Genomic DNA, 72,089 nt, shown 5'->3' on the forward strand with positions numbered 1-72,089 from the left:
TGGTGAAAGGGGGAGGGGGGGTGGAGCGATGGATGAAAACGCCCCAATGTAAAAAAAAAAAAAATTGGGGGGCGGTGGTGGTGGGGGGGGGGAGAGCGAAGGGAAAAGTCACCCCAATGTTCAAAATATTTTTGTTGCTGGTTTTAAAGGTGGTATGAAGAGATATGTTACCCCTATGGTGAAGGGGGGGGGGTGGGAAGAGGCGATATTGACATCATCAAATCAATCGCCCCAATGTTCAAACTGTGTTCTGTGTGTTTGATAAAAGGAAGGGGGTTGAGTGAAAGGTGATATCACCATTATGCACACATTGTTTTGTTGGTGGTTGTGAAGGGGAGGGGTTGTGTGGTGGGAGAGACAGAGTCCCCCCCCCCCCCCCCACTCCCAATGTTCAAACTGTTTTTGGTGGTTGGTTTATTTGGTTGTAGTGAATGACAACAGGTATTGGTTTATTAATATTAAACACTCTTATTGACATTAAATTTGGCTTTCAACAGCTTGGCAAGTGAGGATAGTCTCTCCTGGCCAGCCACATCTCACAAACATGGACTGCAACAAATATTGACTGTGCATTGTGATATGTACCTGCATTTTTGTTTTATTGACTGCCTTTGTATAGATCTAGATAGGAGAGAAGTATGTGTTGCGTCCACATAGAAATGATTTAGGAGTTTGATGTGATTTGGCACAATAGGTTCATTCATACTGGGCAGACTTGAAGATGATACTATTCCAACCCTCATTTAAAGCTTGCTTGGAAAAATAAGTTAGAATGCCTTCAAGTTCACAAGAATCCATTTTATGATTTGATCAAAGGGGTACTTTAAGCATGTGCGCGTAATGAGGAAATAAAACAAAAATCAGAACAAGGAATCAGGAAGTATTCCCATTATCTGATCTTAGACATCGGACCTCTATATTTATGCCCGTTGTGGAAACAGACTTTGGATTTTGTATTCTCTGAATATTTGGCATTTAAATTCTGTACGACCCTGGATAATTCCACTTACTCTGTGGATGATAGAGGGCACTCTTTCAAAATTGTCTACATGTTTCGAGATGTACATGTAGTTCTGTGCTGAGCTTTTCAAAAGTTGATTCACAGTAGGCCTATTTATTGTCATCAGATTTGCAACTAATATTTTTGTATTTCTCAAACATGTTAAAATCACATACATGATGTAGGACCATTAGCTTATACATGTATTGTTCTTCCAGTGTGAAGGAGCTGGGAGGCCACTCCCTTCTATTCTGCTTTTGATAAGCATTATATCGCCCATGGGCAGTTTAAAACCTTTGTTTCTCTGAATTAATTAGAATACTGTACATGTAGCTTCTAAAAAAAGCAAAAAGTTACAAATTATGGTGGCAACAATGTTGGGTCGTCATTTGTCTGAAAACAGTCCCCTGTAAATTTCTAAGAAGGTTGTCACTTTATGTCATCGTAGACATATTTCTTAGCTTTCCTCAAAATTGTTAATTTTTCAATTATTTTTAATGTTTAAATTAAATTTTTTCAAATTAATTATTTTGTCTTTTTATTTCCATTTTTCAAATTTTATTTTCAAATTTTGAAATCAATGATATGACACAATATTACTTCTTTGCTCCTGTTTTTCTCCCCTGAGTACCCTCCAATCCATTTGATAAAAGGTATTTTTAATGCTCTTTATATTTTGCCCCATTGTCCCATGATCAGTATTCCTGGAAGTACCATTGTTGTTCATTGAGAGCAAGTAGCGTAACGGGGGGGGGGGGGGGGGGGGCAAGCTGCCCCTCTGATGGATTTCACCGGGAAAAAGAGAAAAGGGAAAGAGAAAGAAAGGGAAAGGGTTAAAGGAAAGGAGAAAAGGAAAGGGAAAGGGAAAAGTGAAAAGAAAATGAAGAAATTTTTTTTTTTTAAATGGAAAAGGAAGGAAAGTAGAACATTTGAGAAAGAACAAATCATTCCGAAATAGGCCTATGTAATGCAATAGCATGATTAGTAAGAAAGAGAAATAAAGTAAAAGATGACAAAATGGCAAACAATAGCAGGAAATGAAGGTAGAATGGAATTAGGCAAAAGCTAAATTGGAAAACGAAGAAAAGGGACCCCCAAAAAAAGAACTTAATAACACGTCCGGGCTGCCGAGGATTGAAAATAAAGAGCGGGAAGAAAGATGGACTGCATACAACATTATGTTTTAAGCTTGCTAAATTTTATGCAAATAAGCTACCGGAGCTCTGCCCCAGACCCCACGCAGTAGGGGTTCTTCATCTATAGCCGCCAAATGGCTCTATAATGCCCCCCCCCTGTAGGGACCCTTCCTACATTAAGCTTTACGTTCAATCACTGGCATACAAGCCGGGGGGGGGGGGGGGGTTCTTGGTTCCACTTCCACATCCAAGAGGAAATAAAAGAAATTATAGGAGACTTTTTACAAAATGTGCCACATTGCTGTGTTGTGCCCCCTCAAAATAGTTTGTTCATTACGCAACTGGGTTGAATAAATGTGTTTTGTAAAAGTTCTATTTATACCCGCGATTTGATTAAAAATAGCGGCAATCTGCGAGGTTTAAATCGCACAGTACTGCCGTACATGTATATGATTATGGAAGGGTTGGGCCATGTCCCCCAAAAGTTATAAAAAACCACACAAAAAAGGAGGAAAGAAAAGCAAAGGAAAAGTGTAGGATATGATATTATTTACTGAATGTAATATCAAAAAATATCTCAAAGTTAGATTATCATGAAAAGGTGATTTTTTCTCGCTCGCTTTGCTCGCTCGGGACTTAATATTAAGCAGCTTTTGAAACGCCTATCCTAGACGGGATGTATTATGGTATCACGCTCAGTGTCTGTCCGTCCATTACATTTCCTTGATAACGCAATAACTTCAGTTTGACTTAACCTAGGCTTATATAATTTAGTGTGTATGATACCAGCATGGATCCCAGGAAGCCTATTGATTTTGAGATCAAAAGGTCAAAGGTCAAGGTCACAGTGACATGTTTTTCATCTTACCCTTCTGCATTCCTTGTAAACGTGATAACTTCAGTTTAACTTAACCTAGGCTTATATAATTTGGTGTGTATGATACTAGCATAGAGCCTAGGAAGCCTTTAGATTTTGAGGTCAAAAGGCCAACGGTCAAGGTCACAGCGATGTGTTTTCATCTTTCCCTTCTGAAGTCCTTGTAAATGCGATAACTTTAGTTTAACTTAACCTAGGCTCATAATTTGGTGTGTATGAGGCTGCGTTTATGCGACCTCAAGCCAGAATCATGATTTGAATCATGATTTGAATCATGATTCAAAACACAAACATGAATCACGATATCACAGAATCAGCGTTTAGACGACCTTCATTCCAAAGCTGTTTCTCCTCAGATTCGGGCCAATCCAGTGCGCATCACTAGTGCGCAGTTTGACAGAGGAAGTTTTTCGCACGTGTTTCGGCTCTCGAAAATATTTTGCTTCCAGAATTAGAATTCAACCTAAGTTTACTTCTATCATATAGGGTCCATATGCTTCTATTCATCTTGTTAGTTAATCCAAAATGGTGTTCGGAAGTGAATTTCAGCGTAGATCCAATTTAATATTGACACTCTATACTCAACAACAACTGAGATCATTGTCTGTCCAGTTAATTCATTTACTAGAACTTGAAGTTGAAGACATGACCAAAAAATGAAAAGTAGTGGACGATGCGAAGACCAACACAGAATTTGAACATGACAAGAAATGCATGCAGAGTAATCATGTACATACAATGAGCACATAGAGAGCCTTGAGCTTGGCAAGAGTCAAACCGAAAGCCGTAGCCCGACACAGTGAGGTCATATAATCATGATTCAAATCACGATATCGTTTATTCGAACATTTTCGTACGTGATTCTGCAGAAACGTCTTTCCAAACGCCCCTTTTTTCGTGTTTCATGTTTGTGATTCTAATCATGATTATATTCAATTTCGACTAAACGCAATCGTGATTCTGCAGAATCATGATTTGAATCATGATTCGAATCATGATTATAGGGTAAAAACGTGGCGGATAAACGCACCCTGATACTAGCACGGATCTTAAGAAGCCTATGGATTTTGAGGTCAAAGGTCAAGGTCACAGTGACGCATCTTATCTTTCCCTTCTGAAGTCCTTGTAAATGCGATTAGTTTAACTTAACCTAGGCTCATATATTTTGGTGTGTATGATACTAGCATGGATCCCAGGAGGCCAATTGATTTTGAGGTCAAAAGGTCAAAGGTCAAGGTCACAGTGACATGTTCTCAGCTTACCCTTCTAAAGTCCTTGTAAACGCGATAACTTTAGTTTAACGTAACCTAGGCTTATATAATTTGTTTTTTTTATACTAGCATGGATCCTATGGAAGTCTATGGAAGCCTATTGATTTTTTGGTCAAAAGATCAAAGGTCAAGTTCCCACGCTACTGCCCCATAGAGCCTAACGCACAATCATAAAACATGTAAAAAGAATCCTATTCACAGTGGCTACAGACCAAAAAAAAAAAGGAATGGAAAGAGAGAAGGGTATAATATATTATTCTCTGGATATCATGTCAAAATCACAAAATTGAATTTTTGTAATAAAAATATCAAAATTTTGGCTCGCTTGCTTCGCTTGCTCGCAAATGTAAAAAAAAAAATTCTTTCCAATACACAATATCTGGCTCTCTCAAAACTTTTGCCTCATTACACCATTATGCCTGTTCATACCATGATGTGACTAGTCTACAAATGTAGACCCACATCTGCAGTGTGTGTATCACAGCTGATTCAAGGAGTCTGCAAAGCAGATTACTGGTAAGTCTACTGCGGCTCACTTCGCTTGCCCTTTCAGGCATGTCTGCTTTGAAACCAGCAGCAGCGCTGAGATCCCACCTCACGAGCCATAGCAGAATATGACCGGGAAATATTTGGCTCTTGCCCCCCCTGGCCACCGTCCCCTGTTACGCCCCTGTTTAGAGCATTAGTTGCCCTACGTACATGCTATTTGTTTATTATTTAAAGGGGTACTCTGGGTTGCATGAAAATAATATGATTTGAACAGATGAAGTAAAATCAGACAAACAAAACACTGAAAATTTCATCAAAATCAGAAAAGAAAACCGAAGTTATAATATTTTAATTAAAGTTTTGTATTATTTTGATAAAACAGGTCAGTGCACTCTTAATGAAATGCAATGAGAAAGCTGATTGATATAATTTCCCCAGTTTATTCTTTTGTATTCTATTGTATGAAATTCTATAAACTTTGTTGTCCAAAGTTGAAAAAAAATTAATGCAGCTTCTGATTTTATGTGTAATCAGTGCTGCACATAATTTTGTTGCAAGGGAGGCATATCATACACACATGTATGAAAATATGTAATAATTATGATTTGATGTCACAACATACATTGAAGAAAAATGAAAGTGGGGACATGACATCATCAGCCCAATCATGATGCTGTGTATAAACTGTTTTCACAAAGTATTGCTAAACTTTAAAATTAAATAAATTTATTATCAGATTTTAAAGAAATTCTCAATTTTAGGTTAATCATAAATGTATATTTATTTTTAGCCTGGAATTTTCCCTTTAAATACAGTGGAACTACATGTAACTCATGGGCGGCTGAATTTTTGGTTTTCAACATAGGGGGGGGGGAGCTGACCATGCCCCCTAAAAACCACAATCAGATGGTAATTATGATGTATTTTAATTTTTATACATGGTTTAGCTGAAGTACCCTGGTTCCACTGCCCCTGTAAATGAAACCCACTTCTAACGCAGTGACATATGTACATGTAGAGGTGATGGAGACTGTGTTGTTAATATAGCTTGAATTGAACTTGGCACAGACTGACTTTGACCATTTCTTTCCTGTGTGTATAAATACAGCATCCAGAGTTGAACTATCAACCTACTTTGCCCATAGATATCAACAATATTATCATGTATTCAATTACGAGTTGTGTACAATCTCAAATGCCCAATGAGTTACCACCACAGTGCTGGGTTCGGGTCCTGATAGCCAATGGAGTGTGCAGATATGGTCAATAGTTTTCACTATCCACTCCTCATTGGATATTAAGAAACTCACAGGAATGTCATTTGTTCAGGTGTGTAATGGGCCATTTCTATTGAGGAGACTACCGGGGGGGGGGGGGGGGGGGGCACAGAGCTGCAATGTTTATCTGTCATGATCCTGTAGCCAAAATACTTCCTATCTCTCTCCTCATTAATATTTTGAGAAGTTCACATCAATGCCAATTGTTTGGGTATGCGAATATGCCAAAGATGTACATGTAGGGGACCCGTCGTAGAGTTGAATATTATTATACATCATTATTCAATACAGAGATTCTTGATTTTGATCCTGTAGCCAATGGAATTAAAGTGGTATTTAATGGTCAAGTCTTTTTCGATTTCCCTCCCTTATTCAAACATTTAGACATTCACATCAATGTCAATTGTTTTCACTTTGTGTTCTGGTTTGTGTTGCTATTTACATGTAGGAGGACACTGAGCTGAAGGGATACTTCCATTTACTTGGGGTGCGTTTATCCGCCACTTTTTTACCCTATAATCATGATCTGAATCATGATTCATATCATGATTCTGCAGAATCACGATTGCGTTTAGTCGAAATTGAATATAATCATGATTAGAATCACAAACATGAAACATGAAAAAAGGGGCGTTTGGAAAGACGTTTCTGCAGAATCACGTACGAAAATGTTGGAATAAACGATATCGTGATTACAATCATGATTCTATGACCTCACTTGTAGTGTCGGGCTACTTTCGGTTTGACTCTTGCCAAGCTCAGGGTGCTCTATATGCTCATTGTATGTACATGATTATGTACTATGCATGCATTTCTTATGTTCAAATTCTGTGTTGGTCATCGCATCGTCCACTACTTTTCATTTTTTGGTCATGTCTTCAACTTCAAGTTCTAGTAAATGAATTAACTGGACAGACAATGATCTCAGTTGTTGTTGAGTATAGGCCTACAGTATCAACATTAAGTTGGATCTACCCTGAAATTCACTTCCGAACACCATTTTGGATAAACTAACAAGATGAATAGAAGCATATGGACCCTATATGATAGAAGTAAACAAAATGAGGTACAGACTGAATTCTGGAAGCAAATGATTTTTCGAGAGCCGAAACACGTGCGAAAAACTTCCTCTGTCAAACTGCGCACTAGTGATGCGCACTGGATTGGCCCGAATCTGAGAAGAAACAGCATTGGAATGAAGGTCGTCTAAACGCTGATTCTGTGATATTGTGATTCATGTTTGTGTTTTGAATCATGATTCAAATCATGATTCAAATCATGATTCTGGCTTGAGGTCGAATAAACGCAGCCTTAGTTAGACCACACTTCCTTCCAAATACTACCTGTCTATTACTGGACTAATTACTAATATAACTATGGTTTGGTGATTTCAACCTGCCCTCTTGTTCCTTGACACCACTTGAGGTTAAGCAATCGTCTGGAGCTGGAACAGAATTTCTATTGTGCTTTGGCTTTTGTTCAGTGCTGTTGTGTGTTGATCCTGCAAAACCTCTATTGTTGTGAGACTCCCTCTACTGTCATACATGGGGTTATTGATGAATGTGTGAAAGGTTTTTGTCGTTTTATTGTGTGGCTAATCAATACATTGCTTGCTATTTACCCACTGATCTTAGTATATTCAGGTCAGTCAGAGTCCAAGTGTAGCCTTTTTTTTTTTCATTTCATTGATTATTAAAATTTTGATTTTGTAATAATTTTGTGGTGTTGTAATTTGAGCAGAACACTACCTGTCCACTGTATATGTGGGGTTGTTTCTTTATTATTATTTTTTTTTCTGTAGGTGGTCATACATTATTTGTTTTATTGATTGATTGTATATAGGCCTAACATGTGGTCACCATTCACAAAGAATGGGATTGGGCAATAACATACAATAGTAGGCCTACTTAGTGTGATTTGGGATCACATGTTGGGGTGGGTCAAGTCAGTGGGTCAGAGATTGAGGGGGCATATGGGGGGGGGGTATGATGCAGGGAGGATAAAAGGGAAATGAAGATAGTGAATTTTACCTTGATGCCAATTTTTTTTTTAAAGAAACCCACCCCCCAAAAGGAATAAAAGGATAATTTATAGTCCTGTTTATTGATTAATACAACTTTTACATATTAACCTGGACATGAAATATATCAGACAATCTGAGGTATATATACAGATATGAAAAAATCATAAAGAAAGTATAATGCATGATATAGGGAGGAAGGGAGTGGGGTTGTACACATGTAACATCATAAAAGATTTATAGCTTTAACAAATAATAACTCTGTATAATTCTTTGCTGGACTTCACTAAACTCTAATATTTTTCTCTTATTTGTATATTTCTGCATTAAAGAACAGATAAATTTGAAGTTCAGTTGAATTTCTCTATCTAGGAAAAAGAAATGCAATGGATGGGGGTATTTGGGGGAAGAAGGGAGGAAGGGCAGGCATCTATTGACAAATGTGGGAGAGGAATCAATATCGAGGGCCATTGTTTATTTGCTTCTTCTCTTTTTAAGATATATTTTGTGGGACATTTTATCACACTGATAACAGAAAAAACAGTATGGCTGTGAATTATATTTCATGCACTTATATACATATATATATCATTATATTTATTAAGCTATATTAAATCAACAATATATTGGGGTTAATATAATCTAGAGTAAACAGTGGCCCAGGTAGTCAATATGGACCTTTGATATACTGTAAAATGTCTATCATGGTACTGTAGGAGATAGGGTACATGTATGTATAGATAATTAATTGTATAATCTTTTAAGTACAAAATGGTGCATTGGAGACTCAGTATACATGGAGGACCTTCTGGTGCTATTAATAGAGAAGGGATCCCAAGTGCAAGATCAATCATTTCAGAAAATTAACATTGAATTTTTAAGCCTCGGCTCTACAGGGTTGCCTGCCCATTTTTTGTGTAAAAAATATCCTGTTATCATAGATCAGAATTTAAACTTAAAATACATGTATCTAAAAACATGACCCACCCTTTTTAAGGGTTGAAATATGTTTTGTATTTCAGGTAATTTTATCTTGTTTGCTTTTAGTACCATTTTGGAGGAGTTTTCACCCTGCAGTTCAATCTATTTTGGTTTGATTTAGTTTTATTACTGTAATTTACAAGTCCTGCTCAGAGTACATGTACTGTATTTCGAGCATTTGGAGCATTTCAGGGGTGAAATTGCCCCAAGCCCCCAAGTTGTACGTACATGTACATTAAAATGTATGAGCCAATGTTGAGTCTGCAATGCATACATGTAGGCTTAAAAACATGTACATACAAATTTCAAACTGAAATTATCAATTTGAAATATTTTTTTCATTTATTTATTTATTCAACATATTTATATAGGATAAAAAAGAAGAATTGATTCAGCAATCAGGGAATCCTGGTTTCGCATCGCAATTTGCTCCACATTTTTGATAGACTGCTATGCATAAAGTCTTTTGTATAGCATATTTTCACATACACCTGTAGGACTGTACATTACTTAGTTGAGAGCTTTTCTCTTATGACCAAAATTGCAATTCAAATTTGTAAAAACTTGAAGAATTATCAAATAATTGAAAAAATGATATTTTTTGATAATCATGTACAACAAAATTGAAGCAGCTTTTTCTTTTGGGGTTATTACAAATATTTTGCCTTTACCAAAAAAGGAGCAATATCATGTTAATAGCTGGCCAATTTTTGACCCCCCAGAAAAAAAATATATAGAGAGAGAGAGAGAGAAAGAGGGGGGGGGGGGGAGGGAGAGAAAAGTAAAGCAAAGAAAGGAAGTAAAAAAAAAGCATATTAAAAAAAGACATTTATTTTTTGTTCTATGATATTCCCCTCCTTGAATTATGTTTGTTGTCTTTTACTTACCAGCAGGAAATTATCTCATGTAGAAACTGTCTCTCTGTCATGTTCTATCTATTATGGACTCTTTCAAAACATTTTACAATGTATATTTTATACTCAATACAAGGTGTCATCATATTTGACCATCGAAAGCAGAATGTTACAGTATATTAAAACAACCTAATTAAGATCAGTGGCCCGTAACACAAAACTTGGCAATGATCGTAGAGCATTTTTCTATGAATGATTCCATTGACTACAATGTACAATCAATCATAAATATCATGCATATGATTGATTGCTAACCGTTGTGTTACAGGACCCTGAGCTTTCAAATTGTGAAATTGACTACCTATCAACCAGTTTAGAATATATTTTTTTAATTTTGTGGGACATTTCCTCCTGGTTTCAAGTGGAGGGGACCTTCCCTCTTATTACATGTAAGTATAGTTTTGTGGTAATTAATTAAACCCACAAGTTTCACAATTGCGGCAATTTTAGAGAGTTATTACAATGGCAATAAGATTCAATTACAAATAGGATGGAAACCAAACTTGTTTATTTTATTGGTCATGTGGCAATAGATAAATGTGAATGAAACCAAAATCACCAATGAAGCTCTTGAACCTAAAGTACTGTCGGTACACAGTCAATTTGGCACAGACAGTGTTATGATTTGTCATGTGATAATGTCAATTGAATGTGTTTGTCTTGCAAGTGACAACAGAGAGTATCATTTATCACTTGTGGGGAAAGGCAGGGAGGAGGGAGGAAGGGCGGTAGGTGACAGATAATCATCAGGATAGTCTGCTGTCGCTTCTCCTCCTCCTTCTCCTTCTCACTCCTCCTCCTCTTTTTCTTCTTTTTCACAATCTTCCTTACTTTTTATTTTTTTCCTCCTTTTTTAATGACATGGTGAATTATTTTCAGATTACTGTTTGATTCTTTGATCATTCTTTTGGCAATAGATCACATTTATGAATTGGGCAATAAAAACATTTTGATTCATATTGGTAACCTGTAAAATAGAAAGAAAAATAAAAGAATTATGAATGAAAGGCAATATAACCACCACCTTGTAAAGAATGCAAAGGGCAAACACATTTTATTTGATTGCTCATATGAGTAATTTAAAAAAGTCCTGTGCTCATCTTAATATCTAATATATGATCAAAATGAAAATAAAAAACAATTACTTTAGTACACTTTAAAAGTGCAAATACATGTATAATCATATGAAGCATGGAATTGTCAGTGAGATGTATATAGGGTGACATTGCCTGTGTCATAGTTCTCTTTCTGAGTCATATTGAATATAACCCTTCTTCCGAGGGGGGGCACTTCCATTGATGACCATGCGCGACCATACGAAAAGCACCCTAAACAAGTATTGGAAACAAAACTATACTCTTGGCAAGTATTCCCTGAATTGAACCCCTAAACAAGTACAGCGATTTTTAATTGTTACGTCATGGATGTCGGTCGTCGGTTTTACCTTTACCTTCATCATTGGGTTTAGTCCGGCCACACCTCGTGCAAATCAGACTCTAAACATGGGTACCATAGTGTTGACTGTCCGGGCAAAAAGTACATCCTTTATAAAACTTTTTTTTTTTATACCCTCACAAATTTGACCCTAAACACGTAGCTTTCCTAACAAAATTGATACCCTTTTTTCATTATTTTAGTGTTTTTGGCACCCTTATTATGCTACGTACGTAACGTGCCCTATCTTGAAAAAGACATCCTTTTTACATATTTTGTTGGTTGCGCATGGTATCCACTTATCCAATGTACACTGTAAGTGCCCCCCCCCCCCCGGGCCCTTCTTGCAAAAGTTGCTAGTGTAAATATATATTATTTGATTTTCAATAAATTATGATTACGAACAAAAATCCCTGACCAATTGTATTGTGTGGAAATATTCATTGTTAAAAGCTGAACTACATTTGGTTTGTTGGTTATAAAATAAGGGCCAAGTCATTATGTAGGCATCCATACATCCAATGAAAGTGCAATGAAGAACCACGAGTCTTGATAATGTATCCTACATGATGCAACAAAGGGCATGATGCTCTTTCCTTGGTAGGAGTGTTCTTGTTGTTTGAGCGCATTTAGTCAGTCGGGGTGTGCTGATACACTTCTTATGACCCATAATGAAACCAATCCAGGATATCTGTTCAAGGCAATATTTGAGGTATATAGAGTATGATGATTGTTTGTAGGTCAGCCAGGAGAAGAAGAAGAAGAAGAAGAGGAAGCACCACAAATTAAAAACTTTAAATATCATAACATCTTATGGCTTATAGTTATTGTTTTGTGGATCATTTGAAATTCTTCTTTCTTTGATATGAAAACATGTAAACATAATGGAAATAACAGTATTTTCCAAAATTGATCAATGATCTCTACTTTAATGCAAGATTGACTTTATTGAATGACTGCTAGATGAGATACTTACCTCTTTGCCAACTCTTTGCAAAATATGACTGTAGTTCAAATAATCTTGATGGGGAACAGTATACTTTTCCACCTTTGACTTTTATTTTAAGATTTATATAGTTCAGTTTCTTGAACTTGAATAATGAATAGTAATCAACTTTTCAAGTTATGAACAAAGTATCATCTAGTTTTTCAATTTATATTGAAATTAGCAGTATTGGAAGGGAAAATAAAAAAAAGTGCAGTTCCTTTCTTTTTCTACTAAAAGGGAGCTGTATAATACAGTAGACAGTGCGTATCAAAAAAAAGTTTACACTTAGAAAAAATCCTGTGGAATTATACATTTGTAATATTCTGAAGATTTTTCTACATTTTAACATTGGTACATATCCATTTAAGCAAATGACGATATAACTGTCAAAAACTATTTCCGCTTGAGTGAGCACCACTTACTTTTGAAAAGTTAGTGAAAAATGATTTGCGCAGAACCTTGAAATAGTTATGCGAATAAAAGTAGACCTTAATCATGAAGAACACGTGGAATTTAGCTAGTCAAATTGATTTGAAGATATCTTTTACCTTTTTTAACTTGTTTCCTTGCCCAAAACACTTCGAAGAATGCATTGCACCCCACCCCTCTCCCCCACACACCGAGGCCATCGTGACGATAATTGCTTTACACTGAGCTGTGATTTACATGAAATGGCTCAGGCTTGATTTTTATTTTGTTAGTCATTGTCTAGCTTGGGAAAAGTGTGGAGAAACAAGTATTACGTGAAAAATGAAATGTAAACCCACTTTAAATGATAAAAACTAAGTGAAAAAATGCTGGATATGTCTGATATAAACTTTTGTTCAGATTCAGTTATGTCCTCAGATCCAGCTGGCACAAAAAGGGTAAAGGTTGTGCTTACTAAGTGTTAAAATTTCAATTTGGGTGGCAAAATTGTTACAAAGTGCTTGAATGTATCCATTTTATTTCAATTGACTAAAATTGCAAGGGAAATGTATGAGAAATGTTTCGCAGGGCAAGTTTGATTTTGCCCTTCCCCCTTGACACAGCGTGAAAACGAGCATTTCTTCGCAAACAGATTTCTGCGAGCTTTACAAAAATGGGCAGTGCTCACTCAAGTGTAACATTCTGTCATAACTTTTACTTTCATTGGATAGATGAGACCCAAACCCAAGAATATATGTGAAAAAATTACCCATATGTTGTATTTTTTTAATTCCCAGGGCTTTTTCAAAGTGTAAACTTTTTTTTGATATGCACTGTAGTGTACATATTGTTGAATTTACCTAAAGATGTGTTTGACTAGCAGAATTTTAAATTGATTTTGGTTTATTTGTTACTTTTAACATTTATTTTGTCCTACAGTTTGTATTTCTATGTGTTTTTATTTTAATGCAGAGCCCCCGTATAAAACAGTAGGCCCTATCTCAATTACTGATAAGGCTAGCTTAAGCTACCCTGCTGAAATAAAAGAAAATGAAATCCTGCTGTGTCTGTCAGGAAAGCTCAGTTTTACTATTCAAATGGAAATGGAGTTATAAGGAAACCAATATTAATGGTGATGACAAAATGTAGAAGAAAGTTTATAATTAACATCACTTGTCGGTGGACTTTCTCTTTCATTTCTGAATGCTTTGTATTTGAGGGGAAACTCACAGGCAAACCAAGAGGGGTAGGCATTTCCTGCTCAGTTTAATCATTTTATTTCTTGTGAAAACGGCAAGCCCATCCCAATGCATCCCACCTTGTGCATTCTTTTTGAACTATTAAAGAAAAGAATATATACACTCCCCTCCAAAAGTTTGGGAACACCTGCATTCAGTGTGTGCTTTTATATACTTGGTAGACTTTATTGATATTGAGGCTCATAGCATAGTTGAATTTTTGTTTTAAAGTGAAGATTATACAGCAGTGTAAATTTTGTTATTGATTCAAACAAATTTATACTCTCTTAAATGTCTGGCTACCAGTCAAGATGGCATTCTTTCAAAATGCTAACTTCTTTTATTACATGCAGTTATTGCTTTTATTCAGAGCTTTTACACTAAAACATGTGCAACTTCATTCATTTTTCCTTTTCCTAGTCAGAAGTCAGACACAAAAATAAAATCAAACAATACTCAGTGTTTCACTGATATGGAAAATTCGATGGAAAACTCGATGGGATTGAGATCTGGGGACTAGGGTGGCCAATCCATGATTTCCAGGACTTGCTTCTCTTCCTTTTTCTTCAAGTAGTCTTTGCATAGTCTTGACATGTGTTTTGGGTCATTGTCCTGCTGGAAAACGAATCCTTCTCTGATCAGGCGTTTCCCTGAAGGGATGGCCTTCCGCTGTAGGATTGAATGATAGCCGTGCTGGTTGAGGATACCCTCTACTCTGTGCAAGCTGCCTACCTTTCCTGCACCAAAGCAACCCCAAACCATGACATTACCACCACCATGTTTCACAGTTGGCTTGATGCACTGGGGTATCATCTTTTCTCCCTTTCGCCATCTCACATAGGTACGTTGCTTGCTGCCAAACACCTCGAACTTTGATTCGTCAGACCAAAGAACCTTCTGCCACTGCTCCAAAGACCAGTCTTTATGCTTCCTAGCCCAAGCAAGCCTTTTCTTCCGGTTCTTTTCTTTGAGGAGTGGTTTCCTTGAAGCCACACAGCCCATCAGCCCTGCTCCACAGAGACGTCTTCTAACAGTTGAAGAACATACAGGCATCTCACGGGTGTTGTTGAGGCCAGCTGTAATTTGTGGGCAATTCAGACAACGGTTGCGCAGACTGCTCACCCGAATGTATTTATCTTCAGCAGGAGATGTTGTTTTTGGCCTACCACTTCGTCTCCTGTTCCCATTAGACCCAGTGGCTTCTTTGCGTTTCAGGCTGTAGTGAACCGCATGGATACTGATCTTGAGTTTCCTGGCTATTTCTTGCATGGAGTAGCCTTCTTTCCTCAAAACTACAATTGACTGACGTGTTTCCAAAGAAAGCTGTCTTGTCATAGCCATTTTAATTTTGTGACTGACTTCTGACTAAGAAAACCGAATAGGCAAAATGAGTGAAGGTGCACTGGAATAAGTGTAAAAAAACTCTGAATAACTTTTGAATTCATGAATTTCAAATTGCACTGATGTCTACTCCACTTCCATGTATTTTCTTTAAACAAGGATTAGGCATTTGTCAAGTTCAGATGTTTTTCAGGATAAAGATGCAGATTTCCATAAATTAACTGTCTTATGAACAATACTGAGCAACAAATTCTGAGGACATCTGCTGTAACATTCACAAAATATTGGGAAGAATTTCAGAAAAGAACCCCAAACAGAACAATGTTAAAAGAAGTAGGCATTTTTTAGAGAATGCCATCTTGACTGGTAGCCTGCCCTCTTTGGCAGCTGCACGTCCCTTAAGAGCTTTGAATTTGTTTGAATCAATGATAAAATGTACACTTGTGTATAGCCTTCACTTTAAAACAAAAATACAGCTGTACTATGAGGCTTAACTTCAGTAAAGTCTACCAAAGTTCGAAAAACACACACTGAAGGCAGGTGTTCCCAAACTTTTGGAGGGGAGTGTACAGTACATGTATATCTGCACAGTTTGCTATTTACAAACAATATTTTTAAATCTCATGCTTAGTCAAAATCGTCTCCATTCAGGTAATTTCTAGCACAAATGTTACTGCATTTAAAACAAAACTCAAAAGTTCACTTGTAATTATGTATGCCAATTAATCACACAATTCATTTCCACATTCTTTTCCTGACCCCCCCCCTCCTCTCCCCTGTAGGTTTACCGTCTTATTTTCTTATGTATTGTTTGTGTTTATTATTGTTACCTTTTCACTTTTATGTACGCTTATATACATATATATGTATTGGGTGTCCCACTCATCAAGCTTTTGCTTTTAGGGTCACCCTAATCATTTAAACTATACTGTTACATTCATGTATGATTTGTATATTTTTTGGTTTGTATATTGATTTTTTAAATGATTGAATAAAATGAATTGAATTGAATTGAATTGATATCAGATGTGACTATCATTGTTGCTGGCTTAGCAATTTGATTAGCTCATTGCTGTAATACTTCCCAGGGAGTGGAGATGGTGTAAGTAAGCCATAATCCCATACATGTAACCAGGGGCAGTATTCTCAACATTGTCTTTTCTCAGAGATATGACAGAATCGGTATTCTGGTGGATGTCATAAATTTTGTCTCTTCTCTTTAGTGCGCACCAAAAATATGTGGTTCTTAACATGCACATAATCCCATGGATGTAAATGTACAAGTAAAAGATATGACAGGGTCTGGCAGTCGTAAATTTTGTCATATCATTTGGTACCCAACATCCCAATATGCTGCCGACTAAATGTCATGCATACAATTATATTATTTAGATTAGATTGTTAGTTTCACTCATCATCCATGATTATTTTCAAAAATGTTTTTTCATGCTACAATGAATAGGACCTACATATTAATTCCTTGTTTTTTCTCTGTTTTCCCTTTTTTCTACCTCTCTTCTAAAAATTCTTTACAGCTCCCTGTCCTTCTTCGTAATCAAGTGCATCAATATACAGTCGCGCGATGCCAGTTACTGTATTGAGGATACGCCCCACGTGCCCCCGGGCCTTCCTATTAGCTAGAAGGGCTCCTAATGGTGATTTTGATTGGTTTGCCTCTGAAAAGATGTCAGGAACTTAGAGAGATATGACAGGGAAAAGTCAATGTTCAGAATACTGATTTGTGACAATCATAGCGGTGTCACATCTCAGGGAGAAATGACAAAAGTTATGAGAGTGTTCCAGAATTCCACCACATGGTACTATCTTTGGAATGCTGCACCATAAAAGATACTGGCAATTGTAAAATCAAGCATATTACTGTTACCGGTAGTATGTAGATTGCAAACCATGTTAAAAAATAGGCCTACAGTCAATCATAAATGTATGTTACACCCTTCTGATATGATAAATATCCATATACACAGAATATGTTATATTATAACACATAGGTATTCTTTGTTTTTTTCTTTTAGAGCTTTAATGATGGTGTGTTGAATCAAGACCAAAGCTAGTAATCTGCCACCATGTTAGAGGTTATAGGAGCAGGTATCAAAGCCCCTTCTGGGCTAGAGTTCAGGCAGTCTAAGATGGAACCAACTCTAATGGGTAACTAACTCAGTCTTTCTACTTTTTTTAACACAATAGAGTTACAGTCAACATTAATTCTGCAAGAATTTTTTTGTTTGATAACTTTTATCAGAAATATAATGTTGAAGTCAAATTTTTATGCAAATTCTTAAAGCTAAACAAGGATGAATAGGAACCTGGCTATTGACTTTTCAATCTGTTATCAGCTTAAGAAAATCTATATGATTTGTATATTACACTCCTTGAAATCATTTATTGAATGTACTGCGTCTGTATGCCATGTACATGCAATCATGTATTTTTCTTGATTGTTTTAACAGGAGTATGGGCAAAGAAATCTGTTCGGAAGGGGCGAACCTTTGGGCCTTTCATTGGTGAGAAGAGAGATTGCAGTGATGTCTTAGACGATACATACTCCTGGGAGGTGAGTCTATCAACACCATTTAAGAGTGCAAATTTATGGTGTAAATGAAAGCTGAAGACAAAAGAAATTTATTAGTGAAGGTTTAGTGAAAATCTGTAAAACAACAACAGAGTTTGGTTTTATTTTGTAATAAAAACACCCAAGTCAATCATATTTCAATTGCAATGGTAAATGGTCACATGGAATACACTCTGGGTCTTGATAAAGATTTCATTTATTCTTCAGGGAGTAGTTTGCTGTGGTTCAGGACAATGTAGGTCAAGGGACCATCTTGTTTTAATTGGTGGGGGCGGGGCGGTTGTTAATTCCCCTCAACATGCAAGTGGAGGGTTTTATGATTGTTTTTCTTTTAAGTCTTGGGCATCATTTGAGGCAGAATTTACAATGTTTGTACATGCAGTTCTAAAGTCCTTTAACATTTCATGGAAAACAAATTCTTCAAAATGTTTATTGTGACTTCCTTCTTCGTCAATTCATTCCAACTGTTTTCCATTTTACCTGTTGTCATTCTCCATTAGATCCGAGGGCCTAAAGGAGTACGGCTTTACAGCATTGATGCATCGGAACCTTCTAAAGCAAACTGGATGAGGTATGTGAAGAGTGCCAGAAGTTTTGAGGAACAGAACATGATTGCTACACAGTACAAGAGAAGTATCTACTACAGGACACTAAGGGTATGTAGCTTGATCCAAATGTGACGAGGGCTTTTGGCCAATGATATCATAGAGGGGTGGTGGATGGAAAATGGTTAAAAATAAAATGAAGTCAGGCATTAAAATAGGATTTTTGGAGGGGCAAGGTAACTAAGATGAGGGGCACTTTTTAAAACAGGCTAGGCAGGAGTGGGCACCAAGAAAAAACAGAGAAGCACCAAGGTTAAATAGGCATGTAATGAAGCACTTTAAGTCATATTTATGAGATAAAGAGATATGTCACTTTATGTGAAAACCAATAATAATTTGCTTTAAAAGTAGATCCTGAGCTTTAGTATGATACATACTTGATTTGATTAAGAATTTCAGTGTGAACTTAAAAGGAAAGGAAAAGACGTTTGAAATTTGGGTTGACTAGCTTCAGCATTGCAGTGAATGGGGAATTTTCCTGGGCTCTTGAGTATTTCGGGGGCAGAATTTCCCCTATACCCATGTCATTCCCCCCTGGTTCACTCAAGCATGGCATATCACTGTCAGAGCTGGTTTAAACTTAAAGTTTGGAAATAACAGTGTCAATATGATAATATTTGTATTTTGTTTATTTCATTTATATTAACTTTTTAAAATTTTGATTTTTGGAGGCCAATTACTGTTTTGGCTTTTTTTAGAAAACCTTTCATTGCAACTATTTGTTGGTTTTGACAAGGAGGGTAATGAATAGATGAATTATGTTTATAGGACTTTTACAATTCTTAGAGTGTTCACTTATTCCAATATTTTGTGTACAGCCTATAACTGCTGGAGAAGAACTGATGTGTTGGTATAAGAACCTGTCGCCCACGGCGCATCCATTAGAGACGACTGAGTCATTAGAGATGGAGGAGAGTGATGGCGCCCTCAACACATCGGGAGAAAGCATCACAAGTGCCAAGTCTGATGGCAATGAATGTAAATCAGGTAAGGATCCTACCTCATTTAGATGTTAATTTACCATTAGATAGCTTATCAGAAATAATGTCCACTGGCCCGAGTTCACATCGGTGGTTTTTAATCTTTAGTTAGAAACAATGGTCTAGGTAGAGTTCATGCATTAATTACTCATGATTCACCAGTATATTGAGAAAGCACAGTAATAACTCCATGATTTTATCAGAGTGAAAATAATGACTTGTCATATTAGTTATGCAGGTAGCTAAGGGTTGCAAACAAGCAGAACAAAATGGCTACACCCTTACATATCATAACATTACAGGCAAATAAATTCAAGCAAGAAATTTGAGAAGTCCTGCTTTGTAATATTATTTGTTTAGTTCTACTTAGATGAGTTATTCTTTAATATAATCTGAAACTTTTGATATATATGTACATGTATATAAGGAAATTTTGATAGGTCTTAAAGTGGTTCATTACCACTAGTGCTGTAGCCTATCCGCCAAACCGAACGGAAGCTCGCCAAACTTGGCACTTCCGGACCGAACACAAATGCTTTGTTCGGTGGTCCTGTATAAAAAAAATACCATGCACACTTTTTATGTGCTATTGATCAGGAATTGATTTCAGTTGGGATCCCATATACATGTATTTAAATATGAAATAAATGTAATTAACATTTTTATTGATTTTTAATAGTGATTATGCACAATAAGAATTCCACACAAAATATTTTTAATTACAATACGAAAGCATTGGCCTCGTCTTTGAATTAATTCTTATCAATTTTAAAATGTTTATTAACATGAATTAATTTTTTTTCTTAATAAAATGGGAGGACATTTGAAGCTAAACTCGTTTTAAAAGTGGGTGAATACGTCTATGGTAGTAATCGATCGTAGTTATAATCGGTACTTGTAATTTTTTTTTATTTGATAAAAGAAAATAGTCGATTTCTATTTCACCTTCTGAAATGTCCAAATAAATAAGAAATGAGAGTAGAAATAGAATTCTATATAACAGAAAATATCAAAAGTCAAAGCAAAGCAATGCCATGATGGAGGTCGGGCCGGGGGGGGGGGGGGGGGGCGGGGGCACTTTCATTGACGACTTGATACCATGTGTGACCAAAGAAACACATAAAAAGGATCTCTTTTTCAAGATAGGGCAAGTTACATACGTAACGTAATAAGGGTGTCAAAACGCTAAAATAATGAAAAAAGGATATATATTTTGCTAGGAAAGCTACATATTTCCATTCCATTTCCATAGATCTTTAAGGACCAAGAATGGACTGATAATTTATCTTCTTAGAGTAATTAATTGACCATATTAAACCACTTTTAAGAAAATATGGACTTTGGAAATCATTTCATATTCTTTGGAAAATTAATTTGACCAGTTTAATAGCAGTTGAGTAGAGGTGTCTATCTCATGGTTCAACATTCCTGATCAACACTCTCTGATCGGGGTAGCTGTGTTTGTTATGACATTGTAATCAATCACAATCATATCTACATTAAATAGTCCTGAAAAAATATTCTGTTCATTGAAATTCTGTTTCTATCGTCATTCTCTCATTTTCTTTTTTTTTTTCCTTTGGTAATTTTATTAAATTTGAAATGAAAATGGAGAGGAGTTTTACTACTATTTTTAACATAATGAATAAAAGAAATTTATGCAACAATTTTCATAACCATTCTTTAAAAAAAAATTTGTTTCAAGTATGTGACAGACATTGGTTACGACTAATATTACATGGTTTAGGGCTAGCAACCTTTAAAAAAAATGTTTTTGAAATTTATTTAGTCATACACTGCCGAACCCCGAACCGAACCAAAGTTGGGGGGAAAAAATTCCCGAACTCTATTGAACCGAACTCGAACATGCGGCCTGACTTGCAGCACTAATTACCACAGTTGTTGATGACTCTGGATTTCTCATTAATGCATTTCTTCATTTCACTGGTCCAAAAGTCTTCATTGAGAAATCACTGGACAGTTAATTAAAAAAAAAATTTGGTATGAATCGGCCCTAGCAAATTCAATAACTTTCCCATCCTGTAAAACCTGATGATGCAATTGACTTCCAGAAAAGGAGATGATGAGAGATTAAGATAAAACGTGGTTCCTTGCATGACTAATCAGAGTCAAATGTGAACTTTGACCATGATATGGGTAATTTACTATCTTAAACATAAGGACCATCTTAAGACAAAGGGAAGTAATTGATTATGAAGCTCATTTTCATGATTGATTGCATTGCTTATTATGTGAAATCTGTTTTGAAATCGACAGAATGATCAATTTATAAGTGCTGTGTTACAGTTCCCTTATAAGTGGTAATTAAGAGGATGTATGTTTTCATCTTTGTTGGGAAATGAATAGGGGCATGCACTCCCCCCCCCATGAATATTTATATTGACAGCAGACAGAAAACATATACATGTACATTGATTGATAAGATTTATGTTTTTATTTTGTAGTTACTCATTAATGTTATATTTTTTTATTTAGATGGTGACAGCTACGATATGCAGATGCCAATCTTGGAGAAAATGGAGACATCAGATATTGTCCCATCCCAGCTGGACACCAACATGTCTACAGAGTCAGAGAACAGAGCCAAGGTACCAAGTCACCTCGATGTTATGGGTCATGACGAGATGGATGACAAGGTTGCAGAACCACCTCTCATCTCTCCCATCTATCCATCCAACAGCCAACACTCGGCCAACTTCTCCTCCATAACAGCTGGGGTAGACATAGGTGGTGTTGGAGATAGCAACATTCAGATTCAGGAACCTGATATATCATCCAGTGATGCCACCTCCCACTATATGGCAAGTTCTGAAGATACTTTGGAAGGACATGTGGACTCCACCTCAATCACTGATTTAAAAGACGATGTGAAAGGCGTTGGTGCTAAAAAGAAGAGCAAAGCGGATTTGAAACGTCAGCTTAAAGGTCAGGGTGGTGCTCCAAAGAAGAAAACTAGGGTTGGCCAAAAGATAGTGGGAGCACCCAAGTCTCAGGGGTCTGTGCCAATGATGGAAAAGGATAACAAGATACCAGTAGATGAAGATGGGAATAGTGTCGCAGTGATTGGACCTGATTGTGTCATTACATTGCCTGATGGAAGTGAACTATTCGAATGCCAGTTTTGTCCAAAGAGATGTCGTTTTCCCAACGGCCTCAAATTACATCTTAAGCTGAAGCACCATGTTATGAAAATCACAGTGGAAGGTGTTAATACAACAAAATGGGGAAAAGGATTAGGACCTGATGATATCAAAAACAGAAAGAAGGCAAAAGTAAAGAAAGAGGAAGATAAAGTGAAAAAAGACAAACTAATTCAGGAAACTGTTAATATTGTAAAGACTCCTCCAGAGGAAATAAAAAAGCCTCCAGTCTCTTTGCCTGCTAAGAAAAATCCAAAGAACACTAAAAAGGGACAGTTCAACTGTCACCTATGTAACAGGACATTTATGTATGCAACATGGAGGGAGAAACACTTGCTGAGACACAAGGTTGAAGGGAGTAAGGAAATGTTCCTCTGCCCTGAATGTCCAAGGAGGTTTGTTACAGATGGAGACCTGACAAAGCATAAGCTTACCCACAGATCAGTGCCTCAGGATCTAACTACAGAAAGTGAATCAGATGTTCCTGTTCAAGGGCCAGGCCAAAAAAATGCTGTGGAACTCCAGATAAAGAGTCCAGGTGATAAAATAGATAATGGTGTTGCCTCAGAAACATCTGAGGCTCCAGTAGTGAAGAGTCCAGTTCAAGATGTTAATTCATCTGTGATGACGTCCTCTGAAAGTGCTGATGGGACTGACAAAGGAACATCTGATGATCAGGATGTAGCAAGGAGACGAACCATTACCAACAGGAAAGGTGCTCTGAAGAAGGTTGCATCATGCAAAATATGTGGAATTGAATTTGTGTCCTCGTCAAATCTCCATCGGCATCTCAGGAAGAGGCATGGACTGAATCTTGTGAAGAAACAAGGACCAAAGTCATCCGGGGAGAGTGATGTTGTCAAGACAGAAGGTAGCCCTGCTGAGGAGAAAGAATCAACAGTCAGTATGAAAGCAGATGTGATGAATAAGCCTCTTTCTCAAGAAAGCTTGTTAAATGTTCCCATAGTGAATCCAACACAAACAAAGGGGCACATGAAGACAATGGCCAATATGACTAGGATGATCAGAAGGAAGCATGCTACTGCAGTTCTTCAGAGCATGATGAAAGAGAAGAAGTTTGGTGGAGAGGACACAGTAGGTGACCAAAGCAAAATACGAGCCAAGCTGCATGCTGCATTGAAACATGGAAAGAATGCAAAACGGAAGCAAGGTTTTAAGAGGATTGAGCAAGTTGCTTCCCTCACTGGTCTTACTGGTGAGCCATGCCACACTGAAATACCAAACCAAATATGTCCTTGGCAGAGCAACGTAAAACCGCATCCCTTCATCCCTAAGAAACCACCTACCCCACAGAGTGATCTGTTAAGTCCAGGACCTTCGTCCAGCAATATTGAAGTCTTGGACCTAAGAGTGAAGAAGCCTAGGACAGAAACCTCTCAGAAGCAGAATACAACTCTATATATCTCGGCAGATTCATCACAACCTTTGGATCTATCATGCCATTCTCGTCCAGTGGTGCAAGTCCCCAAGTACCAGGTTACTCGAAAACAAACTCCTACATCTCCTGTTGCATCTGCCTCTCCTGCATTCACTAGTCATCAAGAGGTAAAGACAATAACAAGATTTAATATAACCCCTCGCATGAAGTCAACAGGTTGGAGATCTTCTACTTTGACCACTTCTTTGGAATCTGCAGATCTTGAGAGGCCAACCAAGTTTTCAGTCCTGGATGCAGCCATCACGTGTAATGTTTGTGAGCTTCCTTTTGATTCAATGAAGCTCCTAACCCAACATGTGGTAGCCCATGCGGAGGACTATCCTTACAAGTGTGAGTTTTGTGTGAAGCTCTTTGAGACAACAGATAGTTTGGCATCTCACAGGTATGACTTACACAGAGTTGGCAAGATGTACTGTTGCTCTGAGTGTCAGCAAGAGTTTGCCTACCTTTCAAATCTCAAGCAGCACCAAGTAGATATTCATTCAGATCACATGTGTTCGTATACCGAGCGGGGGCCTGAGGAGATCAGACCACAAAATTTCACTGACCCCACAAAAGCCATACAGACACCACCGATCCTACCAGAGCCTAGAGAAAGGATATCCCTCATTGCTCATGAAATGAGCAAAGTGAGTCCTTCCAAGTTTGGTCGTTTCACCTCGACCCATATAGCAGACACTAAAAACACTCCTCGAAAGAAATCTATGAAAAAAAAAGATGTTCCGTGCAATCCTCAAAGACATCATCCATTCGCCCATGCACGAGAGATCGGTTACCTTAGTACCTTACCAGATGGCAGTGTTACAAGTGGAAAAACTGTAAGCCACTTCGAAATGGCTACAAATAATCGCTGCACCAAATGCGCCAAAGTATTTTCCAGTACTGCTGATCTGCATGTACACATCATGGAGTGTGCTGCTGCTAACGTGCCAGGGAAGCAAAAAACCCCAGTCAAGACTCCTGTAAAGACTCCTGTGAAGACTCCTGCAAAGGTTGCTGACAAAAAGAAGCTGACCCAGGAAGAGAATAAGCAAAAGAATGCCAAGGTCAGGAGGATCAGGATCCAAGCTGCTAAGAGGAGCAGAAGCAGAGCCATTCAAAAAACCAGTGAGAGTGAAGAGAGCGATGCAGCCCAGAAGCGGAAGAGAGCTCGTCCTGGACTCAAGATGTACAACCCTCTTAATCATACAAGGAGAAGGGCCAGTGCAAATATTGTGGATGTCCATGCTTGCCTTGGCTGTGGGAAACAGTTCCACTTTATCAATGGTCTCGAGAGGCATATGAAGCTATGTCCAAATAAGGATAAGCTCTTTAATAAGAACACAAATCCATACTATGCTCCTCGTAATATGAACCATCAATGTGCCTACTGTGCTCGCCAGTTTGTCTACCTCAGAAGCCTCAAGAAACATATCTCAAGCTGTCCTTCCAGGCCACCAGACGCTCCCACCTCTGTACCATCCCTGATTGTTTCCTTGGCTGCAGCGGCATCATCAGGAGTTCCCGTCACGGTTTCTACTGCATTCTCCCCAGCTACCACCGTTACTCCTTCGACTTCTGCCTCCACACCTATCCCTGCTACTAATCCTAGTTGTGCAATAACAGCCAAGACTGAAATCCCCAAAAAGGGTGCTTCACTAGAAGTTACCTCAGATAACCTTAAGAATAATGTTTCTCTCGAAGCGACTACTAAAACAAATGATAATTTAGTCAAGGATGAGGTGCAAGGTGTTGTCTCAACTGTAGGTGGGGAATCTTCCATTTCAGGACCTCCAAGAAAAGCAAGGAGAAAGAGGAGGAGGTTGGACCCATACAGCAAGAAGAAGAAACGATCCAGCTCACCAAGGTCAAGGCAAAAAATTGAGATTGAGGCAGAGGACGAGGATGAGGATGTGGAAGGAGATGAATATGAAGATGGCGGTGACGAAGGAGAAGAGAAAGAGATGCTACAGATAGACGCAGAAAGCAGTCTAGATAAAGGAACTTGTGTAAAGGTAGAAGAAAAGGTGCAACAAAAAATAGAAAATGGTAGAGAAAAGGCAAATGGGGACTTAAAACAAATTGAGGAAAATGATGCTGATTGGAAGAAAAGAACTAATGAAGACCAACAGAAAATGAAAGAAAATATTAAAATTTGTGAGACAAAGGAATACATCATGGAAAACAAAGAAAAGATAAGTTCATTGCAGCATACTGATAAAGTCTTAGTGGACGAGAAGAAAGATACAGACAACTGTACAGAGCTTAAAGAACCTGAAAAAGCCAAAGACAAACAATTGGACAAGGAAGTCAGTTGTGGTGCTTCTGATGTCACAATGAAGGAACGGATGAGCTGTAAGAATGATGCAGAAATGAATTGTACAAGTGAAGGTCTATCAGGAAATGGACAAGAAAATAAAGACTATGAGCTTCTGAAAGAAAGTGAGGTAGCAAAGTGTAGCAGAAAAGAAAACGAAGAACAACTTGAAACAGATAACAAATCCAGATGAAACAGGCCTATCTTGGAGATGGATGCAGGTATTACAAGGAGAAATAAGACCTTAACCTTTTGAAGGTCACACTTATCAGGGAACAGCTGTAGGATAGTGTTATATATAGTACTACACAGAAATTGTTTGCAGTACAAACTACACATGCTTGTGAAATAAACTTGAAATAGTGAAGGCAAGTGTAAAAAAAAAGTCTTTTATATTTTCCATTGACCCTATTTAACTGTATTTTTTTGTCATAAAAATTGATGCAGAGTAGTTGTTCGGGCAGTGCATTGTCTGGGGTGTCCAAACTATTGAAAGAAATTATCAAAAAGAAATTTAAGCCTTTAAATATCCCAACATTTTCACAAAGAGCATATTGATGGTTGGCATTTACAGGCCAAGGCATGTATACCGTGACAGCTTGTCTGCAGTTTCAAAAATTTATGTTCATATCTAAAATGTAGCATGTATGGCTTGCCCTTCACTCGTTACATCATGTAACGAGTGAAGTCAAGCCATAAGTGCTACATTTTAGATATGAACATGGTAATGTTTTTCTTGGGAATAGCAAGAATAGATGGATTGCAATGTTTTTTTTTATTTTCACTGAATTTAAGCCTGTATTACCTTGTTTGATGCTGCATCATCCATACTTCCTTGGAGGAAAATATTGGTAAATGTTTGGTTAAAATCTGTTCAAGATTTGATTTTTGTCTCGCCTGCATAGCAGAGCGAGACTATAGGCGCTGCTTTTCCGACAGCAGCGTCGTCGTCAATATCAAATCTTATCCCAAGGTTAAGCTTTTGAAATGACATCATAACTTTTAAAAATTCAGGTCACATGATCAAGGTCAAAGATTATTTAGGGTCAATGACCTTTGGCCATTTTGGAGGTATTTGTTGAATTACCATCATAACTTTGAAAGTTTATGGATATAGTTAATGAAATGTGGACATACAGGGGTAATCCAATATCAATGGTTTTTTGGGGGGAATAATTATTTTATAGCCATTTTCAAAGTCAGCACTGCTGCTTTATTGAATCATGTAATCCAGGCAAGACTGCCTAAGGCACTCCACTTGGTTTTTACAGCACAGATGAGTAGCTCCTCTTCATGTTGTGTGATATAACTATAAAATATGCCTATTGCTCGAAAAATTGAAAGTTATTGTATTTGTAATGGTGGATACTATCATTAGACACATGATTTTATAATCCCTCCTATAAGCAAAATATCTTTATTTATCATGTTCCATTGAAAAAAATGAATTTATATTACATTATATATGGGTACCTGCTCGCATATGACGTCACAAATTAAAAACCTTAACCAATAATTTTCTCTAATGTTTCTGCTTTTATTTAAACTAGTACTAGTATATTATCAGGAGGACTTTCTCTTTAATCACAGGTAATGTTAAAAGAGTGAAAATTGAAAAAAAAAAGTGTTCACGATTCTAACTGGGAAAGAGTATGTTAATGTCTAGCAATCTGAAAAAAGTTTGTCTCTGTTTTACAACTTCTCACCTTATATTTCAGGGCTGTAAAAATGTCCTATAAATTCAGCAAGAAACACTGAAATGACCACAATATCATCTCAGTTATCATGTTATTAATCAAGATCGAGATTTGGGGTCTAAATCTTTATACGTGATCGCATGATTGATGAATTGATTATGAAATGATTGCATTTAAAATCATTCATATTGTTATTATTCCATGTCCTTGTGTATTCAATATAGTAATTAATGGAGTTAGATCCTGGGGGGGGGGGCCACTTCCATTGACTAGTGGATACCATGCGCGACAATTGGGTCTCGAAAAGCACCCTAAACACGTATTTTCCATATTCTGAAAATGCACCCCTTAACAAGTATTGGCGTGTGAAACCCTACCCTTAACAAGTATTGGAAACAAAACGATACTCTTGGCAAGTATTCCCTGAATTGAACCTCTAAACAAGTACAGCGATATTTTAATTACTATGTCACGGACGTCGGTCGTCGGTTTTACCTTTACTACATCATTGGGTTTAGTACGGCCACACCTCGCGCAAATCGTACTCTAAACACTTAGTGTTGACTGTTGGGGCAAAAAGTACATCCTTTATAAAACATTTTAATCTTGATTTTTTTATACCCTCGCCAATTTGACCCTAAACACGTAGCTTTCCTAGCTAAATAGATACCCTTTTTTTCATTATTTTAGTGTTTTTGTCACCCTTAATACGTTACGTACGTAACGTGCCGTCTTGAAAAAGACATCCTTTTTACATGTTTTTTTTGGTCGCGCATGGTATCGACTCGTCAATGTAAGTGGCCCTCCAGGGATGCTATATCTTAGGAACAATCTGCTCAAAATCTACCTCATCCCTGATACATTGTAATGTCTACCCACACCAGCCTCAATCCATACTCCCTTATACATGCTGTTTTAACAATTTTGTGTCAATTATTCCTTAATGTCCTTAACTTTGATTTGGCACAACAATTTTGTGATTTATTAAAGCCAGGTTGCAAGATCCAGAAGTAAAATCAATATATGTGTTTTTATTTTTAAAATCCATTTAGCTTCCTAACTTCCTGTATTTGATAAAAAGAGTTAAATGGAAAGGTTTGGATGCTAAGAATGTTGAAATTAGCAAAATATTAAACTAAAAATCATAGTTGCCTCAAAGAAATTTCCTCCTTTGTGTATTGGTTAAAGAGATAGTACAATTTGTGTTAGTATTATAGCAGTGACAATAAAATGTTAGTTTTTTTTCAATCAAAGTTAATATAAATTAACTAAGACCTGTACTGAAAAGGTTAATCATTTCCCTGCTATAGGCAATCACTGTAACCTAGCGCTGGCTTGCTTATTAATACTTTTATTTATTAATTTTATTAGAACAAGAAATAGTTCCTATTGGATTGTGTCAGCCATAAACAAGCTCTAATTCTATGTAATACACACAGATTTTGTCTCATTGGTTAAAATTAGTTTACCTTCAAAATCTTGTTGTTATTCTTTACGTCTCATTGGCCAGACTAAAGTTGCAGTTAGTGATTTTAACTGACAACGTTGGTCTAGGCCACTAATATGCAAGGATATCAGTGATTCTGAGTTAGCTGTATTATAATTCGTGAAGTAGCAAGGTTTTGCATGAATTGTTTGTTATTTTGGTTAGTAAATCTGGGCTTTGTCTGACAAAGAGCTTTGATTGATCTGATCAATCAAAGCTATGAAATTTAGTCCATGTAATCCTTGTGTTTTATGCAATGTCCCTTTTGAAACAGAGCACTTTATTGTCAAGACACTGTAGCATCATATTTAAAAAAAAAATCTTTTGACATTCCCAAATTGTTGGGGTTTTTTTTTTTTTTTTTTTAGTTGATTGGATCAAGTGCAACTCTTTGTAAAACAGACCTTTGATCATATGTAGAACCCAAAACACCCATCAGTGGATCGACATACTCATGGCTAGTGACATTAAATCTGAAAAGTTTATCTCCTTTATTCCAATTATGTTTTTATTACCTGTATTAATTGTTGTAATATGGCAATTGGTCTATTCTTGTCAGCTAAAATGATCTGGACATTCAAGTGCACTGGGTAATTATTCAATCTACTTGTAATAACAAGTTATGAAACCTACAATGTAATTCATTTCTCATTTAGCTTTATTTTGGTATATAAACTGTATGTATAACCATATAAACAGCCAAAATGTCATTAATTCTATCGTTAATCTAGCATTGGCTGTTTAATGTTTACTTAATTGGCTCTTTTTTGGCTGGAATTGTTAATAGATCTCAAATGAATGAGATCCTGTTTTATTATCAATTATTATCAATTTATTGACATATGAAACCCGAGGTATATATATTTGTATATTTTCATTAGCTCATTGGAAGTGAAAGAAAGTATTTACGATCCATTGGAAGTAATTTCAATGAGGCCTATATGGAAAATTAATTTTGTGTAATGAGGAAACAAAGGTGTTTTAAATAGCTTGTTCATTTTTGGCAAGTTTATACTTTTTAAGTTGGATATTCTACATATTTTCACTGGAAGTTGAAGTTCTTCAAAAAAAAAGATGACCTGAGTTAATAGAGATTGTTTTAACATGTTATTATTTCTGATTTATGTAAATGTATAAGACAGTCTTAGTTTATAACATGCGTCAGGGGGGTGTTTCATGGAACAACTTATCTGTGATTTTCCCTCAATAATTTCTCTCTGAGCCAATCAGATGCAAGCATTTCAGTAGCTTATAACAAAATACTTGGTGAAAATTCACCTTTTGTTTCATGAAGTGCCCCACATTGTTTAATTTCCTGTGAAGAATAGACAAAATAAAGCAAACATGAGATTTAGTCAACATGTCTGAATTGAAAAACTGGTTTGAAACCACCACATGGTTTAAACAATTTTCATTAGTTGATACAGCCCTGAATAGTGATAACAACTAGGCACATAAAGGGTTACAATTGATTCCAAATATGAAAGAACAATTCTGATTTGTTACTGGACGGTATTCTTAACATCTTGATTGGCCCTTTCTATTCAGTACTTTATTGTAATCCTTTGTGTAAACCCTCTTTCATTCTGCTTCCACTTGAATTGCAGTTAGTGAATTCTTTTATTCAATACTTCCTTGAAACTTCCACCACAAGTCCATTACATGTACTCCTGTGTCTTTGTACAATACTCATTACTGTCGTGCTGCAATGTGATGAATGGCCTTATTATGCATTATAATGATGCCCTTATTATGCATTATAATGATGCCCTTATTATGCATTATAATGATGCCCTTATTATGCATTATAATGATGCCACAGTAACATTGATGATACGTACTCCACACAAAGCTCTTTTCAATGACATACCATTGGTCAATCAGTTTCATTGGTGTGACTGGTACACCTTTGTAAACTCATAAGTTGGTATTCCTACAGTATTGATCTAGTTATTTATTTATTTATTATTTATTTATTAATTCATGTTTTATTTATAACAAATGATAAAATAAGGTGGAGGGTAGTTCGGTTCAGTTATAAAACTGCTTTACAACGAAGCCCTCCCCCTTTACAAACATAAAATAGAACATAAACATGATAATATATATAAAAATACAAGTGAAAATCAATATAAAAAGTTATAATCTATAAAATAAACATAAAAAAGAAAACAAATAAACAAAAAAGAAAGAATACTAGAAGATACTTTGTTATAATAAATGTTTGGCCAATAGGTAACCTCGTTTAAAAGAATTTATAGAATTTGTGGATTGAACTGAAAATGGGAGTTTATTAAATAGGGAGATTGCTTTATAAGATACTAAATCAACTTGTACTCACTTGAACAAGGTGGTCCTTGTATACAAGATTTTCCAAAGGGGGGGGGGGCACATTTTCCCGAGGTAAAATTTGACAATAAAAAAAAAATTAAAGGTTTTCAACAAAACAAAAAAAACATTCTATCCACAAAAAAATTTGACAAGCAAAAAAAAAAATTAAAAAAGGTCTTACAACTTTCAAAAGGGGGGGGGGCACACTTCTCTTAATGGCATTTTTACATTACAAATTTTTAATTCAAATTGTGCCTCTTAAAAGGGGGGAGGGGCACGGGCCGGCTTTGCCCCCCACCCCTGGGTGTGCCTGTATAATTCCTCTGGAAATAACAGAAATTAGTAGTCAACAGTTACACCCATATCCTACTGGAACCAGGTAGCCCCCTCTACAATACCTATGGGTATCACACAATACAGTAGTCAATAGGTTGACAGTTATGATTAGCGTGTAAGTTTGTACTCCATAACATTGACTTCATTTTGGGCAAGTAACCCAGTGTTTAGGATTCAGATAGATTCTTATTTAAAATATCTTTTTATACATTTTGACAGTAAAAAAAGGTGCTTAGATAAGATTTTTTTTCTGAAAATATGTTATAGGTACAGTTATTGAACTTGAAATCTGAAATTGCAATGTTGTTTGAGTAATGACAGGCAACTTGATAAAAGCCTGACCTATGTTTTTAAAGGACAAGTCCACCCCAACGAAAACTTGATTTGAATAAAAAGAGAAAAATCCAACGAGCATAACACTGAAAATTTCATCAAAATCGGATGTAAAATAAGAAAGTTATGACATTTTAAAGTTTCGCTTAATTTCACAAAACAGTTCTATGCACATCCTGGTCAATATGCAAATGAGGGGACTGATGACATCATTCACTCACTATTTCTTTTGTATTTCATCATATGAAATATGATTTATCCCCATTTTCTCATTGTCCTTGAAACAAAAGTTTCATTCCTCCCTGAACACGTGGAATTACCATTGCCTTAACATTTTATGGTTCAGTCAAGTTGGTCCTTATTATCAAATCTGTAAAAATTGAAATATTCTATATTTCAAACAATAAAAAACAAAAGAAATAGTGAGTGAGGGACATCATCGACTCTCTCATTTGCACGTCATTGAGTTGTGCATATAACTGTTTTGTGAAAAATAAGCGAAACTTTAAAATGTCATAACTTCCTTATTTTACATCCGATTTTGATGAAATTTTCAGCATTATGCTAGTTTGATTTTTTTCTATTTATTAAAATCAACATTTTTCTGAGGTGGACTTGGCCTTTAAGCAGACATCCCTCGGTGTCTTTTACAGTGGCTTTCATGCATTCCCCGTTGTTTTGTGTTTGCTAAAATGGAACAGAAATAGAAAGACGCTGAGTGAGTTTCTTGCTAAAAGATGTGCTGAGGAGTTTTGGGGGTTCAAGATGCCTATTATAATTAGTCTGATATTAACTTTATGTGATACGTACCAAGTGTGTGATGACGAATTGATTCATATTTATTAGTATTTATTAAGTCCTTGGAGACATCAAGTTATAAGAGAATATTATCTTTAAACCTCTGGCCAAAATAAAAAATAAAGTAAAATATTCTTTTAAGTTATCTTATGTTTCTAAATTAGAGCAAAATAGCAATGATATTTCCGTTTTGTAAAATTGTGACTTTAGGGCATTTTATTTACCATATTATCATACATGCTTAATGATCAACACTGCTGGTTTATTTAGATATAACATGATGATTAATTAGAAGACGATATAAGATGTCTGTATCAATCTCCCTACCGTGAGCTATCTTCCTTAATATTGGAAAATTTTGATTTTGAGCTTTGAATTTTAAAGCTGGAATTAAGATTGGGCTCTACTTCATAATGCCCTTTTCAGTTGACTTACTGGCCTGTATTCTCAAAAGAGGTTTCAATTATACTGTGACTGTGGTTCACAAACATAGTTTATGTAGATTTCACATAGTATCGAGCTTCAATTATAGGCACCCTTTTTCAAAAGCGCGCATTATGATTTGATTTTTCTTTGTATACATGATGACATAGCGTAATTATGTACATAAATCTGCATAAACCATGCATGGTTTTGTATCTTGTTACTATTGAAAGGTCAATGTTCCTTTTTGATGGGCCATGTTTAAAGTGTATTATTGGGAAATGAGTAAGAATATTGTACACTGACTATGATCAAAGAGGGTTTATTGACGGGGACTAATGATTGCTTTGGGAAGTATTGATGATCCATTATTATAAGCATTATACACATGTTGTATCCCACATGCCACATGTATTTCTGCTTCACCCCATGTTTGCCGTTCCTGACACAGAAGGTATTTAACTCTATGCCACCGTGACACCCACACATACCCTGTCCGCCCACTCTCTACCACCTATCCATACCATACCATGCCTCACTCCTATTCCTGTAAAATGACCTGTTATAATACCATTAAAGGGATGGTCCGGGCTGAAAGCATTTATGAATTAATAAATAGAGTAGAATTCACTGAGCAAAATGCCGAAAATTTCGTCAAAATCGGATAACAAATAACTAAGTTATTGAATTTCAAATTTTAGCAATATTTTGTGAAAACAGTCGTCATGAATATTCATTAGGTGGACTGATGATGTCACATCCCCACTTGTTCTTTTGTATTTTAATATATGATATTAGGTTTATTCAAAAAATTTCCTCCAAGAAATAGAACAATTGGATTGACAACTGATTTAGTGCATTAGATATTTATTGCTGCAACTTATGTCATTATAAGGGATACATATTATTCACACAAGTATGAAATAATGAAAAAAATATGATTTTATGTAATAACATAAGAAAACGGAAAGTGGAGATATGACATCATTAGCCCACCTAATGAATATTCATGACGACTGTTTTCACAAAATATTGCTAAATTTTAAACTTCAATAAATTTATCATTTGTTATCCGATTTCAATGAAATTTTCGGCATTTTGCTCTGTGAATTCTACTCTATGTTTTTAGATATGAATATTTTCAGCCCGGACCATCCCTTTAAGTATGAAGTACTATTAAGCACTGTCTTCCAAGAAAGCAGCAAGGGATGTAGCATAGTTTGTGTTCTTTCTGTAATGCATGCTTGTATATTTTATCTATATTTATAAGAATATTCATCATCAAACTTTACTTTGTTTTCTCTTGGATTAAAGTGTTGCCGAACCATATGAGATATGATAAGTGATGTGTTGTGGTAATTCATTAAGTGGATGTGATTTGTGGTCTTATTCTAAAAGTGTTTAGATGAAAGTATGGAGGGAGGGAAAAAGAGGAGAGAAGAAAGAGACAGAAGGGGGAGAGGAAGAGAGAGAGAGGGGGAAATTCAGAAATGTACAAAATGAAAGAAATATGGACTAATAGAGAATGAGTTTGAGAATGAGTGTGGTACGAGAGATAATACGAAAAGGGAAAAATATAGAGATGGAGGAAGTACTGAAAGGATGAAAAGGAGAACAAGAAATGAAAAAAGAAAAGAAAATTAAATAAATATGCAATGACATGAAGGAAAGATGACATTGAAAGGTCTCATCGTCTTTCGTCAAAGAAACAAGAGAGCAATTCAACTACTGGTGGAAAAGCTGCGCGAAACAGCAAGCAACTAGACCGCGAACTATAATGGTCAAGTCCGGGGGTCAAGTTCCTCTCTTACCGCATGCGCAGTCTAATCCTTTCGAAGAGGCGTGTCCTCAAAGGGTCAAAGTTGGGCATTGAGGAGGACCTAACCAGGCCCAACACACGGCTTCTACACAAAGTGAAAAACTGTCAAAAAGGTTCTCGCTTCGTGGTCCACTGACGGAAGAATTTTCGCGTTGCTCCCAGCCAGTGGCGGAAAAGCAATAAAACGTCTCATCACGCATGAAGGAGACTTGGACAATATTTGATCAGTTTGAAAATAAACTTAAACTCAGTTGTAATACGCTATGTTTGCAACATTGTATTCTTTGAACTTTGATGCATCCTCCTATTTTAGCTCTTGCCTGATTGAACTTGTATCGAATTCTATATTTCTTTAAGTTATTTAAAAATTGTTTTGGGTATATACTTCTGTTGTTAAATGGTTAGGCTTTTTTCATGTGTAAGTTGCCTAAAAATAGTACAGAATAATCATAGGGCATTGCAATGCACAAAATGCAAAAAATTGGTTCATTTGTGCTGCACTGATATAAGCATTCAAACATATAATGATCCTTCTCCCCATTTCTTTAATTGGGAATGTTCGAAATGCCTTTTTAATCATTTCCCATTATTTGTACTTGATGATGAATTAACAAACTATATTCAAAATACTCATAATGATTTGTCTGACTGTGAGTCCACTCACGCAATAGATTTAGAAAATCCATTACATTTTGACTGCTTGAAAGGCAAAGGTCTTAAATTTTCCCATCTTAATGTCCGAAGCCTTCTTGGTAATATAGATGAAATCAAATTACTCTTACAAAGTTACGATATTCACCTTCTTGCTTTAAATGAAACATTCCTAGATGATTCGATTTTTGACAGTGAACTTAATTGATAATTTTAACCTCGTTCGAAAGGACAGAAATAGGAATGGCGGCGGTGTGGCGGTGTATATACATAAATCTTTGTCTTTTGAAGTTATCAAATACGATGTTGTTAACTCATTAGAAATCCTCCCATTAATTATTCGACCAAAATTTTCAAATCCAATCATATTGCTTAATTGGTATAGACCGCCAAACAGCAATGTTCATGTACTGTATACAATCAGTATGAACAATTTTTTATCATTTTTCCTAGATAGTTTTAATTATTCTATTATTGTCATGGCGGACACAAACTGTGATCTATTGAAAGCACCTGGTTCATCCGACTTAAAACGTCTTAGTGATGTGCATAACTTATACTCACTTCAACAAATTAATACAACGTATCATACCAGGCTTACAGAAAAAACAAAGACACTCATTGATCATATATGTTAACTATACCTCAATTGAAAAAAATATATTGATATGGTGTTTTACATGTTGGTATGAGTGATCACTCTTTAAGTTATTTAGTATGGAGATCGAAGAACGAAAATTCTTCTCGAATTATCAACTATAGAAATCTTGCTGGTATTGATATTGATTCTTATTTAGATTATTTAAGTAATCAACCTTGGCATGCGATCCTTGATTATACGTGTATCAGTGAAGCAGTTTGTATATGGGAGGGATTACTTATGAATGTTATCAATCAACATATGCCTATCAAGAGCAAGAAAATAAGAAATAAGAAGTCTCCATGGATTAATTCATACGTTTTTGAACTGATTAGAAAAAGAGATAAATTAAAGCGAAAAGCGTTGAAAAACAAAGATGAGACCAAAATGAGAGAATATAGAAAATTGAGAAATAAGGTTACATTTGAGATTAGGAAAAGAAAGAAGAAATATTATTCGGACAAATTATTGAAAATAAAAAGAAATTCCAATAATACCTGGAAGTTACTAACATCATTATTACCACATACTAATAATAATAAAAATATATTTCAAACAGACAGCAAAATTTTGCTCCAAAATAGTGTAAAATTTAACGAATACTTTGCGAACATTGGTGAACATTTAGCATCCAAAATTCCAAATATGCGTGAATCTGTATCTAATCAAGATAAGCAAGCTGTATCTTCGTTCAATTTCAAAATGATTTCAGAGTAAATGGTTTTAAAACAAGTTAATCTTTAAAACAAATAAGCCTTCATGTGGAATTGACGGAATTACTGCACAATTTTTAAAGTTATCTTCTGCCGTTGTAATTCCTTCTTTAACTTATCTATTCAATAAGTCACTGCTAGATTGTGTTTTTCCAAATCAGTTTAAAATTGCTAAGGTAATACCCTTATTTAAATCTGGTAACAAGGACGACCCTTCAAATTTTAGACCCATATCAATCTTACCAACTGTTTCAAAAATTCTTGAGAAACTAGTTAGCAATCAATTGAAATCATACATGGAAGAAAACAATATACTTTGTCCCGAACAATCAGGTTTTAGAGAAAAGCATTCGACGGTAACGTCTCTATTGAAAGTTACTGATGAATTGTTGAAAGCAATGGATAATGGTCTGCAATCTTCCCTTTCTGTTTAAGATCCTTGAGAGAGTTGTGTTCACTAGACTGAACGATTATTTGTTAGAACACAATTTACTTGACCCTTTTCAGTCGGCTTACCGACCCCACCACAGTGTTGAGACTACTCATAAACGTTTCTAGTTTCATATTGCAGAAAATGGACTCTGGATCCGCTACAGCAATATAGTCCTAGACCAGTTCGTAGTTACTCATGGACAATTTTCGGTCAAATGACCTTACATTTCTTTCATTATGATAGGCAGATTTCAAAGCAAAATATTACGTAAGCTTGCCTTACATAGCAGGATGAAGAAATTGAATAGACCAGGTGACTAGAATAGCAATGTACTTGGCAAACTGTGAAAACCAGTCGTTCGTGGACGCGGTGTTGTTTTTTGTGGATGTAAATGAAAACCACAATTCAAAAGAATATATGAATAATCAAGACATCAAAGTTGGTGCTTATATTTTAAACCACCATGTCACTTTAGTACAAATGACCTTCCTCTGATCATGCGTAGAATATTTTGATCATGCGCAGAAAGGAACTACGAACTGGCTTATCTGTCTTCGGCCTTCGATACTGTAGATCACAAGATACTTCTCAATACTCTTGCAAGCTTAGGTATCCAGGACCAGGCTCTTGAATGGTTTAGATCTTACCTATCATACCATTCACATGCAGTCTGTCATTGAGGCTGTTCTCACTCAGTTCCTTAAACTAGTTTAGTGGAAACTAGTTTAACGCTAAGTGAGAACGGTCGAAGCGCTCTTGGAAGCGCTCTTCCAAACCAGTTTGGAAGACCACCTCGCGATGTAGTTTTCAAGATCGCTTCGCATCGGAAAAGTGGTTTTAGCGTAAGTGAGGACACAACCGTTCTTCGGGAAGCGATCTTCGCACATTTTGAGCGCGCTACTCCACACGACAGGTGCTGCGTATGCTGCGGTTTCGAATTTCGCGCGAAACGTGTCTCCCCACTGAGAGCGTTTCCATAGCAACAAGAGCGCTATACGTGAAGTGATTTTGAAAACCACTTTCGTGTGATCAAGTGAGAACGCTAGCAAAGCGATCTTCCAAACTGGCTTTCTGAACCGGTTCCCAGTAAACTAGTTTTAGGAACGTAGTGAGAACAGCCTCATTCTTGACGGTTTCACATCCTCCTCACGGTCATTAGGTTGTGGAGTACCACAGGGCTCTGTAGGCGGACCGACCTTATTTTCAATTTACCTACTCGGTCTTCGCCATATTTTTCAAAATCACCCTGTTCATTACCATATTTATGCCGATGATATTCAGGTTTTTGTCTCTTTTCCACCGGACCAAATTCAAGCTTCCCAAGCTTTGCGCATTTTGGAAAATTGAATTTCCGCCATTGACACCTGGATGAAATCAAATTCACTGCATCTAAACCACAGTAAATGTGAGTTCATGCTTTTTGGCTCCAAATCTCAATTAAGTAAACTTAACATAGACTCCATTTTCATTGCCGGTAATCCTGTTCCTCTCTCTGATTCATGCCGCAATCTTGGTGTCATTTTCGATTCCCAAATGTCAATGTCAAATCAGGTCACAAGTATTTGTAAATCTGTCCGCTATCAATTGCGCAACATTGGTTTCATTCGAAAATATTTAACTCGTTCTGCAACAGAGAAACTTGTGCACTCACTCATTTCCACACGTCTTGATTTCGGTAATAGTCTTCTCTTTAATATACCTCTAAAATTTCCCGACTTCAAAAACTTCAGAATTCAGCAGCTCGCATTGTTTCTCTGTCAAATAAACACGATCACATCACTCCTGTTCTTAACGACCTCCATTGGTTGCCCATAAAGGATCGCATAGTTTTCAAAATTCTACTTTTGGTTCATCATATCATCAATGGATCCGCACCCGATTACAACAAGTCTCTTATACACCGCTGTCAACCTGCACACACACTGCGATCATCCCAATCTAGTCTCTTGCATATCCCACTATCTAAAAAATCCTGGGGCGATCGAGCCTTTGCTCATGCCGGACCAGCCCTGTAGAATTCACTACCACAGGAGCTGAAAAACTCAAACTCTGCAACCTAAAATTGCATTTGTTCACCAGCAGGTACTAGGTTTGAAGACAGTCATTTTTCCTCATTTTTAATTTTACCCTTTCTTGTACTTCTCTTAGTTCTCTTTGCTTTATGTTATGCTCTCTTCTAAGCGCCTTGAGCATTTAATCAAAATGGAAAAGACGCTATATAAATCGTATGTATTATTATTTATACTGGTGCTGTTTTCATCGACTTGAAAAAAGTTTTCGACACCGTAGATGCGTCGATACTTATTAAAAAACTCTCGAGAATTGGCGTATCGACGGAAGCCTTACCCTGGTTCGAAAGCTACTTGTATAATAGGAAGTTGTGTACTTATATAGATTCTGCAATATCAAATATATCATATATAAATTATGGAATTCCTCAGGGATCTATACTTGGACCAATTTTATTTACAATTTATATAAATGATCTCGTAACCCAAGTAAAAAACTGTCATTTGCATCTCTATGCAGACGATATAGTGTTATATTTTTCTCATAAAAATATTGATGTTATTGAAAAGACTATTAATTTTGACCTACGTAAAATTTACAATTGGTTATGTTGTAACAAACTCAGCCTTAATGTTGAAAAAACAATTTGTATGTTATTTGAGACTGGGGCAATGCTGTCTAAATGTAACACTTTTAATGTATCCATATCTGGTAGACGTATCAATCAACAAAATAGTGTTAAATATCTGGGAATGTATATTGATACAAAACTAAAATGGGATATACATATTGATGAAATGTGCTCAAAAATTAGTAAGGTAGTAAGCTTTCTGGCCCGTCTTATATATCTAATATCAGTATCCAATCTGGATAATTTACAAGTCTGTTATTCTCCCACTTTTCGACTATGCTGATATTGTCTATGATTCAGCAAGCAAAAAATATACAGACCGTTTGCAAAAATTACAAAATAGGGCCGGACGTCTCATTCTAAAGATAAATCCATTTAATCACGTTTCAAACAATGACGTTCACACAAAATTGGGATGGCAATCTCTGCAATCTAGGCGAAAAATAAATTTGAATGTAATGGCTTACAAATCGCTTCATAACTTAGCTCCAGGTTATTTCGAAGAGTCTTTCCAATATTGCAATTATTCATATTCACTAAGATCACATGGATATATCAAAATTCCCAAACCCAAGAGTGAATGCTGCCGAAGAACATTTATATATAGAGGATCGCGAGAATATAATGACCTTCCTTATACAATTAAATCATCAAATAGCCTATATACTTTTTATAAAAATCTTAATCAGAAAAATCAATCTTGTCCTGATCTGTAAAGAATAGTGCGACAAGGCGGGTGGGGCGTAGGGTTGGGTGGAGGGCAGGTTTCGGGGAGGGGTGGGGGTATCTTACAATGTTTTCTTTTTCCATTATTTTTTTTTTCTTTCTGTGGTTATTTTGCTTGGATTTTAAACCATGTTTTTCTTTTTGTCATGTACAGTATTCTTTTGTTATGTATGCTCTGGACCCCAGGGAAGAACAGCGTTGTTATATTAACAAAGCTGAGTGGGCATCTCCAGCCATTTCACTATACCTTTCACTTTTATTTTGTACATACATTTACCTTGTTTTTTTTTTTTAATGTTGTGATATGGAAAATAAATACCAATACCAATACCAAAAGGAAGGGGGGGGGGGGGGCTATCGCCTATCGGGTACATTACACATATTTTTTCTACATATTACATATATATACACACACACACAGTGGCGGACCTTGACCCTGGGGCGACAAAGCATTGGAGGGGCACAGCATTGTTCACAAACAATACAGTGCCCCTCCAATGCTTTTTCTCCTCCGGGTCACGGTCCGCCACTGTGTGTGTGTATATATATATGTATATATATATATATATATATATATATATATATATATATATATATATATGTGTGTGTGTGTGTGTGTGTGTGTTTATATGAGCAGAATTTACGATTCTATCAAAATATTACCATGAATTCTCATCAGTATTAATATTATTTCATATCAACTACATGTAGTTAAATCGAATGAAAAAATCACGAAAATCTTCAAGAAAGTGATTATTTCTTGCGAAGTTAAATCAAGATTAATAATTTTCATCTGAATATTACATTCAACGAAACATGAAGGGAATTTTACATCACCTGGGCAGCATTTCATTGAAGGACTGGTTTATCACAGTAACAGCGATTCTATAGCCAATAAAAATCAAGGAAATGTGTAAGATCTGGAGGACTTAAAGGAATGCTCCGGGCTGAGTAAATAAATAGAGTAAAATTCATACAAAAATGCTGAAAATTTCATCAAAATCAGATAACGAAGTTATTGAATTTTAAAGATTTGTATTATTCCGGTGAAACAGTTCTAGGCATGTCTTCATGAATATTCATTAGATGGGCTGATGTGTCACATCCCCACTTTTCGTTTTGTTATGTTATTACATGAAATCATAATTGTTTACTTTTTCATAAATTTGTAAATGATGTGTCTCCATTATATTGAAATACGTTGCAGCAAGAAATAACTAATGCACTTAATCAGCTGTCAATCCAATTGTTTTAGTTTTTGGTAGAATTTTTTTGAATAAACGTAATTTCATATATTAAACTACAAAAGAACAAGTGGGGATATGACATCATCAGCCCACCTAATGAATATATATGAAGACATGCCTAAAACTGTTTCACCGGAATAATGCAAATCTTTACAATTCAATAACTTCGTTATTTGTTATCCGATTTTGATCAAATTTTCAGCAATTTGCTGTTTGAATTTTATTCTATCTATTGAGATATATATTCGAAAGTCAAAAAGGGGCCTAAGCTTTCGATCCTAGCAAAATCTTCGTCGGAGGCAAAATGACAAACATATAAAGTGGAACAACCATAATATAGACCACAAACAAGCTACAGCAACACTAGAAACAAGGAGACAAAAGGGACATTAGTGAGTAGAGAAGACCAATCAGGTTAGTGAAGGGGATGAAAGAAAAGGAGTAGGCAGACACAAAGGGAAGTTAGTGTAAGTAAGGCCAGTAAAAAGCCTCAAGCCAAGAGGGATTAAGATAATGAGGCAGGCAACATCAAACAGGATCTGGAACAAAACAGTGATAATGGGATGAATAACAGAGAATTAGTGAGAGGTGGGTCAAACAGGTTACAAAGAAAGGCATAATAAACTGGTGCATAAGAGTGGGGGGAAAAGGAAAAGAATGGGGAACAACTGATAATGTGCAAAAGACATAAGTATATATGATAAAGCATTAAACAAACTAAGAGAAGGTAAGTGTAAATATGTATCTATAAGTGATAATATAATATAGGGTATTTATATTGCGCACATATCCACCTTGTTAGGTGCTCAAGGCGCTCCTATATGTATATGAATATATCCAAAAAAGAAATGTATATGAAAAAATATTAATACACATATGGTGTAACTGATATTGTAATCCGCTAGGTGTGACGGGAAAAAAACATAAGACTATATATTAGGAAAAAAAAAAAAAACCTGTATATGTGAAAAAGAGGAAGCAAATTGCCTAAAAAGGTAAAAGCAAATATAGAAGAGAGGGGGTGTATTATGAAGAAACCATAGTATACATGTAAATAAGCAAATGTGGTAAATCTAAAAGAGGTGAGTGGAGAAACAAAAAAATATATATAATAATTATTATATCGCCTGAATAAGGAAGGAAAAATTGGAGCTGAGCTTGTATGAGATATGGGAGGAAAGTAGAGGAAGAAACTATAATGTAACTATTCAAAAGAGCTGAGGGGAAAAATTATATGTATATATAAATTGAAAGTGGATATGAAAGAATAATCAGTCGTTCCCCTCTTGAATGTTCAGGCCATGAGGTTGGGTGGTGCGAAGTCGTCTCATCCAGAGCTTCTCCCTGCTAGTACGGACTGAGTCAGGACGGGTACCTAAAGATTCGATGCCCTGTAGCATCATGTCAGTGATGGAGTGGTTGGGGAGGTTAAAATGGCGGCCAACTGGAGTGTCCAGCTTTGCTGTGTTGACGGTGGATCTGTGCCCGTAGAATCGTTTCTTGAGTGTGGTCTTGGTTTCCCCTATTTATTGTACCCTACAAACTCTGCAAGTGATGAGATATACAACATAAGTGGTAGTGCATGTGATGTTGCCCTTGATTTGGTGAGACAGGCTGGTAGAGTTGCTGGTGAAAGTATCGCCCTCGTGAAGGGCGATATATATTCTAAATCACCTCAGCCCGGAGCATCCCTTTAAACTTTGATGAAACGCTCCTTTGAACGTTTTTACCGACGGACGTATATCGCCCTTTTCTGATAACATGTTGTTTCTTGTTATCAAGAATTTGCATTTTGTTAAAAAATCTTTGATGAAATAATTCAAATTTTTGACATTTTAATTTGTGTTAACGAAATTAAGACAACTAAATGCATGATAAAAGAAAGTGAGAAAACATGCACATCAGGGGAGCGTTTCATGAAAGTTGTCAGCACTGACAAGTTGGCTTTCTCTGACAGTTACCATAGCAACAGTCAGAGGCAAGTGCCTCACAGCCAATCAAAACCAAGGATTTCACTGAAACTGTCAGCACCGACAATTTAGTCAGTGCTGACAACTTTCATGAAACACCCCCCCAGAATGTACGCCGGCTGACAAATATACAGAGTGACAGTCCTAAATAAATGGCCTTTATGCATACCAATAATTGCATGGAGATCATATTCACGCTATTCCAATATTTTTTTTTTATTTGGAGAGTAGATATCCTAATTTTAAAACTTGTTAAATGCCCTTCGAAGAATCCGCTTCGACCTAGGTCGCTAAACGTGCGGATTTTCGTGACGTCATTAAGTGGGAGAGGGCAGAACTACTCGCGTGCATGCTGGACATTGATAATCATAACAGAATAATTAAAATCAAGATATTCGACTTAATTAGATTTACATATTTTTTATAACTTGTTTTAACTTGTTGATAACGCTAATTGTTTCTGGTGAGAGCTTCAGGAATTTGATCAGATAGGTCTATCTCACTTCAGGATCACCATTCGTTCTTTTAGTGGCTCGTAACTAACTAACTAACAGCTCTATGACACTGGTTCCGGGACTCCCGGCTGCTCAGCTGGGATACGTGCATGCACACTGCATGCAACCTGCGCAGTGAGCTAACCAGCTAGAAAACCCATTCCTCTATCGTCATATTTTCATGGCAGAAAAAAAAAAAACTTCATGTTGTATATTTAATGTAAATGTCATGCTTCTTTCTTAAGTTGGACCGGAATGACTGATTAGGAGATATTTTGCCTTGAAAAAAAAATGACGATAGATGACACCGACACGTAGGGCCTACGGTTGAATAAAACTAAGTTTATTACATATTTGGTAGGCCTCTTTGAAACTCATTTTAAATACATCAAATTCATTAAATTTTTTCATATATCATCATGTACATGTATGCTCTTGTTTATCAATTTTCTGTATTTTCATTGTGAGACTTTGTGGGATTTGTTGAATGTCTCGGTTTGAATCTGTAGCCAGCACGTAGACATATCACTCTGCTCTCCCAGCTTAGACACTCAATGACGTCATCATCAAATCCTTCCGGGTTCGTATCAATCTTAGAGGCGTTATACTATTTTTAAAAATGATCTTTATGATCACTAAAGTTTAGCATTGCCCTCTTCATTCTTTAAGCTTTAATTTGATATATAAATCGTCATAAATGTCTATACTTTAGAGCAACTGAGATCTCTCGAAATAAATAAATGAGTTATCATTATTCTCAGTAAGCTATTTATCTCAGACTTTGTTTCATTCTAAGCTTTATCAAGATTGATCTCCTAAGTTTCATAAGGAGATGGTTTCACAACCAATCACATCCCCTTCTTAATCAATTAATACAATTAATTTATATAAATTAGTTGGAAATAACTCCTTATTTGAACATCAGTCAACAGAGGCTCTCCATTGAGGTGTAAGCATATCAACACACATCAAGCAATACGTGCATTGTTGAGGTCTTACCAGAGTTGCCTTCATTGTTCTGATTATGTCATCATCCGAGAAGATAATGGATTCAGAGGTGATTTCATTTGACAATTATCTAGTCAAAAATGTTTTTCTTCTATTTATCTTGGATTTCGAACATTTAGGCCCGAATTCACAAAGGTGGTTTCGTTTGAAACCATGGTTTTTAGAAACCGTGGGTTTTAGAAACCATGGTTTCTACAAAAACCACCTTTGTGAATTCGGGCCTTAGTGTTTATTTTTGGGAGGTACACATTTTTTGCGATGATATAGAATTGGAAGAAAAAAAGGAGGAGGAAGAAGCTAGAAGAAGAAGAAGAACTTGAGGAAGAAGAAGAAGAAGGAGGAGGAGAAGAAGAAGGAGGAGAAGAAGGAGGAGGAGGAGGAAGAGAAAAAGACGAAGAAGATATATCATCATTGTTGGTTCGATAAAATTCTTTTCACCTCGTTTTTCTGGATATTCTTCTCAGCCAGCTAAACTTCATGCGATCTCATCCATCATTGTCTCTATCATTGTTACCGTTGGGGTGATCGTTGCTACAGCTATCCTAGCCGGGGGTGATTACGGAAGAGGCTCGAACTCGTGCATGATCACGGATGGAGGGGCAAGTTCCAAAGCTATGACTTCTAGCAAGGTAAACAATGTTTAGGAAATTATGTGATTTTATACATACGAGGCCTGTAAGGAAGATATATTTCTCTCTAAATCAATTAAATATGAAACATAAGACTAACAACGAGATGAAAAAGCAATGAAACAAACACGATATCTCAACTGTCAATTCTTCAAGGTTAGAAACTAAATGCCATATAAACTGTTAAGATTTTCATTATTATTATTGTTATTATTATCATAATTACCATCATCATCACCATCATCATTGGATGTATATCGCTTTTATGGGCCTTTTTGTTCAATTGAGGTGCCAGTGGATATATGGATTAAAGTCAGAGTGTTCTAATCCTTGCTCTAACGAGTACTGAAATTTTGGGGAAAATCCATATATTAAATCGGATGGAAAGTAAGAAAGTTATGACATTTTAAACTGTCGCCTATTTTTCACAAAACAGTTCTATGCTCAACTCAGCGACATGCAAATGAGAGAGTCGATGATGTCACCCAATCACTATTTTTTTTTTTTTTATTGTTTGAATTATTTACAATAGTTCATTTTTTACGGATTTGACAATTATGACCATCTTATTTGAACCACAAAATGTTTAAACAACCGAATTCCACATGTTAAGGGAGGAATTAAACTTTGTTCATATGACAATGAGGAGAAAATTTAAATATTTCATATTTCATATAATAAAATACAAAAGAAATAGTGAGTGGGTGATGTCATCATTTGCATACTCACCAGGTTGAGCATAACTTTTTTGTGAAATTTAGCAAAACTTTAAAATGTCATAACTTTCTTATTTCAGATCCGATTTTGATGATATTGTCAGTTTTATTCTTGTTTGATTTTTCTCTTTCTATTCAAATCAACTTTTTGTTGGGGGTGGACTTGTCCTTTAAGAATGACTGATGAACCTAATACGCGTTTAACCAAATCGTCAATGAATATACAATTTACCACAAGAAAGGATTACCAGTCGTTCTTAAAGTCGCTCTTAACTTAAGAACAGCTTTATGAAACACCCCCAGGTTTGATCACACCACTATTTGTGCAGTGTAAAATAACACCGTTGTTATAAACTTGTATAGGCTATGGATGTGATGATCATGAAGGGTGATGAAGAGATTGGTATGCAGACAACATGGTATGACTACAGCTCAAACACCTTACAGGCTGAGACACCATCAGGAGCATCCGGGCAATTCTTCAATTCAACCATTGTCATTGATTACAACAGGGTAAGGAAAGACGGCAATCCCGGGGGTAGGGTGGGGAGGGGGGGTATTCTCCCTTCTAGTTTCCATATTTTGTACAGCATCGTAGAGTCTCGTCCCCCTGAAGTGACTAGAAATAGACCAGTTTGTAGTTACTTATGGACAATTTTGGTCAAATGACCTTTCATTTATTTCATTGTGACAGGCAGATTTCAAAGCAAGATATTACGTATGCATGCCTTACATAGCAGGATGAAGAAATTGAATAGACCAGGTGACTAGAATAGTACACCAGTAAACCTCAATGAAGGTATTTGTTGTATTTCTACTTTGAATGCATATTATGGCATGCTGTACAATGTACTTGACAAACTCTGAAATACCAGTCGTTCGTGGACTCATTGTTGCTCTTTGTGGATGTGAATGAAAAACACAATTCAAAAGAATATATGAATAATCAGGACATCAAAGTTGGTGCTTATCTCATTAGATTTTAAACCACAATGTCATTTTAGTACAAATGACCTTCCTCTGATCATGCGCAGGATGGAAGAAAGTACGTGCCACGTATAATGAAGACATGTCACCAGCATGATCAGGGAGGGTGGGGGTGGAGGAATCATGAGAGAGAGGAAGATGGAGGAAGGAGATAGTGTGAGAGAGAGAGAGAGAGAGAGGGAGAGAGGGAAAGAGGGAGGGAGAGGGAGCTGGGGGGGGGGGGGGAACTCGGGGGAAACAAGCATATAAGCACCGGGAAGACAAGTTTGAATTAAACAATGTGTGCATGATAATGATCTTTTCACTAATAACAGATTCATGAATGAAGTTTCTTTATGCATAATTATGCAAGTTCATTCTTTAATGTTATCATAATTTTTTCAGGAAGTGATTTTTATCAGTATCCTTGATCAACACAAATGCTATGCATCGTCTCTGAGTGGGGATATGAAAGAAATGTCAGATCGATCAATTGAATTTATGGGACGTGAACAGGATCATGAACAGGTAAAGATAATTACATGTAGTATTAAACGTATATAGGTTCACGGTCAAATATAGTTTACAGAATTAAACAAATATATATCAAAGAATAAAAAAATTATCTTGTTATAAAAGTGTTCTATCTGAACGCTCAATTATACGGTTCCTCTGTTTTTTCATGTTGAGGAAGATATCCAATGTAATTTGAAAAAATGTCCAGTTATCAATATGTAACGTAACATAATCCCATGCAGCACATGTAAGGGTTTAACTTTTGTCGAATACTTTTTGCTTCTTGACTGTTACAAGTTTATGCCATCAAAATGGAAATCACTCTTCCTATCTCAAAACTTTCATCCCATTGTCGATAACATGTCATTGATCCCAACTTTAACTATTGATGGCATTACTTGAGAAGAAATAGGTGTACCAAAATATATAATTTACTCATTTTTCTGAAGGAAAACAATCCATCAATTTCGAAAGTATATACACGATTAAATGACACTTTTGGTTTTCAACAAGAACAAAGTAAGAGAACTTTTAAAATTACCTTTACGTGTTACTATAGATACAAGACTTCGAGCTCTACAATGTCAGATTTTTAATAAGTTGATTCCTACCAATGTTTGGTTATTCCGTATTCACTATTTAACTGATATACGTTGTGAATTTTGTAAATTCGCCTGAAACTCTTGCGCATCTTTTTTCTCTTGCCATGTCGTTAATCAATTATTGAATAATGTTGGTACACTCTTTGCTTGACTTGATCTTCCTCATTTCCTCTCAGAAAAATATGTTCTCTTTGGTATCTGTAAGTCCAAAATCCCCAGAAATTTATTTATTTTGAACTTTTTGCTCCTGTCAGATAAACTATATATTTAGATTTCGATGCAACGAAACAAAACCTACTCTCTCCTACTGTTGTATTTTTCTTTTATCATTTGAAACTGTTGAATATACTATAGCGCATAGGAAATGCAAAGCATGTTGGCAAGTGGGTCACCATTTTGAATATCGTAAAGAGGCGATAAAAGCAGAAAGCTGTTTTGTTATGGTTTTTTTTCATAGGCCAAGTGCCTGATTATTTTGTGTTTTGTTGTAAACAAACAGGGCCCTGTCTTACAAAGAGTTGCGATTTATCCGATCAAACAAAACTATGGACGGCCAGCCACGTCAAAATCTAAAATGCAAATTTGTTCAAAATATTTTCTAGATAGGATATATATTCATTCATACATCGTCCTCTTGGAGATTTAGTGTGATTCTCTTTGTTTACTAAGGAGATTGTGCAAATTTCTTGTAGAAAAGTAATGTTATGGATGGTTTTCCATACAGTTGCGATTGACTTGATCAATCGTAACTCTTTGTAAGACTGGGCCCTGATGTCTTCTTATGTTATTCTATTTTATATGTTTCACATAATATGCCATTTTAATCTTACTATGTGATCCGTTATATCATGGATGTTTTGTTGTCTTCATAGCCGTACGCAGACATTTTTCGCTGGGGGGGGGGGGGGGGGGCAGCATGCATAAAATTTTTCAAAAAAAACTCAAAAGCGAGGGAGCGCTTTTGCCTTTTTTAAAGTGGAATCAAAGGATTTCTTGCATTCTTTTGGTGAATTTTGTGAAAATGTTCAGTAAAAAATGCAAGTTTTCAAAATTTCGGGGGGGGGGGGGGGAGGGCAACTGCCCCCTGCTGCGTACGGCCATGGTTATGTTTACTATGGATGAAGAGGATCAAATAAAACATTAAAAAAAACAGTTAATATCATTATCTATAAACGACTCCACCATTTACCCGAAATCATGAGCCTCCCATTTTTTCTTTTTGGACGTTATGAGAGTTTATTCGAATTTAGTGCTATGTACTATATTCAACTAGTGTTTCTTTAACTTCTTGGTTATTTGTAGGTGGTTTACTATTCTTTCAACTTTGAAATATTAAACAATACAAACACTTGAAAATAAAAGACGATATTATTATGTTTCTACTTCGTTTTACCAAAATGAGCATAAATCACTGAAAACAGACCAAAGTTGTGTAAATCCTGAAATAATTACATGTAGCTATAGTAACATTCTGAATTGGAATTCCCTCGGTTTACTATTCAAATTACATATACTAAGTCTTGGTCTGAAAAAAAAGTATATTATTTCATGACCTTTACACATAATCATGCTTTTCGTTGTTGTTTATCCCCCCCCCCCCCCATCCATTTAGGCAATGGACATAAAAATGCACAGAGATATTGACTTGAACTATAGAACGGATGGCCAGATTCCTGCTGGATACGTAAGCAAAGCCAACGGACCAATCATACGCGCTCTTTGCATGGGAGCTGACTCCTATTGGACGAAACCGAGAATGACGTCAAGCGATATTCGTCGTCGGGAAATCAGAATTTCTACCCGTATTTGTGTTTTCTTTATCTGCTTCAATTTGAATTTCTAATTGCTCTTTTGATTTCCTCTGAAGAAATTTAAACGTAAATAAAAGAAGGAAGAAAACGGAAGAGGGGCCGATGGGGGAAGGGGGGGATAGGGGTGTCAGAAATTTGAAATTACAAAACTGTAATGCAATACCACAAACGGTCCTACACTGTACACATCCAGACCTACATAAAATAAATGAAAATATGCTGTATGCAGTATTGATACCAACTTATGCACGTATGTACAAAATTAATTTACTGTAAACTGTAATGTTGATTTAGTAAGTGCAAACTTACGCTTATATACCTTTACTATGGACTCTTGATAATTGAAAATAGAAAGTTATTACTATCACATATTTTGGAGAAATAATGTGTTTATAGAAATACGGGCATTGAAATATTGCTAATTCTTAATGTCCTTTATTTTCAGAAAAATGTACTACTTTGCCAGTGCAGACTTTCTTACCAAATTTACTTTTGAAAATTGAATTACAAAGGACAAGTTGGTATCATTATAAATGCCTCACTCTCGTTATTGCTTTCGACATCTTCTGATAATCTAGAGTCGTTGTATCCGGTATACAATTTCTTTTTCTTCGAATGTAACTATATTGATTACGTAATATCATCTTTCCGATAGAAACCCTCGGAAATAGTAGCAAAGACTATTTCAAAATTTGCCCATTGTCGCTATTCCAGACAAGTGGGAATTCCCACTTCCCTGGTTATTCAATCTTGTGATGTATCAAGGGTTCCATGACATTTGCTCCGGCGACAATTGCTCCGCTCGAAATTCCGCACACTGATCGAATGACCAACTTCAACCCTAAACACTAAACCTACCCTAAACCTTACCTTAACTAACCCTATTGCAACCCTTACCCTACATCTTATACGAAATTAAGCGAGGAGCAATTATCCCAGGAGCAGTTTGGAATGGGTGCGATAGAGCAGAGAAAGGAAGCAGTTTGAAAATACTTCCACCAATTTAGTTCTATTTGATCATAATTGCTATGAGCTACAAACTGTTAATTTTATTGCGTTATACTCTGTAATGGTTTAGAATAAGCATTGTTAACTGAATGATCAATAAAGAATGCTACATATCAGATCAATAAATTCAACTGACTCCCAATCATAGAGACATATCTCAGTGTTTACAGGCCTTACAGATCCTTTTTACAATTATCTACATGAACTCGTAGGAAAAAATGTATAAGTTTCAAGGAAGATTGTAATCCAAAGACAAGTCACTCCTGGTGGGTGTTTCATAAAGCTGTTCGTAAGTTAAGAGCGACTTTAAGAACGACTGGTGATCCTTTCTTTTGATAAATGGTATATTCATTAGCGTTGGTTTTGCGCGTAAGAAAGGATCACCAGTCGTTCTTAAAGTCGCTCTTAACTTACAAACAGCTTTATGAAACGGCCCCCTGGTCCGATTCGGATTTATGGTGCTCGCTCGTTTTAGGATAGTTTCTGCTGAGTTGTGGAATAGCATTTTACGGAATTTAGAAGATATGACATTAAAAATTAAAACTAAAAATTCAATAACTTAGTTATTCTCTGACGGATTATCGCCAAACTTTCACTTTATGTATCCTTACTGTAAAGAATACAGTATCTTTAAGTGTGTCCTACAGTGTGTGCCACAGTATCTTCACAGTGTGGAACACAATGTGAAATCACCTTCACACTGTGAAATTGAAAGGGGAATGAAACCTATGGAACAAGTGGGCTTGTATGGAAAGAGAAAAATCAAAGAATAAGATCAAAGAAAATTTGAGAAAAATCAGACAAATAATGAGAAAGTTATGAGCATGTGTATATTGCGATCACTAATGCTATGGAGATCCTCCTATTGGCAATGCGACAAAGAAATGTGATGTCACATGTGAACAACTTTCTCTGTACGTGATGGACTATAAAATGCCCCCAAAATGTATCTTTTTGCTTTTTCTTATGGTAATATACAAACTCTTTATCCATAATATATTCTTTGAAAATCTGTATCACATGCCCTCCTATAGAAAGAATACATAATCTACTGATAGAAGTGATAAAAAGGCAATTTAAGTGAAATACATATAAAAGTAATGGGAAAGTTGTTCACATGTGACATCACACATATTTGTCGCATTGCCAAATGTTTCTTTGATTTTTTTGTTTTCACACAAGCTATCTTGTTTCAAATGTTTCATTTTCCTTTTAAGTATTTCAACAGTGTGAATCACATATTCATATAGTCGACCATGTGAACACGCTGTGTACAGTCACACTGTCGAGGACTGGTGTCCACATTGTTGAAATTTCACAATGTTGAATTTGAGCATTTTAACAGTGTAAATAATATTTTCACACACTCTTAAAATGTTGGGCAACATTCCCTGGGTAGTTTTCAACCAATACTGTATAGTTTTCACCCAAAGCACACATTATTGGTTTAACCCGCCATTGGATAAAGTTTTAACCAATTGTTGTATGGACAGTATGTTGCCCAACATTAAGATTGTATAGTCCACTATGTGAACACATAGTGTGATACTGTGTTCTTTCCAGTAAGGATGCTTCTTGAATTGTTGAAATGTTCTTATTAATTGATATCAGGGTGAAATAAAGGGCAAGTGCACCCCAAGGACCCAACAAAAGAAAATGTTGAATTTAACGTAGAGAAATATCAAATAAGATTAACAGTGACAATTTCATCAAAATCGGATGTGGAATGAAAAAAGGTTGACATTTTAGATTTTTCGTTCATTTTTCACAAAACATTTATACACAACACAGCGAGAGAGTTGATGATGTTACCGACACACCATTTCTCTTGTTAAAAATTGTTGAAATTATTCAATATTTCACTTGTAATAACGAGAAGGATGAGAGATACGGAGGAGACAAGAGAGAGGGGGGAGGGGGGGGGGGGAGTCCACACCCTGCCGAGAGCCTGCAACATCTTGATTCATCTTGAATCTTTAATCAGAATAAAAAGAAACACATTTGATTTTACCTTAATATAGTAAAGCGGATAAGCCGAAAAATTGTGCAAATTATGACTAAAGTATGAAAATTTCACAAGTATTAGTATATGCCATAAGATTTATTTTAAATATGGGAGATAAATTTATAAATCCCATTTTCGGCCGTTGCCATGGCAATGGCTTGAGATGTTATTAATACATTTAGCAACCAAAATATCTTTATCAAGCACTGTAAAATTAGGGGAAATTAAAGATAAATAAGATTCTACAACCTTTTCTTTATCATTTTTTTTCTGGGAAAAAACAAGCCGTTGCCATGGCAACGGACGAATTTGAACTATCTCAGTAATGTTGAATATTTCTAAATTTCATATGTAATCAATTGGATGCTTAAAAATGATCTTTTTGGTCATCTATAATTATTATGTTTATTAGCCATTTACATGGGAATGTATGTTATTTTGGAGAAATTAATCCGTTGCTATGGCAACGGCAAAAAAATGGCATTTACAAATTTACCTCCCATCTTTAAAATAAATCTTACGGCATATACTAATACTTGTGAAAGTTTCATGCTTTAGTCAAAATGTGCACAATTGTTGTGATTTTTAGAGCTTATCCGCTCTAATGTTGAGCAATAATCTATGTCATATAAGAGGTACGTTATTGATTTGAATGTTTTTTGTTTGTTTATGTGACCTCAGTGCTTAACGGTTCACAACATGTTTAACTACTGTATCTTAACTAAAAAAATCTGTAAGGGGCCCACTATATTTCTATACATCTCTCCCTCTCTCTCTCTCACTCTCTCTCCCTCTCTCTCCCCTCTCTCTTGTCTATGTATATATCTTTATATCTGTTTATGTAATCGATATTTAAGTTTGCGTTTCACTGTAATAGTTAATAAAAGTGTTTGTCAAATTGAGAATAATCCAATATGTGTTGATTTTGATCGATAAAATTTGAATCTCTTGACTAAGCTACTTGCCTATCTCGGGAGGTGCACCTGAAATGATTTTGATGACGTTATGAATGAAGGCTTTATCTTTCTTCACCTTCGCTATGGTAAGATAAATTCAAAGGTCAAGTCCACCCCAGAAAAAATGTTGATTTGAATAAATAGAGAAAAATCAAACTAGCATTACTCTGAAAATTTCATCAAAATCGGATGTAAAATAAGGAAGTTATGGAATCTTAAAGTTTCGATTATTTTTCACAAAACAGTGATGTGCACAACTCAGTGACATGCAAATGAGTCAGTCGATGATGTCCATCACTCACTATTTTTTTTGGTTTTTATTGTTTGAATTATACAATTTTCATTTTTTACAGATTTGACAGTGAGGACCAACTTGACTGAACCATATAGTATTAAACTATGCTAGCTATAACACATGTTCACGGAGGAATTAATCATTGTTTCACTTGACAAGGAGGAGAAAAGTAGAATATTTAATATCATAAAATACAAAAGAAATACATGTAGTGAGTGGATGACATCATCAGTCATCTCATTTGTATACCACCCAGGATGTGAATAGAACTGTTTTGTGAAATTAAACGAAACTTTAAAATGTCATAACTTTCTTATTTTGCATCCGATTTTGATGAAATTTTCAGTGTTATGCTTTTTGCATTTTCCTCTTTTTATACAAATCAACTTTTTGTTGGGGGTGGACTTGTCCTTTAAATCACCTTGGGAATGAGTGTTTCTCCTATCACTTTCACCGTCGGTGATTAATAAGTCATCCATTCCTTTCCATCATTAATATTCTGTTCTCGGCACGCAACTACACTCTCATAAAAAAATCTCATTTTCCCTTTTAGGCGATGCATGCAAGAAAGAATCCTACATATTCACTGACATCTTTACAGAGAGAATGTTATTACCAATGATCAGTGTTGATATCCCCCATTTATCGTGAAGTCAGCACTTCCTCGTGGAAATGCACAATTCCAAATGCAGGGAGAAGGGGGATGGGACTCTATTATAGGTCCACCATCGTCAAGAGAAAACATCTACCCTCATCTAGTCTGCTGTGCAACACTTCACTCGAATTAAAGGGTCTGAATGTACAGCCTATAATGCCTTATGTACTGAAGACCCTCTCCAAACAGCATAGTCTTTGCGTGGAGACATTAGTTTCGATCAGGGTCTGTGCCTGCAGACTATCTTCATCTGGGTATCATTTCACAAAACAAATTTGCAATATCAGTTTAAAGCTATTGAAATCAGTCCATTTGATTGGCTGATATATAGTTTATTTGTTTTACAATTTGTGGATTGTTATAATAACAATATTAATATGAAACGGGGCCCTAGTAATTTAATGAATAGGCCAACATAAGAGAATAATTTGTTTGCTTGTCCTAAATTATGTTTGTTGAGAGAAAATCTTACAATTTTTATTTGTATATGGACGACTCCACGTTCAGTCGCATGACACTTTTTTAATGTCTTTTCTAATACTTTGTTCTGCCAGTTTTACGGGGATGAGCCTGTCTGTCAAGTTTATACTGTCAATTTATCTTGACAACCAAGGCATTAAAACAATACATACAGAAAGGTTGTATGCTGTACATTGTGGACGACGTCCCCAAATTCGGTCAGGCGCATTACACAAAAAGAACATGGAAATAAGTGACTGATTACTTTTTTATAGTTCTTTCAAATCAAAACACTTTTACCAATATCAATACCTGCAAAACATAAATCACATAATTATTATAGAAGTCTCAAATAAGACATTTAATTTTGGGAAGAAAATTTGAGTTTCTTTTATAGATAGAAAAACTCCGGTCAGCCTGAGTCGCATTTCACCGGCACCACAAAATTGACATTTTTAAACCCTTTTCGCAACTTATATTTGAACATTTTCTTTTAATATGATGTGAAATGATGACCTTCAGATTTTCCAACTGAAAATATTACAAAACGAACAAAACAGTTTTCTATAAAATTGAAATTAATAATATATATATTTATATATATATGTAGTCCCATAATTTTTTGTATGATTCGGATTCCCCTATAAGGAGATGCGTAAGAAAAATAAATTGTTTCTAATTATGTTCCCCCTTTGTATTTATGAACTTCTGTATGAGTTTTGATAGAAAAAATTGACCCAGATTTGAAATAGAGCCAATATATATATATATATATATATATATATATATATATATATATATATATATATATATATTTTTAGAGAATGTCTCCTTTTGCTTGAAACTTATATGCTTATCTCTTGTTTTCTACATTTTTCTCGGGGGGGGGGGGTGAATATTTCAACATGTCTTGGTAACAAGAACCTTCTTCAAACAATGGCCATATAATGGCACAATTTCGACTTTCTTAATCTGCCGTTGTATATCATCTAATCAAATACAATGCTATCTTTCTCTACAATTTCTTATTCAATAGCACCATCCACCTTATCTTATGGCGCAGTCACATTCCCCCTATAGCGGCCGTACGGCGAGTCAAAAACAGCCGTTTTAACAGTTTTTGTACATGTACCAGCTGTTACAACAGATATTGTCGCAGCAACGCATAATGTCACACCAACGCATAATGTCGCAGATTGGGACATTTGCCACCTTTCGCAATCCTCACGGACGCTAATATTAGGGTCCCCTAACACAAAAGTTGACGCTTAATCATACACTTGATTTTTAAGTTTGATTGTACATTATAGTCAACAGAATAAAACGTAGAAAACTGTTCTACAATCAATGCTATGATTTGTCTTACAGGGGGGTTACACGCCCTACAGATCTGCTTTTCGTGTGCAAAATTCTTTCCCGCGACACCCGCACCATACATGCATGTATTACGACTGATGGCTGGAGATATTCGAAATGCAGGACCTAAAATAGAATATGCCATGGATAAGAAAGTGGTTTTTCAAACAAATCGAGTACATATTGAGTGAGGAAAAACTTACTGAATTAAGGCTTAGATATAGATCATTATATACAGTCCATCGAATCGATATTGCATTTAATGTGGATTATTGGTGAATGACTGGCAATTGATTCCATGGGTCAGATCACCTCTCCAGCCGAAACCATTTCGCATGCGTTGATATGTACACAGCGTATGCAATACGTTTAAACATGCGGGTTTCTTTTGTTTACTCCTTCTACACAAACGATACGCCTCTAGCACACGATGTAATGGGCATTATGTTTTACTTTCCCCAGAAATGGGGATTAGATTCAAATTCCGGGGGGACCACTTCCATTGATGAGTGGATACCAGGCACGACCATAGGGTTTCGAAAAGTACCCTAAACAAGGGAAGCAAGTCTTTTCCAGATTATGAAAATGCATCTTTTAACAAGTATTTGGCTTGTGAAACCCTACAAGTATTGGAAATATATCCCTTTTTTCAATATTTTAATCATCGTTTTTGACACCTTTATAACGTTACATAGGCCTATACGTAACGTACTTACCCACTTACGCCCCCCGGGCGGCCTCTCGAGCTCTGGGAGGAACCAAATGTGGATTTGGAAAGTCGTCCTAAATCGGATATATCCCTGTTACCATATAGCAACCAGAATTTTGCACACGAAACGCAAATTGAATGTTTCCGTTCCAGATGCGAAACGAAAAAAAAAATCTCATGTCATACAATTTGCATTGCAGGACAGAGTTTTACGACCATGACGACGGGCCCAATAGTCACTTCCAAAATCAACTAACGTCGTAAATAAGCGTTCGCGTTATTCCAACGAAAGGTCGGGAATGCCAAGAGCGTCCAACGCATAATGTCACAGCCAACGCATAATGCCGTAGCTTTTCTACTAACGCATAACGTCGCAAGCCGTAACGCATAATGTCGCAGCTGTATTCGCTTCAGGACTCGAGTTAAATGTAAGACATAAATATGTTTTCACTGATTAATTTGTGGAAGCTCTGTCATCTGAACGTTTTAGTGTGGTGGGGCAGGTGCGGATGCAGGGGAGGGGTCAGTATCGAATTTATTGTAAGGAGAAGGGGGTGGACTTTGAAAAAGTGTAAAGTGTGGACTTGTGAAACGCAAGTATACGCATACCACCAATATGAGAGGCGTCGATCCTGGGGGGGGCAGGGGGGGGGGGCGATCGCCCCACCAATGAAAATATTGGGGGGGGGGGCAAACATATCATTTTGCCCCCCCCCCAATGATTCCGGATATGCATTAAAAAAAAACAAGATTGTAATGTTCAGCAAGCGAGATTGAGATACACAACTCGTTCTTTATTTAAAATCGTGCTCAAAATGTCCGCTTTTTAGATTGGAATATACACATTTTCAGCTCGCGCTTCGCGCTCGCATCATTTCTGTAGCAAAAACCCATACTTTTCATGATTAAATTGATGAATGTTAATGTCCCATTTTCAGTTCTAAGCCTCAAAAGAACTGCTTCAATTTGCAATCATCTTTTCTTGGATATATAGCTTGTTCTTTATCAAAAACGTCCAGTAAACTGTCATTTTTTCAGATCGAAATATCAACATTTTCAGCTCGCGCTTCGCGCTCGCATCTATTCTCTTTTAGATACAAATCTTAATCATTGGTACCAAAAATGCTTAGAATATCAAGTTTTCAGCTCAGAATATAAAGAAATTTGAGCTCACTCTCGGCACTCGTACTATCTGTGTAGTGAGATACGTGTCTGTGTCTCATGAGTGATACATATATATAGATATATACATATATATATATATATATATATATATATATGTGTGTGTGTGTGTGTGTGTGTGTATATATAATATATATATATATGTATGTGTGTGTGTGTGTGTGTGTGTGTGTGTGTGTGTGTGAGGGTGTGTGTGGGTGGGTGTTTTATACGATCGAGCGCCTTTGGAACGTTAATGATTTCGCCCCCCCAATCTGAAAAATGGATCGACGTCCACCATTCATCTGCGCATACCGCTATACATTCAACTTATTTTGCAAGAGAGTAGCCATCTAGCTGACAATTGAATACAAATTTAATTACATTTCATTATTGTTCATGACACTTTGATAAAGAAATTATATTTCGTATTGTTACTCGGAATGTGCCATCAATTTATTTAAAATTTAGCGCACGATTCGCGCTCGCATTCTATAATACTGGCAAAAACTGCTCAGAATGTTCATTGCTTTGGTCTAAATGAATCAAATTTCCAAAGATTTGAGATCGCGCTCATTATCTATAAATGCAATGTGAGATAATCTTGTTTGTAAGAATAAAGCAAATTAAATGTACTTAAACTTCAGTCTTTGGTTGGAACTGCTTCCTCTATAAACCAACAGCAAAAATTGGCTTTTAGCGGCCGACCGGGGAAACATGAATGAAAACATTCTGCGCCCCACCCCTTTTGGCGAAATCCCGCTTTATATACTGTATTAGAAAACACGCATGTATGCGTGCTCTGCCCCTGGACCTCCGGCAGGACCCAAAATTTGGATCCAGCGCCCATTATAGTCACTAAGCTCGTGCTTCACAATCCATTTGGTGAAACATGCAAAATCTATTTTATTCCCCCTCTATCCCTTTTCTTTTGCCACCCGCCAGTTTTAAAATCCTGGTGCCGCCATTGCTCGGGGGCTCTCGTTATTTAGACGAGAAACGAAAATTGGTTGTCAATGCATATAAAACATTGTAATGCCCGGTTATCTTTTTTTAAAAGAAATACATACGCAGATTTTTTTGTGTGTGTGAGGAGGGGATGTGAAAAACGAATCTTAAGTGATATTTTATGATTTTGTGCACATTTTAGTGAATTTTGTGAAACTCTTCAGTAAGAAAGGAAGGTTTTTTACTTTTTTTTCCGGGGGAGCATTAACCATGTCCCTCCCGCTACGTATACATGTTATTAATTTATCACATGCTCCCCTCTCCCCCAGGGAAATTTGTATATCGCTTTAAAATCATTGTTCATACGATACATTCAGAGTAACAATACGAAATACAATTTCTTTCTTAAAATGTCATGAACAACGATAAAATATAAAATCTTTTTTAAGTTACCACTTTTCATCATAATGAATTCAATACTGCCCCCCCCCCCTGCATTCGCGCCTGTCCCACCAAACACACTTTAAAAAACTTTCAGATGACAGAGCTTGAAAAAATTACTGAGAGAAAACATGTCTTATATCTTATCTGCAACTCGATTCCAGAATAAAATACAATTGCGACATTATGCGTCGCTGCGACATTGTCGGTTGTAACACTATACATTTTCTTTTCTTAGCAGAAGTATCCGATTAGCATAACAATGCTTGCGTGAGGAGTGTCTGAATTCCTAAACGATTCGGAATTCACTGACCGAGTTCGACACAGCACAGTACGGACGTCTTATTTTCAACGCTTCTTCCACGTGTTAAACTCTATAGGCCTTATCGTAATAGATCTACGTTTGGATTCGATGTTAAATATAAAATAATGGCGAATCAAGAAATTAACCTCGGGTTATGCCACAAATTAAAGGCAGTTTCAGAAAATTTTACTCAATAATCTGGAGTCTCTTCGCCTTCTTGTAAGCAATGCTACAAAGGAAGCATTGGCTCGTTTAAAGATTGGGCTGGCTGTTTGATTATGTTGATTCTCGATACATTGCCCGGGTCAGCGGAGCTTCTACAACTAAAAAAGGGCGTCGGAGATGTCTTTCGAAAGGTAATAAGGTTCAATATGAATATAATTCTAGACGCCAGGAGGAGTTGGATAAGAATTTGCCTTATTAGAGTAAGGTAAGCAGCGGGCGCAGCCCTTGCTTTGCTGAAGTAAGGTATTGCAGATATAATTAAAAGGAAGAAACATATCAGAAAAGCAGATGAATCTGAAGCAGGTTAGTGAGATAAAGATGAATGAAAATTCCAAACTAGGCTATTGCTTTTGAAATTTATGAACGGTTGTACATAATAGATATGGCCTTATGTTGTTAATGGAAGCTGTTCGTTTTCAGCGGAATTACTTTATGACTTAATTATGGGAGATTAATCAAATAAATATATAGAGATCATTTTTATATTTTAGGTTGGTCCGCATTGGATGAATACTGATGAGGGAGAAAAGAATGAGGCAAGCTCAGGCTTGTGTAAATAGAAAGCGTAAGTTATTTCGTTCAACAAACAAAGGTTATATTGGGCAAGAATGTTGGAAATTTTCAAGGTTCTTCTACTACTTCCGACAACTTATTTCGTATACCCTTTGGGTCAAGAAATCGATATTCGCTTGGCAGTGTCGCCAACTTATATGTACAAAATAGTTGGCGCGGGTATGCAAGTTGCCTCAGACCACCGACGAACGTTTTGCCTGTGGTAGACATGGGCACTGGAGAAGTTGCCCAGGTATCAGGAAGCAAGATCCCAGCAAGATTCATCCGTCAGAGATAACAATGCTCAACAGAGTTAAATGATCCATTGATCATGGTCAAACTGAGCAAGGTAAATGTCAGTTTTGTTCTGTATTTGACGAAGTGTGGTATTTGAGAACTGAAGAGTAGAATGATCAGAAGGGCGTAGCAAAGGAATCTATTCTTGATTCTACCTAGTCCATAATTATATGTTAAGAAAAGATGTGTTATTTTGGTTGAATTCCACCTCTTACTAATGAACCTAGACATAGATATGACACAGATCAAACAATCTGGAATATATTGACTACTCCTGGTCCGTCAGCGGGCCCTTCTAAATTAAGAAATACAGAAACAGAGCATTGTTGAATTTGTTTCGGTTGGGAAACATCGAGTAACGTTAGTGTTGATTCGACAAGATGTGCAGGGTAGGAGGAAGAATTTTATTTGAGAAATTATGAGTATGATCAATGAAATTCAGAACATTTGGTTAAAGGTAGATTGAATGCTTCCTTACAATTTGGAAATCAACTGATGCATCTCAATTTGTTGTAGATGTCAATGAACATGGTTACAAATTACCTTACAATAAGATGATAAGTCAGCATTGACATCGATCCCGATTTCGTTTCTGAAGCCATTAACGAATTATTATTAAAAAGGGTTTGGTTGTTGAATCCACCACTGCACCCCATGATGTTACCCCCTTTCAGATTCAATTCAGAGTTCAGATATAAAAAGAGACTGATTTTTGGTTAACGTTATGTCAACTAACACTTGTGGAAGAACACTATTATACTTGAAGACTAGAATGTAGTCATGTCTTATTTAAAACAGGGAGATTTTATGCTTCCTTTGAACTTAAGCAAGGTTATCATCATTATTACATTTTTCAAGTGCATGAAAAATTGTAGGCTTTAGTTGGGATTTTGGTAGTGGTACAAGGTTTTTCTCTTTTTAGGTGTTGTCATTGGGTTGGCAACAGCTACCTTTGTTTTCATTACACGATTTAAGCCTATCGTTAATCATTGGCGTAGAGAAATGGTATTTTCATTTTTTTTTTTGTATATAGATGATTGGGTCGTGCTGCTTCCTTTGATTCGTATGATACTATGGTCAAGACGGTGAAAAATGACTTACTTGAAGCAGGTTTGATACCAAATGTTGAGAAATATCTCAATGGACTCCTGTCCAGTGTTTGGATTGGTTAGGAATACCACGGGAAAGCAGAGTAGCTTATATAAAGATTACTGAAAGAAGGATGAAGGATCTTGAGTTATGTTCAGATTCATTTCAAGCAGAATTGCCTGAGGTTTCAGAACGAAAGATCGTAGTTATAGTTGGAAAGATACATTGTATCCAGGGTTTGGCAGTTACTCAAATTAAAACCAGATTTATGCATCACGAAATCATCCGGAGGGTACATTGGGATAGGACATAATGTGATCAATAGTGTTGAATTAATATTCGTGTTCTTCTTCTGGAGAAGAATTTGCATATTCTTAACGTAAACATTATTTCTGCTTATTCAGTTCCACAGACTTTCATCTATTCTGATGCAAGTCCATCAGGCTGCTGGGCCTGGGTCTCTGAGTGCGCAGGCATGAAATGGGATGAGATTGGTTTGAGTTTGAAATGGTTAAAAACTCCACTTGGAGAGAACTCAAGTCAGTAAGTATGACACTGCAAACAGTTGTATCTCACATGAGACATAAAACTGTCAAGGTCCTCTGTGATAATAAAGGAGTAGGATCGATTGTAAATAAAGGAAGTATGATTGCAGAATTGCATGAGATGAGTTTACACATATTTGAGTTGTGTAAAAGAAACAACATTAGTCTTCACGTTCATTGGGCTCCCAGAGAGGAGAACCGTTTTGCAGATGCACTAAGTCGCATGATAGATTTTGATGATTGGGGTGTGTCAGATGAATTTTTCGGATTTTTGGACAAAATCTGGGGCCCTCACACTGTGGACAGACTTGCGGACGATTTTAATTTCAAAATTAAGAAGTTCAATTCTAAATATTGGTGTCCCCTAATAGATCATGTTGATCCCTTCTCATGTGATTGGTCGGGCGAGAATAATTGGTTGGTTCCACCTATCGAATGTATAGCATGTATAGGGCAAGTACTTAAGCATCTGAAGGTTTTGTTCTGCTAGGGGGACTTTGGTTGTTCCCTTCTGGCCGTCTGCACCCTTCTGGCCGATTCTTTTCTCTGAACAAAGTGATTTTCGTTCCTTATTCTCTGAATACTTCAAAATTGATAATCCTCAAGGAATTTTCGTTCAAGGCAGAAATAATAATTAAAAAAAAAAAAAAAAAAAACGGTTTGTGAGAGATGGCTGACATGAATGCTGGTATGTAATAAATCCATTTGATGGAGGTTAATTCAAAATTATACTGTTGGAATGCAACATGTAATTTTTACACGGCCGCATGGCAGATAGCTGCATAGCTAGGATCCACTTATGCTGCAGAGCAAAGAAGTGGTGATGAAAATTGGAGAATGTTATGATTATGTAAAAGGATAACCATCGTAAAGGTTGATAAGGAATTGATATGAGATTTCATTCTCAAATTAGTTACAATTTACTGGCGGCGGAGCTCAGAATGAAGAAATTGGTGATAATTGAAAACATTCAAAGTCTCAAAATTACAGAATTCTTGTGAATGAAATGTTTCAGAAAGTTTTTTGCAAGTGTTTTAAGGCAAAAATAAATATTTTCGCAAAGGAAATGAATCCCAAAGCTATTGTTTTGCTAAGCCTTCAAGACGATTGAAACGAATTATGATATGGAATTGTGATCTAATGAATTTCATACTGAAATTTTAGTGAAAATATAAAACCACCTGGTTTGAGGATAGCTGCATAGTTAATGTTTAATTTTGCTGTCATTGCTGTAAAACGTATTAGAAGTGATTAAATTTTGAGAATTTGATAAGAATGACTGAACTTGAGAATTTATCACAATTTGAATATATTGTGTTGAGATAAATATATACCAGCTTATAAGTTTTGTTTATTTTTTTCTTAAATCCAGAAATTCTCTTCATGAAGGATATGATATAACTTTGAACAAGGTCTTGACAGCTTCGAGAGCTGATAACACTATGAGTAAATACAACAGAGCGTTGAATACCTGGAGAGATTAGTGTAAGCAAAATAAAGTAAATTCTGACACAGCAGAACCAGAAGATATTAGTCGCTATCTTATTCATTTGTATCAAAGAGAAGCTCCTTATTCGAGGATAGAATCGGCTTCTTACGCCATTAAGTGGCAAATTGACTGCAAGCCAAGGATGAATGTTAATCCCTGTGATCGCAAGTTCATACATATTGTTTTACAATGTTTAAAGAAATTACTAAACAAACCGATCGTTAAGAAAGAAGTTATAACCCCAGACATTTTGAAAGCAGTTGTTGAGAAGTATGGATCTTCAACGAGTCTATTAGATATTCGATTATGTGCTATGATTTTGATTTCCTACGCAGGCATTCTACGATTTGATGAAATGATACATATTCGTAAATGTGATTTAGACTTGTATTTGTCTCATGTGAATACTTTCATCATGAAAAGTAAAACCGATATTTACAGGCAAGGAGCATGGGTTCTTATAGGTGCTACAAATTCCCCACCTGCCCCGTATTAGCTTTGAGGAAATATTTGATTGCAGCGGGGCTTAACGATGCCTCTGATGAAGTATTTCTTTTTAGGCCTCTAAATTACTGTAAATCCAGTAATAGTTACAAGTTAAGACGTGGACAGTTGTCTTATACTAGATGTTTAGAATTATTGAGAGAGGCGTTGGCGAAAGTAGGGTTGAATCCAAAGAGTTTTGGCATGCATAGCCTCCGAAGTGGCGGAGCCACAGCAGCAGCGAACTTTGGTGTTCCAGACAGGTTGTTTAAGAAACATGGTAGGTGGAGGTCGGAGACTGCTAAGGATGGATATATTAAAGACAATATGAAGGATTGTCTTTCAATTTCTATGAATTTGGGGCTTTAGAATTATTTTTATACCGGGTAAATTAGCCTCAGCCTAGTATGATTATACGTATAACTTTGTTAAAGATGGATTGTAGGCGTTCGATGAGATTGTTGAATGAGACATGTATTATTATCATTATACATTTAAAGTTGGTTAAATTGAAATGATTGCGTCGTGTAACTCATTTTCTTGTTTACCCGTTCTTTGATTGACTGAGAGGGGGAGCTATAAGTTTAGCTTGTCTTGCCGTCGAAGCTTGGTGCTCCCCTCGAAACAGGTATGTTTTTTGTAAAGTATATAAATGTTTTATATTTCAGGTGTTGATGTTGTTGCACTGGTTGTGCTTAAGGATAGTGAGGCGTGACTGAAAATAATTTATTCACGATTGAGAGTCGAATTAGGGAATAAATACATTTTCTTTTCTTAGCAGAAGTATCCGATTAGCATAACAATGCTTGCGTGAGGAGTGTCTGAATTCCTAAACGATTCGGAATTCACTGACCGAGTTCGACACAGCACAGTACGGACGTCTTATTCGGGATGGATATGTGGACGATTGACTGGATGCAAGAAGATAGAGCAAAGAGAATTCTGATGGATGAATAGGCCTTACAGCATGTACAGTACATTGATGAGTTCTTCGAGATCTGAACTCAGAGGGAGGCCTCAGTACATTCGTCAGTAAGTACCGTTCGTGCTGTCTTGCCGTCGAAGCTTGGTGCTCCCCTCGAAACAGGTATGTTTTTTGTAAAGTATATAAATGTTTTATATTTCAGGTGTTGATGTTGTTGCACTGGTTGTGCTTAAGGATAGTGAGGCGTGACTGAAAATAATTTATTCACGATTGAGAGTCGAATTAGGGAATAAAGCTACATATACGTGGTTTGAATAAAAACATAGGGGAAATGTGACTGCGGTGTTTTTCATTAGCGTTATGCATTTGAAAGCTCAGTACAATTGTGTAATCATGGAAGTAGGAGGTTCTTGGATGTAATACATGGTTGCCCAAATATGATATGGTTGAAAATTATCGAAGCCTTCACCCCCTTTCTTTAACTCCCATATTTCAAATTGTTAAATTAATTACCCGGAAGTACTTGAATATTTTGATACTTTGATATTGCAAATGAGAATGAAAATGAAATATTCGACTATGGTTTGAATTTATCACTTTCTGTTGCTTTTATTAAGTTGATTTTCCACTTGAGGCGAAACCAGCGCCCCTTTTGTGTTTATGATGTCAAGTTTTAGAGTGGGTGAAATAAGTCAATCCTTCTTGCATAAATAACCGCGAAGAATACTACAGAAAACATTATCGGATCAGGAACTAAGCCAGTCATCAGCCTTCTTATTAACTTCAAAGAAGTCTGGACTTTTTCATCATAAATTTATTTGTATTGCCAGCGCAGAAAGAGATTAATGGAAAAGGAGATGGATTCTTCATCGGTAATATCGAATTTCTCTTTTAATCATTTTTGTTTCATTGCAGAATCAATCTTGCTTTAATGTCGTTTTTCTCAAGATTCGTGGATAGAAATTGATTGAAGTATTTGATTTTTTTTTTTGTTTCAATGTTTCTAACATTACAAAAAAAATAATCATGTTTGTTTATTACTTTACTATTCGTGTAATTGTTCATTCAGTTACTCATGACTTTAGTATTTTTTCTTGTTTCTGATATTATCTTAGATATTTTAAAACATTCATTAACTGTATTTGAAAAGGGTAGCTCCATAGTATACATTTTATTTGGCTTAGTAATAGTTGAGAGTATATACAATTCATGTGAACTGCAGTTCATGGGTTCGATTCCCTGCTGAGTTACGAATCTTGCTCTCTTCTGGACAGTTATGTAAGTAGGAAAAGTGTACAATGAAGATAATTAGTTGGACATGGAATTAATCTTTCAAATGTAGAATCTGGTGCAGGTATTCTAAATGAGGTATCAATCTCCTTTCGCGTCTCTTTGTTATTATACGCTTAAAAAGGGAGGATACTACGTATATGTGTCAGTTTTTGCATGGGACGAATATAGGTGCAGTGTAGATCACTTTTCTTGAAATACATAAGAAATAACATCCGGCAGAAGTTACATAACGGATTGAGGAAATGTGAACAAGATAAAGGTCATTATCAGGAAGCCATGGAGAGATTAAAGGGGGTTGGCTCAGATCACAAGGAAGCCACGCCCCTGGGCGTATGAAGGGGGTTGGGTTAATTATACAGTGTATTAGGGTTGGTAGAGGATATCGCCAGGAGGAAATACATGGAGGACTCAGATCACAAGGAAGCCACACCCCTGGGCATACGAAGGGTGTTGGGTTAATCCATACAGTGTTGCTGCTATAAATGGCCGCCATGAACCTACCAGGAGGAAATACATAGAGATGGCATGTGCAGTATATGTAGATGAATGATAAAAGAGAGCATACGAGGAAAAAGTTTCTATTTTGCCAGCATTGATGCGTTGTGGTGTCTCCGGTGTCACATTCTCATCATGGGGCTGTGGGATGTAAAAGGAGGATATGACAGCTGCTACAACTCGCCGTTGTGGCATCCCATCATCATCATGGGGGTTGGGGTATATCGCGAGTATCACAAGTCACAATTTCCCATCATTTGGGTGATTGAAGAATATAACATGTTTATGTGAGGCTCAATTGCATTGTTATTGAACAATCGAATAGCTTGCTTTGATATTTGAGTCTGCCTTCACATGTCCAGGGGAGCGTTTCATGAAAGGACTTGTCGAAAGTTTTATCCGACAAGTCCCATTTTATCCGACAGTTACTATAGTAACAGTACCTCTCAGCCAATCAACATCAGAGAAAGATGTCAGATCTGACAACTTGTCGGATGAAATTGTTGATGAAACACTCCCCAGGTATGTTAGCAAGGGGATATACCGTCTTGATCGAATGCGCATTAGACATATTATTGTTAAAGTGTATCTTAATTAATTTTGGAAAAGCCCCCCCCCCAAGTGAACGGTATTACTATTCACATTCATTATTATATTATATGGTCACTACGTACGTCACTCTTGTAAGATTGTTATTTTTAAGTGTTGTTATTATAGAACCTAGCTCAGTGAGGCCACTCTTTATTGTTGTCCGAAAGAGGGCATGAAAACTTACAATTATTTAAAAATATTTTTTTTTCAGAGACTGTTCTTTTAGAGAAGTTCAGGAAATCTCATTTATGGGAAATATTAGCATTGCAGATAGAATTTGTCAGACACAAAGAACAAGAAAACATAAGACACAACATCGAATGCAAAATAGTATTTTATATCAACAAATATCATCATTTAATTCAAGTCTAAATCAGATCTAAAAAAAAACAATGTAGATTTCAAATCTATAGGTATCTAATGTAACTGCTTCAGAAGTACATCTTCATAAGTACTCTCCTGGAACGTGTCAGCATGGACAATGGACCAATTTAAACATGATCATATACAGCTTTACTATTTCTACAAAGTTTATTCTGCATAATAATGTACACTAGTTATCGCTTTCTTCATCCCCTTCCATCTCTTCTTCATCCTCCTCTTCTTCCTGGTATTGAAATAGGCCCGGAAATAGGACATCAATTCTTTTGGTCCAGCCAACACCCGTTGAATTGCTTTCCGAATATCCATGCCATTCTCTAATCTTTCCTTGATATCAGACAGAATGTCCTGATCGGTGTCATCTTCTTCAAGATACATCTAATGTCGCAAGAAGTAAGAGTATAGTGGTCGATGAAGATTCGTTTGACTGCCCATAAAACTTTTGTGTGAGCAAAACTATGACGAACTATGACGCCATTACGACGCAATATTTCATGTCATCACCGTTAGACGCCGTAACGCTACCTTAACGCCGCATTCGCTTTGCCATAACGCCGTCAAAGCGGAGCAATGTAGGCCTACGCCACAATCTTTAAGTTTCATAAGATTATGAATAATATGACAACCCTATATTCTTCTTGCATGTCTCCGTTTACATTATCAGAATTGATTATTCTTTACAACCAGGTCAAGATTCGTGCTGTAGCATCGATTGTCGTTGCTATCATTATCGCAATTGGAGTGATCATCTCAGCGGTCATCCTTTCTCGTGGCGATTATGGGGGTATGGCGAATCAACGCATAACAGTTGGAGGGATGGAGAAAGCAATGGAAAGCAGTACGGTAAGTCTCACTGGGGGGATATGTTTTCAAGTATAGTGGGAAAGGGAAGACAGAAAACAGAGTAAACAAGAAAATAGGCGAGGTAAGGGTCATGAACCTCATAATTTAATTGCCCCCCCCCGAATTTACTGACCCCGCCATGTACGTCTTCATGATACCCTAATAATTGATGTAAGACATGATCTATGCGATGTACAGATAAAAATAAGAATAATAATAAAAGCTTGGAGTATCATAGACAACCACCATGAGTATGGAGTGCTTGTATTTGAAAGACTGTCATGTAAAACCGAATACAGTCACATCAACGAAATGTCATGCAATTTCAAACGTCACTTTCATTATAGTTATATTCACTATCATTTTCGATAAAAGGTAAATATTTACATTTTTACATATTTCCATATTCCAAAGGATAAATATGGCTGCAATAAAGGTCAAAATGTAACGTGAGTAACCACATTTCCTGTCTCTTGCGTTAAAAAAATTGTTCTCCCAATTTTCTTTTACCAATAAGGTTTGCCCCACTATTGCACAAAACTCGAACACATTCTTTATTTTAATACCTCAGATAGAGACAACTCTAAATTTAACATTTTGTCATTTTATTGCTGTCCATAGTATTGAGCAATCAAAACACTTTGGCGCATACAACAAATCGAAATATTTTCTTACTTAAAAAAATTGTTCGTAAAACTTAACTTTTCTTCATATTTCTATTGTCAAAATAAATGATTTCAGGGGCGTAGGCTTGTTTGAGCATGAGGAGGTGCACAACCTGGGGAGGTGGAACTAAAGGGGTATGGGGATGCACATCCTGGGGAGGTTTGGAAAATCAGCTGTAGAAAGCAGAAGAAGGGGTGCAAATTTCATTTTGCTTGCCAGCGAACTCAGGCCTGAGCGAACTCCTCTGCCTCAGCGGGAAGGTGCATGTATACGTGGGTTACACTTCGTAATTACGAAGGTTCGTAATTCCGAAGGTTCTTTATTCCGAAGGTTCGTAATTCCGAAACACGTAAATTGGCTATACCTCGATGTTCGTTCATCCGAAAACGGGAAAGGGTTCGTTAATCCGAACATTTGTGGCGTTATTCCGAAGGTTCATTTTTCCGAAGGTTCGTTAATCCGAAAAC

At 36.3% G+C, this 72,089-nt stretch overlaps 3 protein-coding genes across 4 annotated transcripts in view; all 3 read left to right on the plus strand.

Moving 5' to 3' along the window:
- Window positions 1-17,404: 17,404 nt before the first annotated feature.
- Window positions 17,405-30,740, plus strand: LOC129276379 (PR domain zinc finger protein 2-like). The gene is made up of 5 exons (XM_054912758.2): window positions 17,405-17,540; window positions 17,843-17,946; window positions 18,465-18,620; window positions 19,388-19,556; window positions 22,046-30,740. The coding sequence occupies exons 1-5, from the start codon at window positions 17,459-17,461 to the stop codon at window positions 26,656-26,658; spliced, it is 5,124 nt and encodes a 1,707-aa protein (XP_054768733.2). The 5' UTR covers window positions 17,405-17,458; the 3' UTR covers window positions 26,659-30,740.
- A 15,394-nt stretch (window positions 30,741-46,134) lies between these two features.
- LOC129276819 (uncharacterized) lies at window positions 46,135-52,607 on the plus strand. The gene is made up of 5 exons (XM_054913223.2): window positions 46,135-46,260; window positions 46,676-46,840; window positions 47,920-48,069; window positions 48,928-49,050; window positions 51,253-52,607. The coding sequence occupies exons 1-5, from the start codon at window positions 46,228-46,230 to the stop codon at window positions 51,481-51,483; spliced, it is 702 nt and encodes a 233-aa protein (XP_054769198.2). The 5' UTR covers window positions 46,135-46,227; the 3' UTR covers window positions 51,484-52,607.
- A 13,470-nt stretch (window positions 52,608-66,077) lies between these two features.
- The window catches only part of LOC129275604 (uncharacterized), an 18,763-nt gene continuing 12,751 nt past the window's right edge, over window positions 66,078-72,089 (plus strand). The window contains exons 1-2 of one of the 2 annotated variants that reach the window (XM_064109353.1): window positions 66,078-67,515; window positions 70,801-70,956. In XM_064109353.1, the coding sequence (XP_063965423.1) occupies window positions 70,900-70,956 (57 nt within the window). In that variant the 5' untranslated portion in view covers window positions 66,078-67,515; window positions 70,801-70,899. Of the gene's footprint in view, window positions 67,516-68,075; window positions 68,226-70,800; window positions 70,957-72,089 lie in introns of those variants that run through there. The other variant, XM_054912120.2, reaches the window with a different exon arrangement.

The sequence above is a fragment of the Lytechinus pictus genome, chromosome 14, assembly GCF_037042905.1.
Source record: "Lytechinus pictus isolate F3 Inbred chromosome 14, Lp3.0, whole genome shotgun sequence".
In the NCBI taxonomy this organism is placed as follows: domain Eukaryota; kingdom Metazoa; phylum Echinodermata; class Echinoidea; order Temnopleuroida; family Toxopneustidae; genus Lytechinus; species Lytechinus pictus.

Excerpts from the sequence above, each read along its gene's own strand:
- LOC129276379 (XM_054912758.2), top strand. The coding sequence starts at position 17,459 with ATGTTAGAGGTTATAGGAGCAGGTATCAAAGCCCCTTCTGGGCTAGAG. Across the intron at positions 18,621-19,387 it reads TCTACTACAGGACACTAAGG|CCTATAACTGCTGGAGAAGA; the intron begins GTATGTAGCTTG and ends TTTTGTGTACAG. Across the intron at positions 19,557-22,045 it reads TGGCAATGAATGTAAATCAG|ATGGTGACAGCTACGATATG; the intron begins GTAAGGATCCTA and ends TTTTTTATTTAG.
- LOC129276819 (XM_054913223.2), top strand. The coding sequence starts at position 46,228 with ATGTCATCATCCGAGAAGATAATGGATTCAGAG. Across the intron at positions 46,841-47,919 it reads AAGCTATGACTTCTAGCAAG|GCTATGGATGTGATGATCAT; the intron begins GTAAACAATGTT and ends AAACTTGTATAG. Across the intron at positions 48,070-48,927 it reads TTGTCATTGATTACAACAGG|GAAGTGATTTTTATCAGTAT; the intron begins GTAAGGAAAGAC and ends TAATTTTTTCAG.